General features: G+C 41.4%; 1 protein-coding gene and 2 long non-coding RNA genes across 3 annotated transcripts; 1 reads left to right on the forward strand and 2 right to left on the reverse strand.

The window, feature by feature from the left end:
* Positions 1 to 31,125: 31,125 nt before the first annotated feature.
* Positions 31,126 to 48,527, forward strand: LOC115186461 (NACHT, LRR and PYD domains-containing protein 12-like; the record flags this gene model as incomplete). Its single annotated transcript, XM_029746085.1, has 9 exons — positions 31,126 to 32,028; positions 32,428 to 32,579; positions 37,548 to 37,721; positions 38,561 to 38,734; positions 39,573 to 39,746; positions 44,185 to 44,358; positions 45,723 to 45,769; positions 46,179 to 46,249; positions 48,354 to 48,527. Coding segments are annotated over 9 exons (1,920 nt in total), but the record flags the coding sequence as incomplete, so codon positions are not given.
* A 10,141-nt stretch (positions 48,528 to 58,668) lies between these two features.
* Positions 58,669 to 60,654, reverse strand: LOC115186341 (uncharacterized). Its single transcript, XR_003875708.1, has 3 exons — positions 60,147 to 60,654; positions 59,101 to 59,812; positions 58,669 to 58,715 (listed from the first exon to the last, which is right to left on the reverse strand). It is a non-coding gene; the product is annotated as an uncharacterized LOC115186341 (long non-coding RNA).
* A 3,498-nt stretch (positions 60,655 to 64,152) lies between these two features.
* On the reverse strand, positions 64,153 to 65,116 carry LOC115186342 (uncharacterized). The gene is made up of 2 exons (XR_003875710.1): positions 65,075 to 65,116; positions 64,153 to 64,808 (listed from the first exon to the last, which is right to left on the reverse strand). It is a non-coding gene; the product is annotated as an uncharacterized LOC115186342 (long non-coding RNA).
* Positions 65,117 to 67,205: the final 2,089 nt, after the last annotated feature.

Consider the following 67,205-nt stretch of genomic DNA (forward strand, 5'->3'; position numbering starts at 1 on the left):
TGACTGTTTCTATGTCTGTTAGTAAATGTTTTATTGCTAAGAGATAATTAATAAAATAGAACAATTGACCTTCAATAATTAGTTGTCACTGTGTTAATCACAACCAACATGCTGGATCTCTGTTTAGTTGTCACTGTGTTAACCACAACCAACATGCTGGATCTCTGTTTAGTTGTCACTGTGTTAACCACAACCAACATGCTGGATCTCTGTTTAGTTGTCACTGTGTTAACCACAACCAACATGCTGGATCTCTGTTTAGTTGTCACTGTGTTGACCACAACCAACATGCTGGATCTCTGTTTAGTTGTTACTGTGTTAACCACAACCAACATGTTGGATCTCTGTTTAGTTGTCACTGTGTTAACCACAACCAACATGTTGGATCTCTGTTTAGATGTCACTGTGTTAACTACAACCAACATGCTGGATCTCTGTTTAGGGGTCAGTGCTCTAAAATGAGTCTCTCTGGGGAGAGCGAGGAGGGGGGCCCTGCCTCTAAAATGAGCCTCTCTGGGGAGAAAGAGGAGGGGGGCCCTGCCTCTAAAATGAGTCTCTCAGGGGAACATGACACCAAAGCTAAGAGGTGAGATAACAATGTTGTTTAAGAACTTTGTTTCATAATGTTATATCCACAATGTTTTCACATTTGTTATTTTTCATCAGAAATGATTGCTTATGGGTACCTTCATGTGTCACACACACACACACACACACACACACACACACACACACACACACACACACACACACACACACACACACACACACCTATAGAATTTTAGCATTTAGCACTTATACAACCTATTCTCTATTCTGAGACGCTCTGTGGACATGGGCCTAGATCTCAAAATATTGTTATAAAAAAACGTTCAATGTTTGTTTAACATAATAATAAAAAATGAATATTACTAATGTAACCCACTGTAAAGACTGGGATTAGTTGATTGTGTTGCACTGCAGTCACGACTACATGTTCATGTGTCCGCATTCTGGAACTGTCCCCGTCCACGTATAGAACTGTCCGCGTCCACGTACATTGTGGCGCCAAACATATTGTCCAGTTACGCGCAGAGTGGGCTGAGGTGATCTTGGGGAATAACGACTGAGTTTGTTACAGTGTTGAAACAACGCTGGATGGACTTTCCTCGGGTTTTTGCCTGCCATATCAGTTCTGTTATACTCACAGACATTATATTAACCGATTTTATCTACCAATTATATGCATATCCTAGCTTCTGGGCCTGAGTAACAGGCAGTTTACTTTGGGCATGCCAGACTCTCCGAAATTCAGGATACTGCCCCCTAGCCTTATGAAGTTAACATTATAATTATTTCACAATACTGATGACAGATCAGCACCTAGAGAAATATTATCACCTATGGCTGCAAATATTGAAGTGCCTTATTCTAATGCTTACCCAATAAAAATGCACTAAATCACGTTAGGCTAACACATCATAAAATATATTGAGACAAATTACAGACAGTAGTAAAATATAACTCGATTTATTGAACATAAAACGTGGCTCACATCAACACCATCATCCCAGAAACGCAAGATCCACTCCAATTTGCACACCGCCCTAACAGATCCACGATGATGCAATCTCTATTGCACTCCACACTGCTGTTTCCCACGTGGACAAAAGGAACACCTATGTGAGAATTCTATTCACTGACCACAGCTCAGCATTCAACCCCATAGGGCCCTCAAAGCTCATCAATAAGCTAAGGACCCTGGGACTAAACACCTCCCTCTGCAACTGGATCCTGGACTTCCTGACAGGCCGCCCCCAGGTGGTAAGGGTAGGTAACAACACATCCGCCACGCTGATCCTCAACACAGGGGCCCCTCAGGGGTGCGTGCTCAACCCCCTCCTGTACTCCCTGTTCACTCATGACTGCACGGCCAGGCACGACTCCAACACCATCATTAAGTTTGACGATGACACAACAGTGGTAGGCCTGATCACCGACAACGACGAGACAGCCTATAGGGAGGTCAGAGACCTGGCCGGGTGGTGCCAGAATAACAACCTATCCCTCAACATAATCAAGACTAAGGAGATCATTGTGGACTACAGGAAAAAGAGGACAGAGCACTCCCCCATTCTCATCGACGGGGCTGAAGTGGAGCAGGTTGAGAGCTTCAAGTTCCTTGGCATCCACATCACCAATAAACGAACATGGTCCAAACACACCAAGACAGTCGGGAAGTGGGAATGACAAAACCTATTCCCCCTCAGGAGACTGAAAAGATTTGGCATGGGTCCTCAGATCCTCAAAAGGTTCTACAGCTGCACCATCGAGAGCATCCTGACTGGTTGCATCACTGCTTGGTATGGCAACTGCTCGGCCTCCGACCGCAAGGCACTACAGAGGGTAGTGCGAATTGTCCAGTTCATCACTGGGGCCAAGCTTCCTGCCATACAGGACCTCTATACCAGGCGGTAGTAGAAGAAGGCCCTAAAAATTGTCAAAGACTCCAGCCACCCTAGTCATGGACTGTTCTCCCTGCTATCTCACGGCAAGCGGTACCAGCGTGCCAAGTCTAGGTCCAAGAGGCTTCTATACAGCTTCTACCCCCAAGCCATAAGACTCCTGACTGAACATCTAATCAAATGGCTACCTAGACTATTTGCATTACCCCCACCACCCCCCCTTTTACACCACTGTTGTCATCTCTCTGTTGTCATCTATGCATAATCACTTTAATAACTTTACCTACATGTACATACTACCTCAACTAACCGGTGCCCCCGCACATTGACTCTCGGTAACCCCCTGTATATAGTCTCGCTATTGTTATTTTACTGCTGCTCTTTAATTACTTGTTACTTTTATTTCTTATTCTTATTCGTACTTTTTATTTACCTGTATTGTTTGTTAGGGGCTCGTAAGTAAGCATTTCACTAAGTTCTACACCTGTTGTATTCGGCGCATGTGACTAATACAATTTGAATTATTGCCTAATATAATGGTATGCATATTTTTTTGAACCAATTCTGATCGGTGTTACAAGCAGAATTCTGATAATATTACCGTTATATCAACACACTCCTCACACCCGTTTAACAACTCTAAATAGCTTTAGCATAGTAGGCATCAAGTCCCTTGTCAATAATGTTGCCAACAACGTTGCATACAATGTTCATTTTCATCGAACACATATTACGCCCGAGATGCCTTCAATTTGCCTAATTTATAGCCATGCCCAATTTAGAATTGTTTTATAACAATGTGATGTTGCGCTCCAAAGGGAGAACTTGAAATAACATGATGTACATAATTAAATAATCAAAAGAAAAAACGTTTATTTTACACTCTTAGAAAAGAAGGTTCCTTAAAGAACCAAAAAGGCTTCTATCACTTCCTTAATATATGGAACCACTAAAAGTGATATATATTTTTGGGTTCAGTGAAGAAGAACCTCTAGAGTTCTGATCAACGAAAGGTTAATCTTTTGAGGAGATGAACCAAGCATTTCTCCGGTGGTCAGATCAATTCTGCCTGTTTTTTCCAGTGCGCGGCCCAGGATTTGAACCTGCCACCTTTCGGCCACACGTCCAACTCCTGCCACAGCTCCAACTCCTTAGCCACTGGGTAAAAACCTGAGTCAATCTTCAGAAATAAGCATGAGTTAATCTGCCAAAATGAAGACAAAATAATCACTTGTTATACATAATTATTATACATAAATCATTGTCAAAAGCACAAGACATATATTATTTATGGATTTATCATATAGAAATATAAAACATTATTTTTAACTACTCCGAAGCATTTACATGTGGACCAGGAACCACTGACTCACTGCATTATTCTATAGTATTATCAAGACACCTGCTGTTAACTCTTAACTACTTAGGACAGCTCAGGAGGTGTCCTAAATATCTGCCGACTAGGTGGGACTAGAGACTTCATGCATAGCTTTAGTTTATACTCATAAGTGTAAAATGTCTTTATTCTCAGCACTTATGCGACCAATTCTCTACACTGAGATGCTTTGTGGATATGGGCCCAGACCACAAAATATTGTTATAAAAAAAATGGAGAACGTTTGTTTTACATAATAATAAAAAATGAATATTACTAATGTAACCCACTGTAAAGACTGGGTTTAGTTGATTGTGTTGCACTGCTCATGTCCGCGTTCTGGAACTGTGCGTCCACATTCAGTGTTGCGCCAAAGTGTTGTAACGACCCTGGGTTTATACAGCTTTTGCTGCACAGTCGATAGCGCGCCGGACCTCGGTCAAGAAGGTTAGGGTTCGAGACCTGCTCCCTGCTGTTTCATTACAGTATATTGTCTGGTTACGCGCAGAGTGGGCTGAGGTAATCTTGGGGAATAGTGACTGAGTTTGTTACAGTGTTGAGACGCCGAAGTTTATTGTTCAATTTGCTTTTTGCTTTACGGTCAGGGACAGTATGAGTGTAGCCAGATCCTTTTCACTCTCTCTCCTTATTTCATTTTGTGGTTCACCGGATTCGTCATCATCCTCGAGATGAGGGACAGACAAATGACCTGCTAGCTAACCAAGCTAGTCGGTACAGCTAGGTAAGTTAGCTAGCTGCTCTACCAGCAGCATCCTAGTTATCCTAGCTAGTCGGTACAGCTAGGTAAGCTAGCTAGCTACTCTACCAGCAGCATCCTAGTTATCCTAGCTAGTCGGTACAGCTAGGTAAGCTAGCTAGCTACTCTACCAGCAGCATTCTAGTTATCCTAGCTAGTCGGTACAGCTAGGTAAGCTAGCTAGCTACTCTACCAGCAGCATCCTAGTTATCCTAGCTAGTCGGTACATCTAGGTAAGTTAGCTAGCTACTCTACCAGCAGCATCCTAGTTATCCTAGCTAGTCGGTACAGCTAGGTAAGCTAGCTAGCTACTCTACCAGCAGCATCCTAGTTATCCTAGCTAGTCGGTACAGCTAGGTAAGCTAGCTAGCTACTCTACCAGCAGCATCCTAGTTATCCTAGCTAGTCGGTACAGCTAGGTAAGCTAGCTAGCTACTCTGCCAGCAGCATCCTAGTTATCCTAGCTAGTCGGTACAGCTAGGTAAGCTAGCTAGCTACTCTGCCAGCAGCATCCTAGTTATCCTAGCTACCACTACATCATCACCGGCTGCATGCATTTCTTGTGGACCGATGGAGCTCCCTGGTTGTTTCTTCCACCTGTTAAATCCCGTGGAGGGCTTCTCCCTCTCTCGTTGACGGATGCTGGCTACCTCTGTCAGGTTCTCCTCTCTTCACTAGATGGACAGTAACTTTAGTGTTTAACCCCTCTGTGTCCAAGGACTAATCTTTTGAATATTATTTTCGGGGCTCCTCAGTAGGCTGGACACATTCCGTTTTTTTTTATTCTCAGCTGCCTCACCTACGTCTTTATGTGAATTAATAACTTTTAATTGCAAAATATTTCCAATAGATGGCAGCATAAGACCACAAAATATTAGTTATTTGCTAACGTTACATGCAGCAATATAATTGACATAAAATAGCATGCAACCACAGACTATATGTCCCATGATTTTCTAAAATAGTAACTCATTACTTTAGTTAGCTATATATCTCGTATTAGGGCTGTGTTGCTTTTGGGAAAGCAAATAAATTGTGACTATAGCAGGTATTGAACCCCTGGTAAATGATCACTACTCAGAACGTCAACCTCAGTATACATGCATAATAAAAAATGATCTTAATATTTGATATTGCGAGTAAACAACCTCGGAATAGAAAAGACAAGAGTGCGTCTTCCAGCCCGCCAATAAATGACATAATTCAACCCTCCGGTTAGTAAATTAACCTCAACATTTTACCTTTAAATTAAATTTACCTCAACATGCCCCTGGCTTGCTCGAGAAGGCAGAGCGGGTCGATGCTGGTTGAAGAATTAGAGAATGAATGTACTGGGAAAATACGTTTTTCTCGACCAGAGGTGACTGAATTAATGTTCAGGCTTATTGGTAATCGTTATATTAATGAAGTGTAAAACATGAGCATAAAAACAGGTAATAATAAACATGAATGATCATTATATTACTTCACAGTAATCTGTTAAATGCTTTTTCAGTCCTTCCTCTTGCGGTAGCAGTGTGGAAAGGGACAGAAAGAAGCGTGGGGAGTGGTGGTGTATCCAGGGAGAAATAAACTAATATTCTGAAATGTCATTGTGGTCTTATGTTCCCATCTATTGGAATTATTAACAACTGCAGTAGTGCTGAAAACATGTGTTATTCCTTACTAAAGTAGTAATTACTGAGAATTAATAGGTAATTTTATCACTTACAATCATAAAATAACAACTTTTACCATAACAAACAATTAAACTGACATAAACCAAAATCACTATATACGTAGTTATTTAGTTAATTACCAAATTGAGCCGGTCGGTCACATTTGAGAGTGAGGGAGATATATAGCATTTTGCAAAAAAAACATGATTTTTGTCTCTCTGAAATGAAACCATCAAGTGATAGATTTTAAACAAATCCTTGTCTGTGAGAGATGTAATAATTAATACATAAACAATAAACAATAAAAGCTCATTTCTGAAAAGTGATATATAGCGTTTTGGAATGAATTCTTCTTATGTTTCCCATCTGAGCTCAGAGTAGATGAGAGATGTAATGTTTGTCTCTGTTGTGTTGAAGACCAATCAAGCAGGAGAGACCAGCCTCCCCTGTACCCAGCTGTGTGTCCATGAAGAGTGACCGGTCTATGGATAAACCTATAGTGTTTAGAGAGGGAGACTTTTCTACTGAACAAAGGTAAGAAGAACTCATGGGTCATGGTCAGTGAGTTAAACAACACTGTCTCTAGTCATTTCTCCTCTCTGATTTTCACATTTCTTTTTTCAATTTTCATAGTCCTTAAACAATATTAAACAAACACAACATTCCCTGTATGTGTGTGTGTGTGTGTGTGTGTGTGTGTGTGTGTGTGTGTGTGTGTGTGTGTGTGTGTGTGTGTGTGTGTGTGTGTGAGAGAGTGTGTGTGTGTGTGCAATCCCTGGATGAGAACATGTCATCTCTATCCTGATTGCCTAGTCACTTTTACATCTACCTACATTTACATATTACCTCAATTATAGCCTCATTATAACCTCAACTACCTGGTACCCCTGCACATTGACTCAGTACTGGTACTCCTTATAGTCTCATTATTACCTCAACTACCTGGTACCCCTGCACATTGACTCAGTACTGGTACTCCTTATAGTCTCATTATTACCTCAACTACCTGGTACCCCTGCACATTGACTCAGTACTGGTACTCCTTACAGTCTCATTATTACCTCAACTACCTGGTACCCCTGCACATTGACTCAGTACTGGTACTCCTTATAGTCTCATTATCGTTACTTTATAATTTCTTTGTTGTTGTTGTTATTTTATCAAATACAACGTCATTGGGTCTAACGATCGTCTCGTGCTGAACAGATCATGTTCGGATGTTGAAGCAAGGTGGCTGGAAAAACTCCCTAGAAAGGCAGGAACCTAGGAAGAAACCTAGAGAGGAACCAGGCTCTGAGGGGTGGCCAGTCCTCTTCTGGCTGTACTGGGTAGAGAGGAACCAGGCTATGAGGGATGGCCAGTCCTCTTCTGGCTGTGCTGGGTAGAGAGGAACCAGGCTGTGAGGGGTGGCCAGTCCTCTTCTGGCTGTGCTGGGTAGAGAGGAACCAGGCTATGAGGGGTGGCCAGTCCTCTTCTGGCTGTACTGGGTAGAGAGGAACCAGGCTATGAGGGATGGCCAGTCCTCTTCTGGCTGTGCTGGGTAGAGAGGAACCAGGCTATGAGGGGTGGCCAGTCCTCTTCTGGCTGTGCCGGGTGGAGATTATAAGAGTACATGGCCATTAAGGCCAGATCGTTCTTCAAGATGTTCAAATGTTCCTAGATGACCAGCAGGGTGAAATAATAATCACAGTGGTTATAGAGGTTGCAACAGGTCAGCACCTCAGGAGTAAATGTCAGGTTGCTTTTCATAGTTGAGCATTCAGAGGTTGAGGGAGGGAGAAAGAGGGATGGATTGGGAGGGAGGGAGAAAGAAAGATGGATTGGGAGGGAGGGAGGGAGGGAGGGAGGGAGAGAGAGAGGGAGGGATAGACAGACAGACAGAGAGGGAGGGAGGGAGGGAGGGAGGGAGGGAGGGAGGGAGAGAGGGAGGGGTTGAAACTACAGTTTTGGGACAAGGTATCACGTCTGGTGGACAGGTCAGAGTTCATATCCTCAGTCAGACCAGTAGAAACTGGATCAGCAGCACTACAAGGTATCACGTCTGGTGGACAGGTCAGAGTTCATATCCTTTTATGAATAATTTTTTACGTTTATTCCCCAAATAAATATTAAGATGAATGCACTTATTGTAAATCACTCTGGATAAGAGCATCTGCTAAATCAGGGGTTCTCAATCCGGGGTCTGTGGAGGTACTGCAGGGGTTCCACGGCACCCTGACTGTACTCGTTGCAATGTAACACATTTGATAGAATTTTCACATGACACGACCACTTTGCCTACTCTTAATTATTGCCTAATATAATGGCATGCATATTTTCTTTACCAATTCTGATCGTTGTTACAAGCAGAATTCTGACAATATTCCCGTTATATCAACACAGTCCTCACACCCGTTTAACAACTCTGAATAGCTTTAGCATAGTAGGCATCAAGTCCCTTGCCAATAATGTTGCCTACAACGTTGCATACAATGTTCATTTTCATCGAACACATATTACGCCCAAGATGCCTTCAATTTGCCTAATTTATAGCCACGCCCAATTTAGAATTGTTTTATAACAATGTGATGTTGCGCTCCAAAGGGAGAACTTGAAATAACATGATGTACATAATTAAATAATCAAAAGAAAAATGTGTTTATTTAACACTCTTAGAAAAGAAGGTTCCTTATAGAACCAAAAAAGGCTTCTATCACTTCCTTAATATATGGAATCACTAAAAGTTATATATATTTGGGTTCAGTGAAGAAGAACCTCTAGAGTTCTGATCAACGAAAGGTGAATGTTTAGAGGATGTGAACCCAGCAGCCCTCCAGTGGTCAGATCAATTCCTCCTGTTTTTACCAGCGCCCGGCCCGGGATATAAACCAGCCACCTTTCAGCCACAGGTCCAACTCCTGCCACAGCTCCAACTCCTTAGCAGCTGGGAGAAAACCTGAGTTAATCTTGGGAAATTAGCATAAATGAATCTGCCAAAATGAAGACAAAATGCTTTGGAGACATAGATGGTATCACTTGTTATACATAAGTATTATACATAAATCATTGCCAAAAGCACAAGACATATATTATTTATGGATTTATCATATCAAATATCAAAACATTATTTTTAACTACTACAAAGCATTTTACATGTGGAGCAGGAACCACTGACTCACTGCATTATTCTATAGTATTATCAAGACACCTGCTGTTAACGCTTAACTACTTAGGACAGCTCACGAGGTGTCCTAAATATCTGCCGACTAGGTGGGACTAGAGACTTCATGCATAGCTTTAATTTATACCCATAAGTGTCAAATGTCTTTATTCTCAGCACTTATACGACCAATTTTCTACTCTGAGACGCTTTGTGGACATGGGCCCAGATCTCAAAATATTGTTATAAAAAAACGTAGAATGTTTGTTTAACATAATAATAAAAAATGAATATTACTAATGTAACCCACTGTAAAGACTGGGTTTAGTTCATTGTGTTGCACTGCTCATGTCCGCGGCATCCTAGTTATCCTAGCTAGTCGGTACAGCTCGGTAAGCTAGCTAGATACTCTACCAGCAGCATCCTAGTTATCCTAGCTAGTCGGTACAGCTCGGTAAGCTAGCTAGCTACTCTACCAGCAGCATCCTAGTTATCCTAGCTAGTCGGTACAGCTCGGTAAGCTAGCTAGATACTCTACCAGCAGCATCCTAGTTATCCTAGCTAGTCGGTACAGCTCGGTAAGCTAGCTAGATACTCTACCAGCAGCATCCTAGTTATCCTAGCTAGTCAGTACCGCTAGGTAAGCTAGCTAGCTACTCTTACTAGCAGCATCCTAGTTATCCTAGCTAGTCGGTACAGCTCGGTAAGCTAGCTAGCTACTCTACCAGCAGCATCCTAGTTATCCTAGCTAGTCGGTACAGCTAGGTAAGCTTGCTAGCTACTCTACCAGCAGCATCCTAGTTTATCCTAGCTTGTTGGTACAGCTCGGTAAGCTAGCTAGCTACTCTACCAGCAGCATCCTAGTTATCCTAGCTAGGTAAGCTAGCTAGCTACTCTACGAGCAGCATCCTAGTTATCCTAGCTAGTTGGTACAGCTAGGTAAGCTAGCTAGCTATTCTACCAGCAGCATCCTAGTTATCCAAGCTAGTCGGTACAGCTAGGTAAGCTAGCTAGCTAGCTACTCTACCAGCAGAATCCTAGTTATCCTGTCCTCCCTCTCTCGTTGACGGATGCTGGCTACCTCTGTCCGGTTCTCCTCTCTTCACTAGATGGACGATAACTTTAGTGTTTAACCCCTCTGTGTCCAAGGACTAATCTTTTGAATATTATTGTCGGGGCTCCTCAGTAGGCTGGACACATTCCATTTATTTTAATTCTCAGCTGCCTCACCAATGTCTGTAAGTAAATTAATAACTTTTAATTGCTAAATATTTTCAATAGATGGCAGCATAAGACCACGAAACATCAGTTATTTGCTAACGTTACATGCAGCAATATGATTGACATAAAATAGCATGCAACCACAGACTATATGTCCCATGATTTTCTAAAATGGTCACTCATTAACATGACTTTAGTTAGCTATATATCTCATATTAGGACTGTGTTGCTTTTGGGAGAGCAACAAAAATAGTGACTACAGCAGGAATTGAACCCCTGGTAAATGATCACTACTCAGAACTTCAACCTTAGTATAACATTACATGCATTATAAAAAATAATCTTAATATTTGATATTGGGAGTAAACAACCTCGGAATAGAAAAGACAAGAGCGCGTCTTCCAGCCCACCAATAAATGACATAATTCAACCCTCCCGGTTAGTAAATTTACCTCAACATTTTACCTTTAAATTAAATTTACCTCAACATGCCCCTGGCTTGCTCGAGAAGGCAGAGCGGGTCGATGCTGGTTGAAGAATTAGAGAATGAATGTACTGGGAAAATACGTTTTTCTCGACCAGAGATGACTGAATTAATGTTCAGGCTTAATGATAATCGTTATATTAATGAAGTGTAAACCATGAGCATAAAAACAGGTAATAATAAACATGAATCATCGTTATATTACTTCACAGTAATCTGTTAAATGCTTTTTCAGTCCTTCCTCTTGCGGTAGCAGTGTGGAAAGGGACAGAAAGAAGCGTGGGGAGTGGTGGTGTATCCAGGGAGAAAACTAAACTAATCTTCTGAAATGTCATTGTGGTCTTATGTTCCCATCTATTGGAATTATTTAGCAACTGCAGTAGTGCTGAAAAATGTGTTATTACTTACTAAAGTAGTAATCTTAACCTATAGAAGGACTATAGTATGTTTAGTCTCCAGAGGTCTTAACCTATAGAAGGACTATAGTATGTTTAGTCCCAGAGGTCTTAACCTATAGAAGGACTATAGTATGTTTAGTCCCCAGAGGTCTTAACCTATAGAAGGACTATAGTATGTTATGGATACTTCAGTCCCCAGAGGTCTTAACCTACAGAAGGACAATAGTATGTTTAGTCCCAGAGGTCTTAACCTACAGAAGGACTATAGTATGTTTAGTCCCAGAGGTCTTAACCTACAGAAGGACTATTGTATGTTTAGTCCCAGAGGTCTTAAACTACAGAAGGACTATAGTATGTTTAGTCCCCAGAGGTCTTAACCTATAGAAGGACTATAGTATGTTATAGATACTTCAGTCCCCAGAGGTCTTAACCTATAGAAGGACTATAGTATGTTTAGTCTCCAGAGGTCTTAACCTACAGAAGGAATATAGTATGTTTAGTCTCCAGAGGTCTTAACCTATAGAAGGACTATAGTATGTTTAGTCCCAGAGGTCTTAACCTATAGAAGGACTATAGTATGTTATAGATACGTCAGTCCCCAGAGGTCTTAACCTACAGAAGGACTATAGTATGTTTAATCCCAGAGGTCTTAACCTATAGAAGGACTATAGTATGTTTAGTCCCAGAGGTCTTAACCTATAGAAAGACTATAGTATGTTATAGATACTTCAGTCCCCAGAGGTCTTAACCTATAGAAGGACTATAGTATGTTTAGTCCCCAGAGGTCTTAACCTATAGAAGGACTATAGTATGTTTAGTCCCAGAGGTCTTAACCTATAGAAGGACTATAGTATGTTTAGTCCCCAGAGGTCTTAACCTATAGAAGGACTATAGTATGTTATAGATACTTCAGTCTCCAGAGGTCTTAACCTACAGAAGGACTATAGTATGTTATAGATACTTCAGTCCCCAGAGGTCAACCTATCGAAGGACTATAGTATGTTTAGTCCCCAGAGGTCTTAACCTACAGAAGGACTATAGTATGTTATGGATACTTCAGTCCCCAGAGGTCTTAACCTATAGAAGGACTATAGTATGTTTAGTCCCAGAGGTCTTAACCTACAGAAGGACTATAGTATGTTTAGTCCCAGAGGTCTTAACCTACAGAAGGACTATAGTATGTTTAGTCCCCAGAGGTCTTAACCTACAGAAGGACTATTGTATGTTTAGTCCCAGAGGTCTTAACCTACAGAAGGACTATAGTATGTTTAGTCCCCAGAGGTCTTAACCTACAGAAGGACTATAGTATGTTTAGTCCCCAGAGGTCTTAACCTACAGAAGGACTATAGTATGTTATGGATACTTCAGTCCCCAGAGGTCTTAACCTACAGAAGGACTATAGTATGTTATGGATACTTCAGTCCCCAGAAGCCTTAACCTAGAGGACTATAGTATGTTTAGTCCCAGAGGTCTTAACCTATAGAAGGACTATAGTATGTTATGGATACTTCAGTCCCCAGACGTCTTAACCTAGAGGACTATAGTATGTTTAGTGCCAGAGTTCTTAACCTATAGAAGGACTATAGTATGTTATAGATACTTCAGTGCCAGAGGTCTTAACCTATAGAAGGACTATAGTATGTTTAGTCCCAGAGGTCTTAACCTACAGAAGGACTATAGAATGTTTAGTCCCAGAGGTCTTAACCTACAGAAGGACTATAGTATGTTTAGTCCCAGAGGTCTTAACCTACAGAAGGACTATAGTATGTTTAGTCCCCAGAGGTCTTAACCTACAGAAGGACTATTATATGTTTAGTCCCAGAGGTCTTAACCTACAGAAGGACTATAGTATGTTTAGTCCCAGAGGTCTTAACCTACAGAAGGACTATAGAATGTTTAGTCCCAGAGGTCTTAACCTACAGAAGGACTATAGTATGTTTAGTCCCCAGAGGTCTTAACCTATAGAAGGACTATAGTATGTTATAGATACTTCAGTCTCCAGAGGTCTTAACCTACAGAAGGACTATAGTATGTTATAGATACTTCAGTCCCCAGAGGTCAACCTATCGAAGGACTATAGTATGTTTAGTCCCCAGAGGTCTTAACCTACAGAAGGACTATAGTATGTTATGGATACTTCAGTCCCCAGAGGTCTTAACCTATAGAAGGACTATAGTATGTTTAGTCCCAGAGGTCTTAACCTACAGAAGGACTATAGTATGTTTAGTCCCAGAGGTCTTAACCTACAGAAGGACTATAGTATGTTTAGTCCCCAGAGGTCTTAACCTACAGAAGGACTATTGTATGTTTAGTCCCAGAGGTCTTAACCTACAGAAGGACTATAGTATGTTTAGTCCCCAGAGGTCTTAACCTACAGAAGGACTATAGTATGTTTAGTCCCCAGAGGTCTTAACCTACAGAAGGACTATAGTATGTTATGGATACTTCAGTCCCCAGAGGTCTTAACCTACAGAAGGACTATAGTATGTTATGGATACTTCAGTCCCCAGAAGCCTTAACCTAGAGGACTATAGTATGTTTAGTCCCAGAGGTCTTAACCTATAGAAGGACTATAGTATGTTATGGATACTTTAGTCCCCAGACGTCTTAACCTAGAGGACTATAGTATGTTTAGTGCCAGAGTTCTTAACCTATAGAAGGACTATAGTATGTTATAGATACTTCAGTGCCAGAGGTCTTAACCTATAGAAGGACTATAGTATGTTTAGTCCCAGAGGTCTTAACCTACAGAAGGACTATAGAATGTTTAGTCCCAGAGGTCTTAACCTACAGAAGGACTATAGTATGTTTAGTCCCAGAGGTCTTAACCTACAGAAGGACTATAGTATGTTTAGTCCCCAGAGGTCTTAACCTACAGAAGGACTATTATATGTTTAGTCCCAGAGGTCTTAACCTACAGAAGGACTATAGTATGTTTAGTCCCAGAGGTCTTAACCTACAGAAGGACTATAGAATGTTTAGTCCCAGAGGTCTTAACCTACAGAAGGACTATAGTATGTTTAGTCCCCAGAGGTCTTAACCTATAGAAGGACTATAGTATGTTATAGATACTTCAGTCCCCAGAGGTCTTAACCTACAGAAGGACTATAGTATGTTTAGTCCCCAGAGGTCTTAACCTATAGAAGGACTATAGTATGTTATAGATACTTCAGTCCACAGAGGTCTTAACCTACAGAAGGACTATAGTATGTTTAGTCCCAGAGGTCTTAACCTAGAGGACTATAGTATGTTTAGTCCCAGATGTCTTAACCTACAGAAGGACTATAGTATGTTATAGATACTTCAGTGCCAGAGGTCTTAACCTATAGAAGGACTATAGTATGTTTAGTCCCAGAGGTCTTAAGCTACAGAAGGACTATAGTATGTTTAGTCCCAGAGGTCTTAACCTACAGAAGGACTACAGTATGTTTAGTCCCAGAGGTCTTAACCTATAGAAGGACTATAGTATGTTGTAGATACTTCAGTCCACAGAGGTCTTAACCTACAGAAGGACTATAGTATGTTTAGTCCCAGAGGTCTTAACCTAGAGGACTATAGTATGTTTAGTCCCAGAGGTCTTAACCTATAGAAGGACTATAGTATGTTATAGATACTTCAGTGCCAGAGGTCTTAACCTATAGAAGGACTATAGTATGTTTAGTCCCAGAGGTCTTAAGCTACAGAAGGACTATAGTATGTTTAGTCCCAGAGGTCTTAACCTACAGAAGGACTATAGTATGTTTAGTCCCAGAGGTCTTAACCTATAGAAGGACTATAGTATGGTATAGATACTTCAGTCCCCAGAGGTCTTAACCTACAGAAGGACTATAGAATGTTTAGTCCCAGAGGTCTTAACCTACAGAAGGACTATAGTATGTTTAGTCCCAGAGGTCTTAACCTACAGAAGGACTATAGTATGTTTAGTCCCCAGAGGTCTTAACCTACAGAAGGACTATTATATGTTTAGTCCCAGAGGTCTTAAGCTACAGAAGGACTATAGTATGTTTAGTCCCAGAGGTCTTAACCTACAGAAGGACTATAGTATGTTTAGTCCCAGAGGTCTTAACCTATAGAAGGACTATAGTATGTTATAGATACTTCAGTCCACAGAGGTCTTAACCTACAGAAGGACTATAGTATGTTTAGTCCCAGAGGTCTTAACCTAGAGGACTATAGTATGTTTAGTCCCAGAGGTCTTAACCTACAGAAGGACTATAGTATGTTTAGTCCCAGAGGTCTTAAGCTACAGAAGGACTATAGTATGTTTAGTCCCAGAGGTCTTAACCTACAGAAGGACTATAGTATGTTTAGTCCCAGAGGTCTTAACCTATAGAAGGACTATAGTATGTTATAGATACTTCAGTCCACAGAGGTCTTAACCTACAGAAGGACTATAGTATGTTTAGTCCCAGAGGTCTTAACCTAGAGGACTATAGTATGTTTAGTCCCAGAGGTCTTAACCTACAGAAGGACTATAGTATGTTATAGATACTTCAGTGCCAGAGGTCTTAACCTATAGAAGGACTATAGTATGTTTAGTCCCAGAGGTCTTAAGCTACAGAAGGACTATAGTATGTTTAGTCCCAGAGGTCTTAACCTACAGAAGGACTACAGTATGTTTAGTCCCAGAGGTCTTAACCTATAGAAGGACTATAGTATGGTATAGATACTTCAGTCCCTGAGGTCTTAACCTACAGAAGGACTATAGAATGTTTAGTCCCAGAGGTCTTAACCTACAGAAGGACTATAGTATGTTTAGTCCCAGAGGTCTTAACCTACAGAAGGACTATAGTATGTTTAGTCCCCAGAGGTCTTAACCTACAGAAGGACTATTATATGTTTAGTCCCAGAGGTCTTAACCTACAGAAGGACTATAGTATGTTTAGTCCCCAGAGGTCTTAACCTACAGAAGGACTATTATATGTTTAGTCCCAGAGGTCTTAACCTACACAAGGACTATAGTATGTTTAGTCCCCAGAGGTCTTAACCTACAGAAGGACTATAGTATGTTTAGACCCAGAGGTCTTAACCTACAGAAGGACTATAGAATGTTTAGTCCCAGAGGTCTTAACCTATAGAAGGACTATAGTATGTTTAGTCCCCAGAGGTCTTAACCTATAGAAGGACTATAGTATGTTATAGATACTTCAGTCCCCAGAGGTCTTAACCTACAGAAGGACTATAGTATGTTTAGTCCCCAGAGGTCTTAACCTATAGAAGGACTATAGTATGTTATAGATACTTCAGTCCACAGAGGTCTTAACCTACAGAAGGACTATAGTATGTTTAGTCCCAGAGGTCTTAACCTATAGAAGGACTATAGTATGTTATGGATACTTCAGTCCCCAGACGTCTTAACCTAGAGGACTATAGTATGTTTAGTCCCAGAGTTCTTAACCTATAGAAGGACTATAGTATGTTATAGATACTTCAGTGCCAGAGGTCTTAACCTATAGAAGGACTATAGTATGTTTAGTCCCAGAGGTCTTAAGCTACAGAAGGACTATAGTATGTTTAGTCCCAGAGGTCTTAACCTACAGAAGGACTATAGTATGTTTAGTCCCAGAGGTCTTAACCTATAGAAGGACTATAGTATGTTATAGATACTTCAGTCCCCAGAGGTCTTAACCTACAGAAGGACTATAGAATGTTTAGTCCCAGAGGTCTTAACCTACAGAAGGACTATAGTATGTTTAGTCCCAGAGGTCTTAACCTACAGAAGGACTATAGTATGTTTAGTCCCCAGAGGTCTTAACCTACAGAAGGACTATTATATGTTTAGTCCCAGAGGTCTTAAACTACAGAAGGACTATAGTATGTTTAGTCCCAGAGGTCTTAACCTACAGAAGGACTATAGAATGTTTAGTCCCAGAGGTCTTAACCTACAGAAGGACTATAGTATGTTTAGTCCCCAGAGGTCTTAACCTATTGAAGGACTATAGTATGTTATAGATACTTCAGTCCCCAGAGGTCTTAACCTACAGAAGGACTATAGTATGTTTAGTCCCCAGAGGTCTTAACCTATAGAAGGACTATAGTATGTTATAGATACTTCAGTCCACAGAGGTCTTAACCTACAGAAGGACTATAGTATGTTTAGTCCCAGAGGTCTTAACCTAGAGGACTATAGTATGTTTAGTCCCAGAGGTCTTAACCTATAGAAGGACTATAGTATGTTATAGATACTTCAGTGCCAGAGGTCTTAACCTATAGAAGGACTATAGTATGTTTAGTCCCAGAGGTCTTAAGCTACAGAAGGACTATAGTATGTTTAGTCCCAGAGGTCTTAACCTACAGAAGGACTATAGTATGTTTAGTCCCAGAGGTCTTAACCTATAGAAGGACTATAGTATGGTATAGATACTTCAGTCCCCAGAGGTCTTAACCTACAGAAGGACTATAGAATGTTTAGTCCCAGAGGTCTTAACCTACAGAAGGACTATAGTATGTTTAGTCCCAGAGGTCTTAACCTACAGAAGGACTATAGTATGTTTAGTCCCCAGAGGTCTTAACCTACAGAAGGACTATTATATGTTTAGTCCCAGAGGTCTTAACCTACAGAAGGACTATAGTATGTTTAGTCCCCAGAGGTCTTAACCTACAGAAGGACTATTATATGTTTAGTCCCAGAGGTCTTAACCTACACAAGGACTATAGTATGTTTAGTCCCCAGAGGTCTTAACCTACAGAAGGACTATAGTATGTTTAGACCCAGAGGTCTTAACCTACAGAAGGACTATAGAATGTTTAGTCCCAGAGGTCTTAACCTATAGAAGGACTATAGTATGTTTAGTCCCCAGAGGTCTTAACCTATAGAAGGACTATAGTATGTTATAGATACTTCAGTCCCCAGAGGTCTTAACCTACAGAAGGACTATAGTATGTTTAGTCCCCAGAGGTCTTAACCTATAGAAGGACTATAGTATGTTATAGATACTTCAGTCCACAGAGGTCTTAACCTACAGAAGGACTATAGTATGTTTAGTCCCAGAGGTCTTAACCTAGAGGACTATAGTATGTTTAGTCCCAGAGGTCTTAACCTACAGAAGGACTATAGTATGTTATAGATACTTCAGTGCCAGAGGTCTTAACCTATAGAAGGACTATAGTATGTTTAGTCCCAGAGGTCTTAAGCTACAGAAGGACTATAGTATGTTTAGTCCCAGAGGTCTTAACCTACAGAAGGACTATAGTATGTTTAGTCCCAGAGGTCTTAACCTATAGAAGGACTATAGTATGTTATAGATACTTCAGTCCACAGAGGTCTTAACCTACAGAAGGACTATAGTATGTTTAGTCCCAGAGGTCTTAACCTAGAGGACTATAGTATGTTTAGTCCCAGAGGTCTTAACCTATAGAAGGACTATAGTATGTTATAGATACTTCAGTGCCAGAGGTCTTAACCTATAGAAGGACTATAGTATGTTTAGTCCCAGAGGTCTTAAGCTACAGAAGGACTATAGTATGTTTAGTCCCAGAGGTCTTAACCTACAGAAGGACTATAGTATGTTTAGTCCCAGAGGTCTTAACCTATAGAAGGACTATAGTATGTTATAGATACTTCAGTCCCCAGAGGTCTTAACCTACAGAAGGACTATAGAATGTTTAGTCCCAGAGGTCTTAACCTACAGAAGGACTATAGTATGTTTAGTCCCAGAGGTCTTAACCTACAGAAGGACTATAGTATGTTTAGTCCCCAGAGGTCTTAACCTACAGAAGGACTATTATATGTTTAGTCCCAGAGGTCTTAACCTACAGAAGGACTATAGTATGTTTAGTCCCCAGATGTCTTAACCTACAGAAGGACTATTATATGTTTAGTCCCAGAGGTCTTAACCTACAGAAGGACTATAGTATGTTTAGTCCCCAGAGGTCTTAACCTACAGAAGGACTATAGTATGTTTAGTCCCAGAGGTCTTAACCTACAGAAGGACTATAGTATGTTTAGTCCCCAGAGGTCTTAACCTATAGAAGGACTATAGTATGTTATAGATACTTCAGTCCCCAGAGGTCTTAACCTACAGAAAGACTATAGTATGTTTAGTCCCCAGAGGTCTTAACCTATAGAAGGACTATAGTATGTTATAGATACTTCAGTCCACAGAGGTCTTAACCTACAGAAGGACTATAGTATGTTTAGTCCCAGAGGTCTTAACCTAGAGGACTATAGTATGTTTAGTCCCAGAGGTCTTAACCTACAGAAGGACTATAGTATGTTATAGATTCTTCAGTCCCCAGAGGTCTTAACCTAGAGGACTATAGTATGTTTAGTCCCAAAGGTCTTAACCTACAGAAGGACTATAGTATGTTATAGATACTTCAGTCCCCAGAGGTCTTAACCTAGAGGACTATAGTATGTTTAGTCCCAAAGGTCTTAACCTACAGAAGGACTACAGTATGTTTCGTCCCCAGAGGTCTTAACCTACAGAAGGACTATAGAATGTTATAGATACTTTAGTACACAGAGGACTTAACCTAGAGGAATATAGTATGTTATAGATACTTCAGTCTTTATAGGGGTGCCACAGGATTCTCAGGCCTACTCTTTTCTCTGTATATTACTGTATAAAACCTAGCAGTACTACTGATTTCTCTGAGGCAGATATATATTATTACTGTGTTAAACCTAGCAGTACTACTGATTTCTCTGAGAGGCAGATATATATTATTACTGTGTTAAACCTAGCAGTACTACTGATTTCTCTGAGAGGCAGATATATATTATTACTGTATTAAACCTAGCAGTACTACTGATTTCTCTGAGAGAGAGGCAGATATATATTATTACTGTGTTAAACCTAGCAGTACTACTGATTTCTCTGAGAGGCAGATATATATTATTACTGTGTTAAACCTAGCAGTACTACTGATTTCTCTGAGAGTGAGACAGATATATATTATTACTGTATTAAACCTAGCAGTACTACTGATTTCTCTGAGAGTGAGACAGATATATATTATTACTGTATTAAACCAAGCAGTACTACTGATTTCTCTGAGAGGCATGTATATATTATTACTGTGTTAAACCTAGCAGTACTACTGATTTCTCTGAGAGGCAGATATATATTATTACTGTATTAAACCTAGCAGTACTACTGATTTCTCTGAGAGTGAGGCAGATATATATTATAACTGTATTAAACCTAGCAGTACTACTGATTTCTCTGAGAGTGAGGAAGATATATATTATTACTGTATTAAACCTAGCAGTACTACTGATTTCTCTGAGAGTGAGGAAGATATATATTATTACTGTGTTAAACCTAGCAGTACTACTGATTTCTCTGAGAGTGAGGCAGATATATATTATTACTGTATTAAACCTAGCAGTACTACTGATTTCTCTGAGAGGAAGATATATATTATTACTGTATTAAACCTAGCAGTACTACTGATGTCTCTGAGAGTGAGGCAGATATATATTATTACTGTATTAAACCTAGTAGTACTACTGATTTCTCTGAGAGGCAGATATATATTATTACTGTATTAAACCTAGCAGTACTACTGATTTCTCTGAGAGTGAGGCAGATATATATTATTACTGTATTAAACCTAGCAGTACTACTGATTTCTCTGAGAGTGAGGAAGATATATATTATTACTGTATTAAACCTAGCAGTACTACTGATTTCTCTGAGAGTGAGGAAGATATATATTATTACTGTGTTAAACCTAGCAGTACTACTGATTTCTCTGAGAGTGAGGCAGATATATATTATTACTGTATTAAACCTAGCAGTACTACTGATTTCTCTGAGAGTGAGGAAGATATATATTATTACTGTGTTAAACCTAGCAGTACTACTGATTTCTCTGAGAGGCAGATATATATTATTACTGTGTTAAACCTAGCAGTACTACTGATTTCTCTGAGAGGCAGATATATATTATTACTGTGTATAACCTAGCAGTACTACTGATTTCTAAAATACATGAAGCATTTTGAAAGAAAAAACATTTGACTCTCTGAAATGAAACATCAAATGATACACTATAAACATATACATGTCTGTCATTGAAAAATTGCATGCCATGATTAGGGAGTTAAAAAACACCTATCTCATTTATAATTTCTTTAAACAATAAAGGAAAATTTACGAACATTTCTGTAAAGTGATATGTTGCATTCTGGAACTCTTCTTATGTTTCCCCATCTGAGATCAGAGTAGATGAGAGATGTAATGTTTGTCTCTGTTGTGTTGAAGTCCAATCAAGCAGGAGAGACCAGCCTCCCCTGTTCCCAGCTGTGTGTCCATGAAGAGTGACCAGTCTATGGACCCTCCTATAGAGTTTAGAGAGGGAGACTTTTCTACTGAACAAAGGTAAGAAGAACTCATGGGTCATGGTCAGTGAGTTAAACAACACTGTCTCTAGTCATTTCTCCTCTCCCATTTTCCCATTTCTTTTGGTTGTTTTGATAATCCATAGGCTAATCCTTTAGTCCATTTATATAGTCCTAAAACAATATTAAACAAACACAACGTTCCCTCAACGTGTGTGTGTGTGTGTACTGTAATCTCATGTTTTGTCCACAGAAACCAACAGGAGAGATCAGAGTCAGAGATTCTCAGTGGTCAGTCTTCCCAGAGTCATCAAACAGACCTGGACTCTATATTCAGTGTATGTGGTCCTTTATTGCACATTTGTTTTTGTTTTCCTCAAGTTAAGTTGATCTGTCAATTATTCATTAATGTGTTAATGAGAAAGCATTTCTTCTCTTGCTTAACTTATTTACTTGATTTATTTCAGTTGCTTGAAGAGAAAATGATGACATTTGTGAAGAACGAGCTGAAGATGTTCAAGAGGATTCTTAGTCCAGAACTCCCAGAAGGCTTTGAGAGTCAGAAGCAGGATGAGGAAGTGGTGGATGCTGAAGATGAGAAGCAGGAGAGCAGTGCCAGAGAGGGGGCTCTGAAGATCACACTGCACGTCCTGAGGAAAATGAACCAGAAAGAGCTCGCTGACACACTGGAGAAATGTAAGAGCTGTCTGACTCATGTTGAATGCTGTTTTATAACATTTAAAAGCTGTAGCTAAAGTAGCTGTGTAACTCAATGATATTGTAGCAGCCTTAACACAACACCTAGTGGCCTCATCAAGTAGCAGAAGGGATGTGTTGTGTTGATTAAGAGAGAGAGAGAGAGAGAGAGAGAGAGAGAGAGAGAGAGAGAGAGAGAGAGAGAGAGAGAGAGAGAGAGAGAGAGAGAGAGAGAGAGAGAGAGAGAGAGAGAGAGAGAGAGAGAGAGAGAGAGAGAGACCACCACACAATAAATACTCATACAAAAACACAGTTACACGGCAATTAAAAACACAACTCCAATTCCTCCTCCACAGTAACTATACACAACAGCCTCTGAATACCCCATATACTCATAAACAGATCAATATTGTTGACCAGTTTATAATAGGCAAACTCAACCCTCAGTCTCGCTGCCAACATTCCCTCCAGCATTCCCACCACATCAACAGACCCCTGTCCCCGAATACTGTTCTTTCGGGTCTTCCATATCGCTAATTTTGCTGCCCCTAACACAAAATTAAGCAACACAACTACACCCTTTCTACTGAACCTGTACTTTGGCCCAAATATATACAGTTGGGAAGAAAAAACCTCTCCCAACGTTGAGAACCAATTTGTGATCAGGTCAATCATCCCGACCAACCTGGGACACTGTAAAAACAGATGTGCCAGAGTTTCAGACTCAGCACAGAATGGACACCCCTCCCCAACAGTAGGGTCCAGGTGTACCAGATGCTTGTTAGTGGCTATAGCTCCGTGTACTATCCTCCATTGGAGGTCAGCTGTCCTCTTATCAATAGGCAGTTTGTACAGTGATTGCCAACAGCCTTTTGGGGAGGCACCTGGACCAAGCACACTCGCACACCTTGTCGATTTTACCCCTTCCAGGGAAGAGGCATGGGACACCTTTACACATACTCTGTACATGGCCTTCTTTCCCACCTCCTTGAACTCCCCCAGCTCCGGGGTATCAAAAGAAAGCAGCATCCCCACGTCCTCCTCGAATGCCCCTGCTGCAGCACTAACAATCTGTGCAGGGAACACATAATCCAGACCCTCCTTCCACCGATCAGAATTGGAAATGTCAGTCGCATACTGCAGATGAAGCACTGGCAGGGAGTCACAGACCTCAGCGACGACCTTCCTCAGTAGGCGAGATGATCGGATCCCCGCTCTTTCTCCCAGCTCCTCCAACGATCTATTCCTGTTCTGCATCATATGACCCAGTTTAGTACACCCCACGCCTAACAGGCATGAACGTAGGCTAGCTGAACCCAGAACATGGGACTGGATGGCAGTGTTGTGAAAAAGAGGCTCTTCAAAAAGCCACATCCCTGGTGGCGTGCCGGCCTTACGGGACTTGACAAAAACTCTCCAAGCCTGCATAACAGACTCATAAAATGGAGTCAGGCCAGGCAAATCACCCCCCTCCAGCTTTAAGAGGAAAAGGTGCTTATCTAAGCCCAAACAGCCCGCTCTTCTCATCAATGTATAGGCTGTGTCGACCCAGCTAGAACCGTCTCTGTACAACAGCCTCTGGACTGCTTGAAGCCGGAAAGCCATGATCCTAGAGGAAATATCCACCAAGCCTTGCCCACCCTCGTGTAGTGGCAGGTACAGGGCTGCAGCTTTTATCCAGTGTTGTCCAGACCAGAAGAAATTGACAAGGGTCCTCTGAAGCTCTTGAATCAGACCCTTTGGTGGCTGTAAAATCATTAGTCTGTGCCACAGGGTAGAGGCTGCAAGATTATTAGCTACCAATACCCTTCCCCTATAAGACAGCTGGGGCAGCACCCATTTCCATCTTGACACACACTTTCTCCACTACACCCTCCCAGTTCTTTTTCTGAAAGACATCAGAGCCTAGAAAAACCCCCAAAGTCTTCATCCCATCTCTGCCCCACTGAAGCCCCCCTGGTAACCGTGGAGCAGACCCCATCTGAAGCTGACCTGCCCACAGCGCTTCACTCTTTCCCCAATTTACTCTAGCTGAAGAGGCCCCCTCATACACCTTTAGAGCGTTTGAGAGAACCTTAACATCCTCAGCCCCTGTAATAAAAACTGTCACGTCATCTGCATACGTAGACAGTGCTATCGTGGGACCCTTCATTACACCTGGCACAGAGAAACCAGTAAGCTTCGCTCTTAAAAAACAAAGCATTGGTTCAATCGCCAGACTGTATAACTGCCCTGAAATTGGGCATCCCTGCCAGATGCCCCTTTGGACGGGGATGGGGCAGCTCAAACCACCCCCCACCTTCACCATACACGAGGCCCCAGCATACAGTAAATTCATCCACGACAAAAAAACATCCCCAAACCCAAAGGCTTTCATTGTTTTAAACAAGTACTGGTGGTCCACACGATCAAAAGCCTTCTCCTGATCCAAAGAAAGTAAACCCACATTTACATCAGACAGTTTACAAATGTCTAAAACATCTCTTATCAGAAACAAGTTGTCAACAATAGAGCGGTCAGGTACATAGTAAGACTGGTCCTTGTGGACCAACAATCCCAGATACTCTTTCAACCTGTTTGAGAGACATTTAGAAACAATTTTATATTCTGCGCACAGTAAAGCAACAGGTCTCCAATTTTTTATGAGAGCCAAATCCCCCTTTTTTGGCAACAGTGAAAGCACCGCACGTTGACAGGATACAGGAAGAGAACCCTCATGAAAAGATTCACACATCACCTCATAAAAATCCTCTCCAATAGACCCCCAAAAGTGTTTATAAAACTCAGATGGTAAACCATCAATGCCAGGGGCTCGGCCTGTTGAGAGCTGCATAACTGCTGTGGACAGCTCTTGCAGTGTAATGTCAAAGTCCAATGCGACTCTGCTCAGGTCCCAATTGAGGAAGACCGTGTAGCAACTGTTCAGTACACAGAGAGTCACAATCCTCCGCCTTATAGAGGGCAGAGTAGAAATCTACGGCATGTTGACGCATTTCCCTGTCATCTGTGGTCACCTTCCCATCAGGGAGACGAAGGCAGACCATCTGTTTACGTTGCAGTGTCGACTGTCCTAGGTTAAAAAAGAAAGCGCTAGGAGCATCCATATCCTTGAGGGAAGCGAACCGAGACCTAATCAAGGCACCCTTCACTCTTTCATGCAGAAACAATCTCAGTTCATGTCTCTTGTCCTGTAAGTTCATGACTAGTCCAGGGTCGTTCTGAGTGAGCAGCTTCAATTCAATAGATTTGATGTCCTGTTCAAGTGCCTTGATAGTCTCTTTGACTTCAATTCGAGACAGAGCAGTATACTGTTGACAAAATAATCGTATTTGGGCCTTCCCAACCTCCCACCATTGTCTCAAGGACTCAAAATGTCCTTTTGTAACCCTCCATTTTTCCCAAAACAACAAAAACCTTTCACAAAACATGACATCATGTAACAATTTAACATTAAAATACCAGTAAGATGACGACCTGAGCAGAGAGTCGGATTGGACTCTGACATTACACTGCAAGAGCTGTCCACAGCAGTTATGCAGCTCTGGACAAATGAATATCAATAGTAACAAAATGGTGATCAGAGAAACCCACAGGAGTAATATCACACCCTCCAACCCTACTACAGTATTGATCAGATACATACAACCTGTCTAACCTTGCTGCACTGACACAACCTTCATTAACTTTTAGCCATGTGTACTGCCTAACTTTTGCATTCCTGACTCTCCACACATCAGAAAGCTCAAACTCAGTTAGTAGACCAGACAGGCAAGTGGCTGACCACAGGTGAGGTTCTTCAGCGGTGCGATCAACAGTAAAATCCACTGTACAGTTCCAGTCCCCCCCTAAAACCCTACAACCCTCTTGGTCACACTGTTTTAAAGTTTCCTTTATTTTATCAAAACCAACAACACGCTCTGTACCCTCATTAGGAGCATAAACATTCAAAAAAACTAACAAAAACCCCATAACCTCCGCCTTGACCAATAAAACCCGTCCCTTGACGATCTCTGTTGTAGATACCACAGTTACCCCTAAGCCTGAAGAAAACAAGATGGCCTCCCCAGCACTGAAATTAGTACCATGACTGAGTATATGCTGCCCCTCCCAACACATACCCCAGTCAACCTCATTAGCCTCATCACTATGTATCTCCTGTAGAAAAACTACATTAAGCCTTTTCTGTTTTATTACTTCTAATACCCAAGCCCTCTTATTCCTGTCCCTTCCCCCATTAATACTGAGAGAACCTACCCTTAGTACCTCCATATAGAAAAGAGAAAGGAAAAGCAGAAGAAACCACAGAGAAACCAAAGAAAAAAGAAGACACCCTATGAAGCATGATCAACATCATTGTTTAAATTTTCTTTTACCCTGACCACGTTTCCCACCACCTTTTGCTGCTGTGACAGCAGTAACACATTTCCTCAAGCGAAACCGCTTCTTCTCACTTAACTGGTCTAACCCCACCGTCTTCTGTAACATCACAGCTGACCTCACAAACTTATCAACATCAAAATATTCTCCTCCACTACCTGGGAAACTAACCCCACCTGAACCCTATTACTCATAGTGGTCATCTCCTCCACTACCTGGGAGACTAGCCCCACCTGAACCCTATTACTCGTAGTGGGCATCTCCTCCACTACCTGGGAAACTAACCCCACCTGAACCCTATTACTCATAGTGGGCATCTCCTCCACTACCTGGGAGACTAGCCCCACCTGAACCCTATTACTCGTAGTGGGCATCTCTTCCACTACCTGGGAGACTAGCCCCACCTGAACCCTATTACTCGTAGTGGGCATCTCCTCCACTACCTGGGAGACTAGCCTCACCTGAACCATATTACTAGTAGTGGACATCTCCTCCACTACCTGGGAGACTAGCCCCACCTGAACCCTATTACTCGTAGTGGGCATCTCCTCCACTACCTGGGAGACTAGCCCCACCTGAACCCTATTACTCGTAGTGGGCATCTCCTCCACTACCTGGGAGACTAGCCCCACCTGAACCCCATTACTCGTAGTGGGCATCTCCTCCACTACCTGGGAGACTAGCCCCACCTGAACCCTATTACTCGTAGTGGGCATCTCCTCCACTACCTGGGAGACTAGCCCCACCTGAACCCTATTACTCGTAGTGGGCATCTCCTCCACTACCTGGGAGACTAGCCCCACCTGAACCCCATTACTCGTAGTGGGCATCTCCTCCACTACCTGGGAGACTAGCCCCACCTGAACCCTATTACTCGTAGTGGGCATCTCTTCCACTACCTGGGAGACTAGCCCCACCTGAACCCTATTACTCGTAGTGGGCATCTCCTCCACTACCTGGGAGACTAGCCTCACCTGAACCATATTACTAGTAGTGGACATCTCCTCCACTACCTGGGAGACTAGCCCCACCTGAACCCTATTACTCGTAGTGGGCATCTCCTCCACTACCTGGGAGACTAGCCCCACCTGAACCCTATTACTCGTAGTGGGCATCTCCTCCACTACCTGGGAGACTAGCCCCACCTGAACCCTATTACTCGTAGTGGGCATCTCCTCCACTACCTGGGAGTCTAGCTCCACATGAACTCCCTCCTGTACCCCGTTACTCATAGTGGGCATCTCCTCACCAGTCTGAGGAACTGGCTCTTCAGATATATCCTTGCTTTCTACAACAAAATGTTTCTGCTGCATAACATTTCCCTCTAACACAAGTTGCAACTCCGTGTCCTCAACACGGATAACTTGTTCCTCAGCAGCAGGTGCTTGTGGCTGCTCAACCACTGTCGGCCCACCTCTCCCTACATCAGTTGGCCCAGGCGTTACGAGGACCACCTGCGCCCCTCCCTCTGCCTTCTCCCTTTTCGGGCAAGCATGTCGCTTATGACCAACATCCCCACACTCAAAACACCGTTGACTACCCGTACTAGCATAAGCCATATACAATCTATTGTCATACTTGACTTTAAACGCTAACTCCAAAGTCTGCTCCGGTGAGTCCAAAAACATAAACACCTGTCGCCGAAAAGACATAACCTGTTTCAACGCCGGGTGTTTGCAACCCAACGGGACAACCTTAATTGAACTTGCAAACTTCCCAAACCGCAATAGCTCGCGCTCCAATAGCTCATTTGGAATAAACGGCGGTACATTTGAAATCGTTACCCTTGTTGACGTAGAAAAAAGCGGCGTAACTTGAATAAACATTCCTTTAAGAAGTACACCATGCCCAACCATACAATCTACAAGACACTCTTCTTTAAGAAAAACCACCACCGCTTTATTCATCCGTGACACATAAGCAACATTCTCATACCGTCTCTCCCACGGCGACCAGAAACTCCTCCACCGTGACAGTAGCTTCAGTAACACACCTAAAGCCGTGCCGAAGTGACCGCCAAAATCAGGGTAATTTCGATACGAAAACAAAATACTTAATTCTACCACAACAAACAAATAAAAATAATAACCTTAATCATGCACAGAAGAAAACAAAGAATGCCACCAAGAAAGAGAAAACCTAAAGAAAGTTCTGAATATCTAACTCTACACAACACACGCACTCCCTTGCTCAAACAATTCCCAGCATGCACCAAACACTCCCAGCATGCAGAGAGAGAGAGAGAGAGAGAGAGAGAGAGAGAGAGAGAGAGAACATTACTAATACCATCAATAATACCAATAATAATATAATCAGTCACACCAGTCTGTAATGCATTATGAAAACATTTACACATTTATACTGTCGTGTCTTTGGGCACCATTAACTTGAAGACATGTTTATCAAATAACTCCCTGTAATTATTATCACGCGATTAAACGGATTAATCTTTTAACTGTAATTTACTAGGAGATCGGGGCACCAAGGAAAATATTCAGATATATTTACACTCAGTGTGTCGTCGGGACCCTTGTTGGAGAGTTTTTGTCCCGTTCTCTCTCTCTCTCAGTTAGAATGAATCTTTCAAAGCGACATTCATTAATGTTGTTATAGAATGGATGTTTCGTCGGTCTTCGCGTTCAATGATATAATTTCTAGCTGCAGACTATTAATTAATATCAAAGACTTGTTATTATTCTGTCAGTCTTGATAGTTTAAAAGTTTAACCACGTGGTATAGTTAACTTTCAGTAGAGGAATTGGATGGTCAAACCTTGGCTCTCTCTTCTGAGGTAAGCTGGTCTCATGAAAGAAAATCAGGGTGGGGGTTTTATACGTGAACATAACAGGCTTGTCACATGACGCCTGGTCCTGTCTGTGTCCCTGGGGGGCGTGCCTATGACTGATTTAAGCGTTGAACAGAAATACATTCTATCACATTAACATCAGTACATAGCATCTCAACGTATTCCAAATAGCTTTATCCTTATTAATACATTTTATACAACCATTTAGATGCAAGTCCCATAGCTGAGGCTATTATATAAACAGTATTAGGGTAATATGGCTAATTGTCTCTTCTCAGTATCACACAATTGTACCAAGCGGACCAGTTCGTAGCTGGATTCTTCAACGATCTTTTATACCTTCTCCAGAACATAAATGTCGTTTGGTTCCCCAATTCTGTGAGTTGGAAGAATTTCCTTGTCTCTCTATGAAACCCCTCTCAGTCTCAACTGGGCCTGTTAGGCAGGACATTTCCTTTGGAATTTACGACCGCCTTGACAGGGCCTGGGTAGGGAGAGGTAGGTAGGGGGATGGTGCAAGGGGGAGGGGGTCAACTGTGCTCCCTGTTCCCAGAGAGAGGGCAACGTCATGACAATACATTCAGTTAAGAGAACAAATGATTATAATTTAAAACTTTATAACAGTCCTACAATACTGTAGTTATTAAAACAGACGTAATATTAATATCCTCTGTGTTATTTCTTCATTCAGATGAGCTTGCTGTGATTTGCCAACGTGAACTCAAATCTAATCTAAAGAAGAAGTTTCAATGTGTATTTGAGGGGATCGCTAAACAAGGAAACCCAACACTTCTCAATAAGATCTACACAGAGCTCTACATCACAGAGGGAGGAACAGGAGAGGTCAATAATGAACATGAGCTGAGACAGATTGAGACAACAACCAGGAAACAAGCAAGACCAGAGACTGCAATCAAATGTAACGACATCTTCAAACCCTTAACTGGACAAGACAAACGTATCAGAACTGTGCTGACAAAGGGAGTCGCTGGCATTGGAAAAACAGTCTCTGTGCAGAAGTTCATTCTGGACTGGGCTGAAGGAAAAGCAAATCAGGATGTCCAATTTGTATTTTCATTCCCTTTTCGGGAGCTGAATTTGATGAAAGGAGACAAACACACTTTCATTGAACTTCTCAATCACTTCTCAATGGAAACCAAACAATCAAGAATCTCCAACTACAACAAGTACAAAGTTCTGTTCATCTTTGATGGTCTGGATGAGTGCCGACTGCCCCTAGACTTCCAGAAGAACAAGATCTGTTGGGACGTCACAAAGTCAACCTCAGTAGATGTTCTGCTGACAAATCTCATCAAGGGAAATCTGCTTCCCTCTGCTCTCCTCTGGATAACTACCCGACCTGCAGCAGCCAATAAGATCCCTTCAGGGTGTGTTGACCAGGTGACAGAGGTACGAGGGTTCAATGACCCACAGAAGGAGGAGTACTTCAGAAAGAGATTCAGTGATGAGGACCTGGCCAGCAGAATCATCTCACACATAAAGACATCAAGGAGCCTCCACATCATGTGCCACATTCCAGTCTTCTGTTGGATTTCTGCAACAGTCCTCGAACACATGCTGAAACATAAGAGAGAAGAGATGCCCACGACTCTGACTGAGATGTACACACACCTTGTGGTGTTTCATACCAAACAGAAGAATGAAAAGTATCTTGGGAAAGAAGAGACAGATCCACACTTGAATAACGAGAGCATTCTGTCACTGGGAAAACTGGCTTTTCAACAGCTAGAAAAGGGCAATCTGATTTTCTATGAAGAAGACCTGAAAGAGGCTGGCATTGATGTCAATGAAGCCTCGGTGTACTCAGGATTGTGCACACAGCTCTTTAAAGAGGAATGTGGGCTGTACCAAGACAAGGTGTACTGCTTCGTTCATCTGAGCATTCAGGAGTTTCTGGCTGCTGTGTATGTTTTCCTCTCATTCATCAACAACAATGACAATCTAATGGACAAACCGCAATCAACGTCCGGGAACCTTTCTGTGAGGATCAAACAAAGGCGTAAAGTTACTTTCTACAAGAGTGCTGTGGATAAAGCCTTACAAAGTGAGACAGGAAACCTGGACCTGTTCCTCCGCTTCCTTCTGGGCCTCTCACTGGAGTCCAATCAGAAGCACTTACGAGGTCTTCTGACAAAGACAAGAAGCAGCTCACAGAGCAATGAAGAAACAGTCAAGTACATCAAGGAGAAGATCAGGGAGAATCCCTCTCCAGAGAGGAGCATCAATCTGTTCCACTGTCTGAATGAACTGAATGACCATTCTCTAGTAGAGGAGATCCAAAGCTACCTGAGCTCAGGAAGTCTCTCAGAACCCAACCTGTCACCTGCACAGTGGTCAGCTCTGGTCTTTGTGTTGCTGACTTCAGAAAAGGAGCTGGATGTGTTTGACCTGAAGAAATACTCCAGATCAGAGGAAGGTCTTCTGAGGCTGCTGCCAGTGGTCAAAGCCTCCAGAGCTGTTCTGTGAGTAAATAAAATGACATATAAGAAGTATTCATCAGGAAGAAATATTATGTTTAGAGAAAAATATGTATTATAATATGTATATAATATTATATTGAATAACATATTGAATCAGATATTGAATCTAGTATTACAATATGACCATACAATTCTAGGAGACAGAAGATTGATCTATGTGTTGTTTGGGAATAAGAACCAAATTCATCTAACGTTGTCCTTCTACACTACTGGTGTTAAATTAACAGTGTGTTTGTGAAGCCATGATGATCTCTTTGTCAGGCTGTCAGGCTGTGGAGTCACAGAGAAAGGCTGTGCTTCTCTGGTCTCAGCTCTGAAGTCAAACCCCTCACACCTGAGAGAGCTGGACCTGAGTAACAATGACATGAAGGATTCAGGAGTGGAGCTGCTCTCTGCTGTACTGGGGAATCCCCACTGTAAACTGGAGACTCTGAGGTCAGTATTCCTGTAGTTGGTCAACAAGTGATAACTGTTCACCAGATCCACATGTGTTTACCAGACACACATAGTCCACAGCATATGTTTGGACAGTGAAGCTTACAGTTTTACATTTGGTGCTATGCACCAGCATTTTGGATTTGAGATCGAATGTTTCATATTAGGTGACAGTACAGAATGTCACCTTTTATTTGAGGGTATTCATACATATACAGTCGTGGCTAAAAGTTTTGAGAATGACATAAATATTAATTTTCACAAAGTCTGCTGTTTCAGTGTCTTTAGATATTTTTGTCAGATCTTACTATGGAATACTGAAGTATAATTTCATAAGTGTCAAAGGCTTTTATTGACAATTACATGAAGTTGAAGCAATGGGTCAATATTTGCGGTGTAGACCCTTCTTTTTCAAGACCTCTGCAATCCGCCCTGGCATGCGGTCAATTAACTCCTGGGCCACATCCTGACTGATGGCAGCCCATTCTTGCATAATCAATGCTTGGAGTTTGTCAGAATTTGTGGGTTTTGTTTGTCCACCTGCCTCTTGAGGATTCTCAATGGGATTAAGGTTGGGGGAGTTTCCTGGCCATGGACCCAAAATATCAATGTTTTGTTCCCAGAGCCACTTAGTTATCACTTTTGCCTTATGGCAAGGTGCTCCATTATGCTGGAAAAGGCATTGTTCGTCACCAAAATGTTCCTGGATCGTTGGGAGAAGTTGCTCTCGGAGGATGTGTTGGTACCATTCTTTATTCATGGCTGTGTTCTTAGACAAAATTGTGAGTGAGCCCACTCCCTTGGCTGAGAAGCAACCCCACACATGAATGGTCTCAGGATGCTTTACTGTTGGCATGACACAGGACTGATGGTAGCGCTCACCTTGTCTTCTCCGGACAAGCTTTTATCCGGATGCCCCAAACAATCGTAAAGGGGATTCATCAGAGAAAATGACTTTACCCCAGTCCTCAGCAATCCAATCCCTGTACCTTTTGCAGAATATCAGTCTGTCCCTGATGTTTTTCCTGGAGAGAAGTGGCTTCTTTGCTGCCCTTCTTGACACCAGGCCATCCTCCGAAAGTCTTCGCCTCACTGTGCGTGCAGATGCACTCACACCTGCCTGCTGCCATTCCTGAGCAAGCTCTGTACTGGTGGTGCCCCGATCCTGCAGCTGAATCAACTTTAGGAGACGGTCCTGGCGTTTGCTGGACTTTCTTGGGCACCTTGAAGCCCTCTTCACAACAATTGAACCGCTCTCCTTGAAGTTCTTGATCATCCGATAAATGGTTGATTTAGGTGCAATCTTACTGGCAGCAATATCCTTGCCTGTGAAGCCCTTTTTGTGCAAAGCAATGATGACGGCACGTGTTTCCTTGCAGGTAACCATGTTTGACAGAGGAAGAACAATGATTCCAATCACCACCCTCCTTTTGAAGCTTCCAGTCTGTTATTCAAACTCAATCAGCATGACAGAGCGATCTCCAGCTTTGTCCTCGTAAACACTCACACCTGTGTTACAGAGAGAGTCACTGACATGATGTCAGCTGGTCCTTGGGCTTGGGCCATTCCCCCCCAAAATGTCCAGGAACTTCCAGGTGCCTTGGTGGAAGAGTCAGGTAACATCTCACATCAAGAACTGGCAAATCTGGTGCAGTCCATGAGGAGGAGATGCACTGCAGTACTTAATGCAGCTGGTGGACACACCAGATACTGACTGTTACTTTTGATTTTGACCCCCCCTTTATTCAGGGACACATTATTCCATTTATGTTAGTCACATGTCTGTGGAACTTGTTCAGTTTATGTCTCAGTTGTTGAATGTTGTTATGTTCATACAAATATTTACACATGTTAAGTTTTCTGAAAATAAACGCAAATGACAGTGAGAGGACGTTTCTTTTTTTGCTGAGTTTAGTTCTCCCATTTGAAGAAGTCTTAATTATTTGGACAAATTAATTTTGTTAAAAGTTTAGTGCTGGGTCCAGTATTCCATGCCTGCAATGATTACATCAAGCTTGTGATTCTACTAACTTGTTGAATACATTTCCAGTTTGTCTTGGTTGTGTTTTAGATTATGTTTTTCCTAATAGAAACTGAATGGTGAATAATGTCCTGTCATTTTGGAGTCACTTTACTTGTATTCTCAGTAAGAATAGAAGATGTTTCTGAACACTTCTACATTCATGTGGATGCTACCATGATTATGAATAATCATGAATTAATCATGAATGATGATGAATGAGAAAGTTACAGACACACAAAGATCAGACCCCCTCTGTTATTGGTAATGGTGAGAGGTTAGCATGTTTTGTTGTAGTCTCTGTTATTGGTAATGGTGAGAGGTTAGCATGTTTTGTTGTAGCCTCTGTTATTGGTAATGGTGAGAGATTAGCATGTTTTGTTGTAGCCTCTGTTATTAGTAATGGTGAGAGGTTAGCATGTTTTGTTGTAGCCTCTGTTATTGGTAATGGTGAGATGTTAGCCTGTTTTGTTGTAGCCTCTGTTATTGGTAATGGTGAGAGGTTAGCATGTTTTGTTGTAGCCTCTGTTATTGGTAATGGTGAGAGGTTAGCATGTTTTGTTGTAGCCTCTGTTATTGGTAATGGTGAGAGGTTAGCATGTTTTGTTGTAGCCTCTGTTATTGGTAATGGTGAGAGGTTAGCATGTTTTGTTGTAGCCTCTGTTATTGGTAATGGTGAGAGGTTAGCATGTTTTGTTGTAGCCTCTGTTATTGGTAATGGTGAGAGGTTAGCATGTTTTGTTGTAGCCTCTGTTATTGGTAATGGTGAGAGGTTAGCATGTTTTGTTGTAGCCTCTGTTATTTGTAATGGTGAGAGGTTAGCATGTTTTGTTGTAGCCTCTGTTATTGGTGATGGTGAGAGGTTAGCATGTTTTGTTGTAGACTCTGTCATTGGTAATGGTGAGAGGTTAGCATGTTTTGTTGTAACCTCGGTAACTTTCTCACTCATTATTATTGATGATTCATTCATGATTTTTCTTAATCATGGCATCATCAGGATTCATTTATTAGTGTTTAGAAACATGTTATCTACCGTAATTTCCGGACTTTTAAGCGCACCTGAATATAAGCCGCACCCACTGAATTTTTTAAAAAGTATTATTTTGAACATAAATAAGCCGCAGGTGCCTACCGGTACATTGAAACAAATGAAATTTACACAGGCTTTAACGAAACACGGCTTGTAACAAAAATTTGAAAGCGGGAAAATTCCATATATTAGCCGCGTCATTGTTTAAGACGCGAGGTTCAAAAAGTGTGGGAAAAAAGTTGCGGTTTATCGTACTCACTTAGACAGTATATTATTATATATATATTATATTAATCCAGTCATCATCCACCATTTTATTATTGGGCAAAACACAACCAAAACAAACTGCAAATGCAACCAACGAGTTTACGACCAATTACTAAACTTTTGACTACTTTAATACACTATAAGTAAATTGGTGAGAATACTTATGACTTCTTCAAATAGGGGGACTAGATACATAAAGTGCTTTCATTTCTAAATGGTGAAACAGAAATGTATGAAAATATCCTCAAATAAAAGGTGACATTATATACTGTCACCTCATATGAAACATTTGATCTCAAATCCAAAATGTTGGAGTATAGAGCCACATTTAAAATGTTATCTTCACTGTCAAAAAATATATAGTGTGGACTGTATACTCAATACAATCTAAATCTGATACCTCACTGTCTGTCTTTTGACTGATACTGCTTTTAAACTGGTCTGGTCAGTCTACTCAAATATTTGGATTATACATGTTTCTATCTGCAGGCAATACTTTGATAATTTGTCATTTTTAATGATGATATATTAATTTACGAATAGATATGGAAGGTTTCATATGTTGAAAAAATATACTGCCACTATTTTCACCACCAAAGAATAGCAGTGTGATTTTAATATGATTTGACTCTTTGCAGGCTGTCAGGCTGTCTAGTCACAGAGGAAGGCTTTGCTTCTCTGGTCTCAGCTCTGGAGTCAACCCCCTCACACCTGAGAGAGCTGGACCTGAGTAACAATGACCTGAAGGATTCAGGAGTGGAGCTGCTCTTTGCTGGACTGGAGGATCCACACTGTAAACTGGAGACTCTGAGGTCAGTATTCCTGTAGTTGGTCAACAAGCGATAACTGTTCACCAGATCCACATGTGTTTACCAGACACACATAGTCCACACCATATGTGTTTGGACAGTGAATCTTAAAGTTTTAAATTTGGTGCTATGCTCCAGCATGTGTCTTCTCACTTAGACAGAAAACAGCCACCATTTTAATATTGGGCAAAATATAACCCAAAACACAACCAAAACAAACTGCAAATGCAACACACGACTTTGAGTCACAAGCTTGATGTAGTCGTTGTGTTAAAGGAATATGGGACCAAATACTAAACGTTTGACTATTTTAATACACTATGAGTGATTTGGTCAGAATACTTATGACTTCTTCAAATGGGGGGACTATCTACATAAAGTGCTTTCATTTGTCTAAATGGTGAAACAGAAATGTATGAAAATATCCTCTAATAAAAGGTGACATTATATACTGTCACCTCATATGAAACATTTGATCTGAAATCCAAAATGTTGGAGTATAGAGCCACATTTAAAATGTTATCTTCACTGTCAAAATAGATATGGTGTGGACTGTATACTCAATACAATCTAAATCTGATACCTCACTGTCTGTCTTTTGACTGATACTGCTTTTTAAACTGGTCTGGTCAGTCTACTCAAATATTTGTATTATACATGTTTCTATCTGCAGGCAAATCTTTGATATTTTGTCATTTCTAATAATGATACATTCATTGATGAATAGATATGGCAGGTTTCAGGAGACTGATGTATCTGAATATGTTGACAAAAATATACTGCTACTATTTTCACCACCAAAGAATAGCAGTGTGGTTTTAATATAATTTGACTCTTTGCAGGCTGTCAGGCTGTCTAGTCACAGAGGAAGGCTGTGCTTCTCTGGCCTCAGCTCTGAGGTCAAACCCCTCACACCTGAGAGAGCTGGACCTGAGCTACAATGACCTGAAGGATTCAGGAGTGAAGCTGCTCTCTGCTGGACTGGAGGATCCCCACTGCAGACTGGAGACTCTGAGGTCAGTTTTCCTGTAGTTGGTCAACAAGTGATAACTGTTCACCAGATCCACATGTGTTTACCAGGCACACATAGTCCACACCATATATGTTTGGACAGTGAAGCTTACAGTTTAAAATGTGGTGCTATGCTCCAGCATGTGTCTTCTCACTTAGACAGAAAACATCCACCATTTTAATATTGGGCAAAATATAACCCAAAACACAACCAAAACTAACTGCAAATGCAACACACGACTTTGAGTCACAAGCTTGATGTAGTCGTTGTGTTAAAGGAATATGGGACCAAATACTAAACGTTTGACTACTTTAATACACTATGAGTGATTTGGTCAGAATACTTATGACTTCTTCAAATGGGGGGACTAGCTACATAAAGTGCTTTCATTTGTCTAAATGGTGAAACAGAAATGTATGAAAATATCCTCAAATAAAAGGTGACATTATATACTGTCACCTCATATGAAACATTTGATCTGAAATCCAAAATGTTGGAGTATAGAGCCACATTTAAAATGTTATCTTCACTGTCAAAATAGATATGGTGTGGACTGTATACTCAATACAATCTAAATCTGATACCTCACTGTCTGTCTTTTGACTGATACTGCTTTTTAAACTGGTCTGGTCAGTCTACTCAAATATTTGTATTATACATGTTTCTATCTGCAGGCAAATCTTTGATATTTTGTCATTTCTAATAATGATACATTCATTGATGAATAGATATGGCAGGTTTCAGGAGACTGATGTATCTGAATATGTTGACAAAAATATACTGCTACTATTTTCACCACCAAAGAATAGCAGTGTGGTTTTAATATAATTTGACTCTTTGCAGGCTGTCAGGCTGTCTAGTCACAGAGGAAGGCTGTGCTTCTCTGGCCTCAGCTCTGAGGTCAAACCCCTCACACCTGAGAGAGCTGGACCTGAGCTACAATGACCTGAAGGATTCAGGAGTGAAGCTGCTCTCTGCTGGACTGGAGGATCCCCACTGCAGACTGGAGACTCTGAGGTCAGTTTTCCTGTAGTTGGTCAACAAGTGATAACTGTTCACCAGATCCACATGTGTTTACCAGGCACACATAGTCCACACCATATATGTTTGGACAGTGAAGCTTACAGTTTAAAATGTGGTGCTATGCTCCAGCATGTGTCTTCTCACTTAGACAGAAAACATCCACCATTTTAATATTGGGCAAAATATAACCCAAAACACAACCAAAACTAACTGCAAATGCAACACACGACTTTGAGTCACAAGCTTGATGTAGTCGTTGTGTTAAAGGAATATGGGACCAAATACTAAACGTTTGACTACTTTAATACACTATGAGTGATTTGGTCAGAATACTTATGACTTCTTTAAATAGGGGGACTAGATGCATAAAGTGCTTTCATTTGTCTAAATGGTGAAACAGATATGTATTAAAATATCCTCAAATAAAAGGTGACATTATATACTGTCACCTCATATGAAACATTTGATCTGAAATCCAAAATGTTGGAGTTTAGAGACACATTTAAAATGTTATCTTCACTGTCAAAATAGATATGGTGTGGACTGTATACTCAATACAATCTAAATCTGATACCTCACTGTCTGTCTTTTGACTGATACTGCATTTAAACTGGTCTGGTCAGTCTACTCAAATATTTGTATTATACATGTTTCTATCTGCAGGCAAATCTTTGATATTTTGTCATTTCTAATAATGATACATTCATTGATGAATAGATATGGCAGGTTTCAGGAGACTGATGTATCTGAATATGTTGACAAAAATATACTGCTACTATTTTCACCACCAAAGAATAGCAGTGTGGTTTTAATATAATTTGACTCTTTGCAGGCTGTCAGGCTGTCTAGTCACAGAGGAAGGCTGTGCTTCTCTGGCCTCAGCTCTGAGGTCAAACCCCTCACACCTGAGAGAGCTGGACCTGAGCTACAATGACCTGAAGGATTCAGGAGTGAAGCTGCTCTCTGCTGGACTGGAGGATCCCCACTGCAGACTGGAGACTCTGAGGTCAGTTTTCCTGTAGTTGGTCAACAAGTGATAACTGTTCACCAGATCCACATGTGTTTACCAGGCACACATAGTCCACACCATATATGTTTGGACAGTGAAGCTTACAGTTTAAAATGTGTTGCTATGCTCCAGCATTTTGGATTTGAGATCGAATGTTTCATATTAGGTGACAGTCCAGAATGTCACCTTTTATTTAAAGGTATTAATACATATACAGTCGTGGCCAAAAGTTTTGAGAATGACACAAATATTAATTTTCACAAGTCTACTGCTTCAGTGTCTTTAGATATTTTTGTCAGATGTTACTATGGAATACTGAAGTATAATTACAAGCATTTCATAAGTGTCAAAGGCTTTTAATGACAATTACATGAAGTTGAAGCAAAGAGTCAATATTTGCAGTGTTGAACCTTCTTTTTCAAGACCTCTGCAATCCGCCCTGGCATGCTGTCAATTAACTTCTGGGCCACATCCTTACTGATGGCTGCCCGTTCTTGCATAATCAATGCTTGGAGTTTGTCGGAATTTGTGGGTTTTTGTTTGTCCACCTGCCTCTTGAGGATTGACCACAAGTTCTCAATGGGATTAAGGTCTGGTGAGTTTCCTGGCCATGGATCCAAAATATCGATGTTTTGTTCCCAGAGCCACTTAGTTATCACTTTTGCCTTATGGCAAGGTGCTCCATCATGCTGGAAAAGGCATTGCTCGTCACCAAACTGTTCCGGACTGGTTGGGAGAAGTTGCTCTCGGAGGATGTGTTGGTACCATTCTTTATTCATGGCTGTGTTCTTAGGCAAAATTGTGAGTTAGCCCACTCCCTTGGCTGAGAAGCAACCCCACACATGAATGGTCTCAGGATGCTTTACTGTTGGCATGACACAGGACTGATGGTAGCGCTCACCTTGCCTTCTCCGGACAAGCTTTTTTCCGGATGCCCCAAACAATCGGAAAGGGGATTCATCAGAGAAAATGACTTTACCCCAGTCTTCAGCAATCCAATCCCTGTACCTTTTTCAGAATATCAGTCTGTCCCTGATGTTTTTCCTGGAGAGAAGTGGCTTCTTTGCTGCCCTCCTTGACACCAGGCCATCCTCCAAAAGTCTTCGCCTCACTGTGCGTGCAGATGCACTCACACCTGCCTGCTGCCATTCCTGAGCAAGCTCTGTACTGGTGGTGCCCCGTTCCCGCAGCTGAATCAACTTTAGGAGACGGTCCTGGCATTTGCTGGACTTTCTTGGGCGCCCTGAAGCCTTCTTCACAACAATTGAACCGCTCTCCTTGAAGTTCTTGATGATCCGATAAATGGTTGATTTAGGTGCAATCTTACTGGCAGCAATATCCTTGCCTGTGAAGCCCTTTTTGTGCAAAGCAATGATGACGACACGTGTTTCCTTGCAGGTAACCATGTTTGACAGCGGAAGAACAATGATTCCAAGCACCACCCTCCTTTTGAAGCTTCCAGTCTGATATTCGAACTCAATCAGCATGACAGAGTGAACTCCAGCTTTGTCCTCGTAAACACTCACACCTGTGTTACCGAGAGAATCACTGACATGATGTCAGCTGGTCCTTTTGTGGCAGGCTGAAATGCAGTGGAAATGTTTTTGGGGGATTCAGTTCATTTGCATGGCAAAGAGGAACTTGGCAATTATTTGCAATTCATCTGATCACTCTTCATAACATTGTGGAGTATACGCAAATTGCCATCATACAAACTGAGGCAGCAGACTTTGTGAAAATTAATATTTGTGTCATTCTCAAAACTTTTGGCCAAGACTGTATTTTTTACCGATTAGATATGAAAGCACTTTAGGCATCTAAACTCAGCAAAAAAAGAAACATCCCTTTTTCAGGACCCTGTCTTTCAAAGATAATTCTTAAAAATCCAAATAACTTCACAGATCTTTATTGAAAAGGGTTTAAGCACTGTTTCCCATGCTTGTTCAATGAACCATAAACAATTAATGAACATGCACCTGTGGAATGGTCGTTAAGACACTAACAGCTTACAGACGGTAGGCAATGAAGGTCACAGTTATGAAAACTTAGGACACTAAAGAGGTCTTTCTACTGACTCTGAAAAACACCCAAAGAAAGATGCCTAGGGTCCCTGCTCATCTGTGTGAACGTGCATTAGGCATGCTGCAAGGAAGCATGAGGACTGCAGATGTGGCCAGGGCAATAAATTGCAATGTCAGTTCTATGAGACGCCTAAGACAGCGCTACGGAGAGACAGGACGGACAGCTGTTCGTCCTTGCAGTGGCAGTAACAACACCTGCGCAGGATCGGTACATCTGAACATCACACCTGCAGGACAGGTACAGGATGGCAACAACTGCCCGAGTTACACCAGGAATGCACAATCCCTCCACCAGTGCTCAGACTGTCCTCAATAGGCTGAGAGAGGCTGGGCTGAGGGCTTGTAGGCCTGTTGTAAGGCAGGTCCTCACCAGACATCACCGGCATTAACGTCGCCTATGGGCACAAACCCACCGTCGCTGGACCAGACAGGACTGGCAAAAAGTGCTCTTCACTGATGAGTCGAGGTTTCGGCTCACCAGGGGTGATGGTCGGATTTGCGTTTATCGTCGAAGGAATGAGCGTTACACCGAGGCCTGTACTCTGGAGCGGGATCGATTTGGAGATGGAGGGTCCGTCATGGTCTGGGGCGGTGTGTCACAGTATCATCGGACTGAGCTTGTTGTCATTGCAGGCAATCTCAACGCTGTGCGTTACAGGGAAGACATCCTCCTCCCTCATGTGGTACCCTTCCTGCAGGCTCATCCTGACATGACCCTCCAGCATGACAATGCCACCAGCCATACTGCTTGTTCTATGCATGATTTCCTGCAAGACAGGAATGTCAGTGTTCTGCCATGGCCAGCGAAGAGCCCGGATCTCAATCCCATTGAGCACATCTGGGACCTGTTGGATCGGAGGGTGAGGGCTAGGGCCATTCCCCCAAAAAATGTCCAGGAACTTGCAGGTGCCTTGGTGGAAGAGTGGGGTAACATCTCACATCAAGAACTGGCAAATCTGGTGCAGTCCATGAGGAAGAGATGCACTGCAGTTCTTGATGCAGCTGGTGGCCACACCAGATACTGACTGTTACTTTTGATTTTGACCCCCCTTTGTTCAGGGATACATTATTCCATTTCTGTTAGTCACATGTCTGTGGAACTTGTTCAGTTTATGTCTCAATTGTTGAATCTTGTTATGTTCATACAAATATTTACACATGTTAAGTTTTCTGAAAATAAACGCAAATGACAGTGAGAGGACGTTTCTTTTTTTGCTGAGTTTTGTTCTCCCATTTGAAGAAGTCTTCATTATTTGCACAAATTAATATAGTCAAAAGTTTAGTGTTTGGTCCAATATTCCATGCCTGCAATGATTACATCAAGCTTGTGATTCTACTAACTTGTTGAATACATTTCCAGTTTGTCTTGGTTGTGTTTTAGATTATGTTTTTCCTAATAGAAACTGAATGGTGAATAATGTCCTGTCATTTTGGAGTCACTTCACTTATATTGTCAGTAAGAATAGAAGATGTTTCTGAACACTTCTACATTCATGTGGATGCTACCATGATAATGAATAATCAGGAATTAATTGTGAATAATGAGGAATGAGCCTCTGTTATTGGTAATGGTGAGAGGTTAGCATGTTTTGTTGTAGCCTCTGTTATTGGTAATGGTGAGAGGTTAGCGTGTTTTGTTGTAGCCTCTGTTATTGGTAATGGTGAGAGGTTAGCATGTTTTGTTGTAGCCTCTGTTATTGGTAATGGTGAGAGGTTAGCATGTTTTGTTGTAGTCTCTGTTATTGGTAATGGTGAGAGGTTAGCATGTTTTGTTGTAGCCTCTGTTATTGGTAATGGTGAGAGGTTAGCATGTTTTGTTGTATCCTCTGTTATTGGTAATGGTGAGAGGTTAGCATGTTTTGTTGTAGCCTCTGTTATTGGTAATGGTGAGAGGTTAGCATGTTTTGTTGTAGCCTCTGTTATTGGTAATGGTGAGAGGTTAGCATGTTTTGTTGTAGCCTCTGTTATTGGTAATGGTGAGAGGTTAGCATGTGTTGTTGTAGCCTCTGTTATTGGTAATGGTGAGAGATTAGCATGTTTTGTTGTATCCTCTGTTATTGGTAATGGTGAGAGGTTAGCATGTTTTGTTGTAGCCTCTGTTATTGGTAATGGTGAGAGGTTAGCATGTTTTGTTGTAGCCTCTGTTATAGGTAATGGAGAGGTTAGCATGTTTTGTTGTATCCTCTGTAAATCTCACTCATTATTATTCATGATTCATTCATGGCATCACTTGTGTTCAAAAAATATGGGACCAAATACTAACCATTTTTCAACATTTTGAAAAAATTATGTAGCCACTATTTTCACCACCAGAGAATAGCAGTGTGATTTTAATATGATTTGACTCTTTGCAGGCTGTCAGGCTGTCTAGTCACAGAGGAAGGCTGTCCTTCTCTGGTCTCAGCTCTGAGGTCAAACCCCTCACACCTGAGAGAGCTGGACCTGAGCTACAATCACCCAGGAGACTCAGGAGTCAGACTGCTCTCTGCTGGACTGGAGGATCCACACTGCAGACTGGAGAAACTCAAGTATGTAGAGGGTTTATGTCAATGTTCATATCAGACATGTTTGACTTTTCAGGCTAGTTAAGACAAACATTCTGACCACCACTTGGACAAAGTTATATGCTGACTGTGTGTCCTGTGTGTGTGTGTCCTGTGTGTGTGTGTCCTGTGTGTGTGTGCGTGAGTGTGTGTCCTGTGTGTGTCCAGTGTGTGTGTGCGTGAGTGTGTGTGTGTGTGTCCAGTGTATGAGTGTCCAGTGTGTGTGTGCGTGAGTGTGTCTTGTGTGTGTTATTGTCTTGTTTGTGTATCAGTGTGTCCAGTGTGAAACACACACACACACACAGGACAAATACACACCCACACAGGACACGCACACACAGGACACACACACACAGGACACGCACACACAGGACACACACACACAGGACACACACACACACACACACAGGACACACACACACACACAGGACACACACACACAGGACACACACACACACACACAGGACACACACACTGAACTCTCTCACACACACACACACACACACACACACACACACTAACACACACTGGACACACAGGACACACAGGACACACACACACACTGAACTCACACACACACACACACACACACACACACACACACACACACTGGACACACAGGACACACAGGACACACACACACTGACCACACACACACACTCACAAACACACTGGACACACACACACACTGAACACACACACAGGACACACAGGACACGCACACACTGGACACACAAACTTGACGCACACACTGGACACATACACAACACACACACACACACAAACTTGACGCACACACTGGACTCACACACACACTGGACACATACACAACACACTGGACACACACACACACACTGGACACACACACACTGGACACACACACTGGACACACACTCACACACACACTGGACAAACACACACACACAGGACACACACACACACACCCAGACACACACACACTTGACACGTTCTTCACAATGACCATGTGTCCAGTGCGTGTTTGTGTCCTGTGTGTGTGTGTGTGTGTGTGTGTGTGTAAGTGTGTGTGTTTCCAGTGTGTGTTTTTGTCAAGTGTGTGTGTGTCCAGTGTGTGTGTGTGTCCAGTGTGTGTCCAGTGTGTGTCCAGTGTGTGTGTGTGTGTGTGTGTGTGTGTGTGTGTCCAGTGTGTGTGTCCTGTGTGTGTGTTTTTGTTGAGTGTTTGTTTGTGTCCTGTGTGTGTGTGTGTGTGTGTGTGTGTGTGTGTGTGTGTGTGTGTGTGTGTGTGTGTGTGTGTGTGTGTGTGTGTGTGTGTGTGTGTGAGTTCAGGTGTATCCCTCAATGACTGTCTGTTTTTCTGCTTACCGCTACAGTGTGGAACATGGTGGAGAGAACAGAATGAAACCTGGACTTAGAAAATGTGAGTGTTGACTGCTGTGAAGAATATGACTAAGAATAAGTCTTAATTCAAGTTAAGTCAAAGACCACCATCATTACTGACTTGGTCATATTAAATATCATCTGTAGTTCTACAGAAACAGAAATCAGTTAAACCAAAGTTTACAAAGAGTTGATATGACAATGTGTTTGTCTGTGTGTGTGTGTGTGTGTGTGTGTGTGTGTGTGTGTGTGTGTGTAATTAATGTGAATAAGTGTGTTTTATATTACCATACAGTATAACATATGATCATTCAACAAGTCTCAAGTTACCTTAACTTCTCCTTTTGATACCTAGAAACATCTACATTAAATGAATTAGTGAAAAGTGAGTTAACATTCTAATGTGAATGATGATGATTTCTAATATTGTGTCTGGTTTCATCCATCAGATGTCTGTGATCTCACACTGGACCTAAACACAGTAAACAGACTCCTCTCTCTGTCTGAGGAGAACAGAAAGGTGACATGTAGGAGAGAGGAGCAGCCGTATCCTGATCACCCAGAGAGATTTGAGGACTGGGAACAGGTGCTGTGTAGAGAGGGTCTGACTGGGCGCTGTTACTGGGAGGTAGAGTGGAGTGGGAGAGTGGCTGGTATAGGAGTGACATATAAAGGAATCAGCAGGAGAGGAGGGGATAAGGACTGTTGGCTTGGATACAATGACAAGTCCTGGAGTCTGTTCTGCTCTGACAACAGATACTCTGCCTGTCATAATAATAATCCCACTACCATAGACGTCCCCTCCTCCAGCTCCCACAGAGTAGGAGTGTATCTGGACTGGCCAGCCGGCACTCTGTCCTTCTATAGAGCCTCCTCTGACACACTGATCCACCTGATCACATTCACCTCCACATTCACTGAGCCCCTCTATCCAGGGTTTTGGGTTTGGGATGATGGCGACTCTGTGTCGCTGAAATAATAACCTGACACACACACACACACACACACACACACACACATATATACACTGGACACAAACAACTGGACTCACACACACACACACACACACACACGCTGTACTCTCACACACACACACACACTGGACAAATACACACACACTGGACACACACACAGACTGGACACACACACACACTGGACACAGACACACACTGGACACACACACAAGTCATACACACACACTGGACTCACACACTGGATACACACACACACACACACACACACACTGGACACACACGCTGGACACACACACACTGGATACACATACACACACTGGACAAACACACACACACACTGGACAAACACACACACACACACACACACACTGGACAAACACACACACACACACACACTGGACAAACACACACACACAAACACTGGACAAACACACACACACACACACACACACACACACACACACACACACACACACACACTGGACACACACACACACACACACACACACTGGACACACACGCTGGACACACACACACTGGATACACATACACACACTGGACAAACACACACACACACACACACACACACACACACTGGACAAACACACACACACTGGACAAACACACACACACACACTGGACAAACACACACACACACACACACACTGGACACACACACACACTGGACACACACACACACACACACTGGACACACACCAGACAAACACACACACATTGGACAAACAAACACACACACACACTGGACAAACAAACACACTGGACACACACACACACACACACACACAGGGCACACTCTCACACACACACTCACTGGACACACTCTCACACACACACACACACACACACGCGCGCGTCTTCCTATAATTGTGAGGACCTTGACCCAGGACCTCTTACAATAATACCGTTAAAATACCAATGTGATCATTTGTTGTCTTTTATGTTGAATAGCAAATTGTATAATTATATGTGGACATACGCTCCATAGTTGTACAAGTATACATGGATATATTGTACTTTTCATAATAAAACATACTTAAAACAAGAAAAGACGTTAATTGTTAATTGTGAAAACAGTTTAGTTATGGATTTTACATTGTCTCTGTCAGGTTGATGTTAACCTGCGACTGGTTACATGAAACAAATATGAAATGAAATACAAAACAATTAAATATGTGAAATTAAATTAAACAATATGTACAACAAGAGTGTTGTGATGCAGGGTTACTATAGCAACAGAGTGTTGTGATGCAGGGTCACTATAGCAACAGAGTGTTGTGATGCAGGGTCACTATAGCAACAGAGTGTTGTGATGCAGAGTCACTATAGCAACAGAGTGTTGTGATGCAGAGTCACTATAGCAACAGAGTGTTGTAATGCAAGGTGTCTCCCCTCTCTTCTCACTCGCTCTCTCTTCTCTCTGTTCTCTCTTTTTTCATTCCCTCTGCTCTCTGCTCTGTATCTCTCTATACGTTCTCTGCTCTGCTCTCTGCACCCTGTCTTCTCTCTCTCTGTGTTCTCTTCTCTCTCTCTGCTTTCCCTGCTCTCTCTCTGCTCTCTCTCTGCTGTCTCTGCTCGCTCTCTCTCTCTGCTCTCTCCCCCAATCTCTCTCGTTTTTTTATATCTTAACAGGGGTGCAGTTTGGACAATCACCACTTGATTGCAGTGTTAAACCAGAAGTGATGAAAACAACATCACTGCATCGAGAGAGAGAGAGAGTCTAATATACTGGTATACAGTGTATTCAGAAAGTATTCAGACCCCTAAAACTGGTCTGTCACTTAAAAAGGAAAAGACTCTAGGAAAGGAAGAAAGGAAAGGTCACATGTATGTATAAATCACGGTCAGTAGATGTCAATAGTATTGGTTCTAGTAAAAGGACAGTTACAGTTTATTATAGGGAACATGGTAAAATGTACAACAGAAGAAGATGTCCCTGACCTTGTCTTCTCTCAAGAAGATGTCTGGTAGGCTCATTTAAATACCTTTTTTGGACATTTCAAGATGGCAGATGTTTGAGTTGGGTCTATTAACACAGCTGTGAGTTGTTATTTTTTTCATTTTTTCATTTTTGACAAAATGAGCAGTCCTGGAAGTGACAGATTTTGACTCATATTGAGTGATAAGATTGAGCTATTTAAAAACACTTTTTCAACATTTCAAGATAGCAGTTAGTTCAGTTTGATCTTATTAAAGACAGCTGTATATTCTTTTTTTTGACCCAAAAATATTCTATGTTCACGCCCACTTTTTTTGCACTATGTTTGAAGGCTGTCAACTTCTTGTCAGGAGGAGAATCACTTAGCCTTTCAACTCATTTTCAAATGATAGGATGCCTATTTAAAAACACTTTTTCAACATTTCAAGATAGCAGTTAGTTCAGTTTGATCTTATTAAAGACAAATGAATCCACTGTGTCTGCCTTTCCACTGTGAAGACAGGTTCTACTGCCCCCTGCTGTCTGTTGATGGTACTACTACTAGACACAGCGGCAGAATAAATTAAACTAGACATTTGTTTTCATCTCAAAACCAGAGAGCAACCGCTGTCCGGTGACGTCCACACAAAGCGTATTGCATGTAACCAAACAGTTAGGTGACCTGCAGCACGGTCAAAGCAAAATATATGTTTCAGACGTTTTAGGGACGACAAAACGACTATTGCTTTAAAACGACACAGAGAGTTCAGCACCTACAGTTACGATCTGTCTTTAATTTTGCCCTTTTTTAAAACCATAAATTTGGATTAGCACAGCTAGCACAGCTAACACAGCTAGCACAGCTAGCACAGCTAGCGCAGCTAGCACAGCTAACACAGCTAACACAGCTAGCACAGCTAACACAGCTAACACAGCTAGCACAGCTAACACAGCTAGCACAGCCAACACAATCAAAGGAAGCCAAATTCTCACTGGCTTCCCTTGCCTTCAACGCTACGGGCAGCAACAATGTTATACTCTTTATGACCAGACAGCATCAGACAGGACTGAGACAGACTGTTTCACTGTCCAGACAGCATCAGACAGGACTGAGACAGACTGTTTCACTGACCGGACAGCATCAGACAGCACTGAGACAGACTGTTTCACTGACCAGACAGGACTGAGACAAACTGTTTCACTTATCAGACAGGACTGAGACAGACTGTTTCACTGACCAGACAGCATCAGACAGGACTGAGACTACCCCAAAGACAACGTGTGTGAAGCAAGAGCTTCCTGTGACAACCGGAAGTTGTTAAAAACAGCCTAGAGCTATTGTCATATGGCCACCTGCAGATAGTGAAAATTACTCAACTCAACCATGTGTCATTCAGTCAATTATTAAGGTAGAGACTTCTTATTCAGGATTCTGTTTATGTCTACCCCAAAGACAACGTGTGTTGAGTAAGAACTTCCTGTGACAACCGGAAGTGGTTAAAAACAGCCTAGAGCTTTTGTCATATTTCAACATGACGGAGAGTAAAGTCAGTCAGGAGTCCCTGACCTTGTCTTCTCTCAAGAAGATGTCTGGTAGGCCCATTTAAATACCTTTTTTGGACATTTCAAGATAGCAGATGTTTGAGTTGGGTCTATTAACACAGCTGTGAGTTGTTATTTTTTTCCTTTTTTCATTTTTGACAAAATGAGCAGTCCTGGAAGTGACAGATTTTGACTCATATTGAGTGATAAGACTGAGCTATTTAGAAAATCCCTTAGCCTTTCGACTAATTTTGGGTTAGTTGGACTAATTTTGGGTTAGTTCTCTCAAGAAGAACTAACCAATCTCAACATGACAGAAAGTAAGACAGGGAAACCAATCTCAACATGACAGAAAGTAAGACAGGAGAACCTATTTCAACATGACAGAGAGTCAGTCAGGAGTCCCTGACCTTATCTTCTCTCAAGAAGATGTCTGGTAGGCCCATTTAAATACCTTTTTTGGACATTTCAAGATAGCAGATGTTTGAGTTGGGTCTATTAACACAGCTGTGAGTTGTTAATTTTTTCATTTTTTTATTTTTGACAAAATGAGCACTCCTGGAAGTGACAGATTTTGACTCATAATGAGTGATAAGACTGAGCTATTTAAAAACACTTTTTCAACATTTCAAGATAGCAGTTAGTTCAGTTTGATCTTATTAAAGACAGCTGTATATTCTTTTTTTTGACCCAAAAATATTCTATGTTCACGGCCACTTTTTTTGCACTATGTTTGAAGGCTGTGAACTTCTTGTCAGAAGGAGAATCACTTAGCCTTTCAACTAATTTTCAAATGATAGGATGCCTATTTAAAAACACTTTTTCAACATTTCAAGATAGCAGTTAGTTCAGTTTGATCTTATTAAAGACAGCTGTATAATTTTTTTATTCATTTTGACATATTGTTTGGGACCACTTTTTTTGCTCTGTTTGAAGGCTGTCAGCTTCTTCTCAGGAGGAGAATCACTTAGCCTTTCAACTAATTTTCAAATGATAGGATGCCTATTTAAAAACACCTTTTCAACATTTCAAGATAGCAGTTAGTTCAGTTTGATCTTATTAAAGACAGCTGTATAATTTTTTTATTCATTTTGACATATTGTTTGGGACCACTTTTTTTGCTCTGTTTGAAGGCTGTCAGCTTCTTCTCAGGAGGAGAATCACTTAGCCTTTCAACTAATTTTCAAATGATAGGATGCCTATTTAAAAACACTTTTTCAACATTTCAAGATAGCAGTTAGTTCAGTTTGATCTTATTAAAGACAGCTGTATAATTTTTTTATTCATTTTGACATATTGTTTGGGACCACTTTTTTTGCTCTGTTTGAAGGCTGTCAGCTTCTTCTCAGGAGGAGAATCACTTAGCCTTTCAACTAATTTTCAAATGATAGGATGCCTATTTAAAAACACTTTTTCCACAGTCTCTGTCATTGAACTATGTTGAGCCGTGTGCCTGGTGATTGAACAGGTTACCAGGTGTGTTTTTGAATATAGTTCTTAATGGCTTCAGTGGTGTGCTGGGGTCCATTGCTTGCTAAGGGGGAACCTCCCACCCGGGTTCAGCCAACAGGGGGCGCACCCAACCCCTCTAGTAAAACTGAATGTCTCTCTCTCTCTCAGGCTATGAAAAAAGCCCCACCTCCTCTCGCTCAGCCATTCTAACAGTGGAAGCCAGGATCTGTGAGAAACTATGATAATAAACTGTGAACAATAATGAAGCCATGTTTGTCTGTGTGAGTGAGGATTTATTATTTAATTGTGTGATAACTTTAATTATGTGATCCATCCTCTGTTTCTTAACTGAATAAACATTTTAAGATAGCAGTTGGTTCAGTCTGATCATCTCATGTACTGTTGGAACTTTATTTGAATCCTTTTTCACAATTTTTATTTTTATTTTTTTTATGACAAATTCCAGAGCCTCTGTATACATTTGTACACATTTTTTCCCCACTCTCTACTTTGTACAATGACAGAGAAAGTGGGACTCTGTCGTTTTTTCTGACAAGTTCTCTCATTGATCTCAGGTTCAGCCACCAAGGGGGTCACCCACCCTCCATGAAAACTTTCATAGGCTCTCTTTCACTCAGTAATCATGTAACAAGTGGACAGGCTCCCAGAGGCAGGGCAATCAAAGGCTCCAAGTCACTGAAGTGCCCATCAGCCCAGCCATTGTTATTATTCCTACCAGCCGTTCTACATGCAAACAATTTAAAACACTATAGTAAAAATTATTTATATTTTCTAGTCTGAGAGGTTCTGAATAGAACCTGTTTCCAAACAGTATGAATAATAACAATGGCTGGGCTGATGGGCAGTTCAGTGAGTTGGAGCCTTTGATTGCCCTGCCTCTGTATTACTGAATGAAAGAGTGCCCAGCCCTGAAATGAATCACCCTGATGATCTTCTAACCTCAACATAACAATGACGTAGGCAACCACCTTGGATGGACAATCAATGCAAGGTGTTAATCTCATCTCCTGAATGATCAATTTAACACAACTTTAAACACAGGGTTTTTTCTTGTTTCGATATTTAAATGTTGAAAAGGGTTGTGCCTATCTGAGTGTGTATATAATGGCCTTCTCCAGAGAAGGCCTTCTCCAGAGAAGGCCATTATTCTCAATAGAACTTTATACTGAGAGAGAACACACTTCCAAGGAGCTGATTTTGGATTGTTACCTTTGCTGTATTCTGAAAAAATTTAGTTGAGAAATTACTTGGAGCAAGATGGCATCTGCTACTGGTTCAAGGTAAGATATCTCTTTATTCATTCAATATATATATTACTGTAATTGTCTTGCTGTTAATAAAAATGTTATTAGTAGTTCTGCCAGACTTAGGAAGGTTGGAATTAGGGCAGCAGGCAATGTATTCCTATTGAAAGAGATTTAGAGGTCAAGGCTGCACCCTGTTTTAACTCTTAAAACCTCTACGGGCCACGGTGGCAGTATTGAGAATTTTGAAAAAAATACGTGCCCATTTTTAACTGCCTCCTACACCAACTCAGAAGCTAGGATATGCATATTATTAACACATTCGGATAGAAAACACTCTGAATTTTCTAAAACAGTTTGAATGGTGTCTGTAAGTATAACAAAACTCATATTGCAGGCAAAAACCTGAGAAAAATAGATTAAAAAAATGAGAATTTAGTGGCTGTACTATTTAGTGTCATTGTTTATTAGATACCATAGTGAGAAAGGATACAGTTCGCAACTCCTACGGATTCCACTAGATGTCAGCGATCTTTATAAAGTTGTTTGAAGCTTCCATGATTAACAGGGAGCAAATTAGAATGCATTGAAGTTGACGTCCGTGGGATGTCGTCACTTCCATTATGGCCTGCACCTGCGCAATCATGAGACACGAGACATTTTTAAAAAACGTTTTTCTAGACACAGGTGAAGTCGGGTTGAAACATTACTGATGTTTCACGTTAAAAATGGCTCTAAAGATTGATGCTAAACAACGTTTGACATGTTTGAACAAACATAAATAGATTATTTTTGTAACTTTTTTAACTTTTTGCCGTGACTTCACACACCCCCCCCGCGCTACTTTTTAGTAGCCACCGAAGCGCTAACAACATGGAACAACTTGGAGTTATTTGGACATCAATTATGAACTTTGTCAAAAGAAACCACATTTGTTGTGGACCTGGAATTCCTGGAACTGCCAATGGATGAAGATAATCAAAGGTAATGGATTATTGACAATAGTATTATTGATATTACATGGTTACAAGATGATGCTAAGCTAATTAGGCTAGCTTATTGTTCTTAGCACAGCACCTGGTTTATTGCAACTTGTGATTTCCCAGTAAAGTTATTTTGAAATCTGGCAAGACAGTATCATTTACGAAATGTTAAACTATAATTATTTGAATGACAATATTATAATTTACCAATGTTTTCGAATAGTAATTTTGAAAATTGTAACGTTGTTCACCGGAAGCATTTCAGAGAAGAAAAAAATCAGAATTTCACCGCTACTGTAAAATGCGGTTTTTGGATATAAATATGAACTTGATGGAACAAAAAATGCATGTATTGTATAACATAATGTCCTAGGAGTGTCATCTGATGGAGATTGTCAAAGGTTGGTGCATAATTTTAGCTGGTTTCTGCTTTTGGTGACGCCTGACCTTGAATTGAAAATGGATGTTTGTACTTTTGTGGCTATGTACTGTCCTAACATAATCTAACTTTATGCTTTTGCCGTAAAGCCTCTTTGAAAAAAGAACAATGTGGTTAGATTAAGAAGATGTTTATCTTTTAAATGGTGTAAAATAGTTGATTGTTTGAGAAATTGAAATTATTAGATTTTTGATGTTTTGAATTTCCAGCCTTGCTAGCAATCCCGTCTCAGGGTTCATTGCTAACCCGTGGCCTCAACAGGTTCTGTATTGTTGGTTTAAGAGCTTGTATTCAGCATTTGACAGTAAGGTCACCTGTTGTATTTGGCACATGTGACAAATTTAAATTTGATTTGTTTGGTAATAATGTATCCATTATTGTAATATTGCTATTCATTGTAAATGTTTGGAGGTCTATGTATCCATTATTGTAATATTGATCTTATTAAAGACAGCTGTATCATTTTTTTATTCATTTTGACATATTGTTTGGGACCACTTTTTTTGCTCTGTTTGAAGACTGTCAGCTTCTTGTCAGGAGAATCACTTAGCCTTTCAACTAATTTTCAAATGATAGGATGCCTATTTTAAAACACTTTCTCTACATTTCAAGATAGCAGTTAGTTAATTTTGAGCATATCAAAGACAGCTGCAACTTTATTTTATTAATTTTCACAATGTTTTTTTTTTCTCTGTCATTGAACCATGTTGAGCCGTGTGCCTGGTGATTGAACAGGTTTCCAGGTGTGTTTTTGAATATAGTTATTAATGGCTTCAGTGGTGTGCTGGGGTCCATTGCTTGCTAAGGGGGAACCTCCCACCCGGGTTCAGCCAACAGGGGGCGCACCCAGCCCCTCTAGTTAAACTGAATGTCTCTCTCTCTCTCTCTCAGGCTATGAAAAAAGCCCCACCTCCTCTCGCTCAGCCATTCTAACAGTGGAAGCCAGAATCTGTGAGAAACTATGATAATAAACTGTGAACAATAATGAAGCCATGTTTGTCTGTGTGAGTGAGGATTTATTATTTAATTGTGTGATAACTTTAATTCTGTGATAACTTTATGTAATACATCCTCTGTTTCCTAACTGAATAAACATTTTAAGATAGCAGTTGGTTCAGTCTGATCATCTCATGTACTGTTGGAACTTTATTTTAATCCTTTTTCACTATTTTCATTTTTATTTTTTTTATGACAAATTCCAGAGCCTCTGTATACATTTTTACACATTTTTTCCCCACTCTCTAATTTGTGCAATGACAGAGAAAGTGGGACTCTGTCGTTTTTTCTGACAAGTTCTCTCATTGATCTCAGGTTCAGCCACCAGGGGGGTCACCCACCCTCCATGAAAACTTTCATAGGCTCTCTTTCACTCAGTAATCATGTAACAAGTGGACAGGCTCCCAGAGGCAGGGAATCAAAGGCTCCAAGTCACTGAAGTGCCCATCAGCCCAGCCATTGTTATTATTCCTACCAGCCTTTCTACAGTCCCTGAAGCGGGTTGATTAGTAGGTTGGAACCCCGTTACAACAGACACTTTACAATGACGCAACAATCAGCGTTTGAGCTGGACACACTCATTTAGAACGCTTGTTTAGAACGCTTGTTTAGAACGCTCGTATAGAACGCTCCTTTAGAACACTCATTTAGAACGCTTGTTTAGAATGCTCGTTTAGAACCTTCGTTTAGAACGCTCATTTAGAACGCTCGTATAGAACACTCGTTTAGAACACTCGTTTAGAACGCTCATTTAGAACGCTCGTTTAGAACCCTCTTTAAAACGGACAGTTACCAATGACGCAACAATCAGCGTTTGAGCTGGACACACTTTTTTCAGAAACTATTTACACAAAACACACAGTCCTTACAAAGTTTATCTCCTGAATGTGAGCAGTTTATTTTCGGATGCAAATGGTTCAGATATTCACAGAAGTATATATATATATATATATATATATAGCACAACACAATCATCCTAACCGGAAAAAATGTAGGCTACATTTGTCGTAGCGCTAACTGAAGAAAGATTGACCCAACACAAGCAGTCATATTTTCTAACTCTCGGCTGACGTAAACTACAATATGAATTAGCTAATTGCAATTACTATGTATAATTAATCACATCACGGGGTGAGCTCACCATTGATTGAAATAATTAGGTAAAACCCTTTCTAGAAATCGACAGTAATTACATTTACATTTACATTTTAGTCATTTAGCAGACGCTCTTATCCAGAGCGACTTACAGTAGTGAATGCATACATTTCATACATGGCTCCCCGTGGGAATCGAACCCACAACCCTGGCATTGCAAACACCATGCGTTGCAAACACCATGCTCTACCAACTGAGCTACGATTAGTTTCAGCAAGCAGCCATGCATTTTTTCCCCTCACAGAAACCGAAGATAATAAAAGACAAGATGAGTTCAGTCTGTTTATAGTGTTGAAGGGGTGTGTCATCTACCGTCGTTCACATCCCACCATTCATTTCCGGAAGTCCTCAAAAAATGAGTGAACTCTTACTCACCTCATTTTGTTATAACATCTTTGGTCAAACGGATGATTACGTGAAACCCAGAATGCATTGTATGTCAACAAACATGGCTCCATACACATAGCTGGAATTAGCTTAGCTCATCATAATCAGTATAACCTTCAAATAAGTATTTTACACACATAATATGTGCCCATTACAATCTATGCAAGAATCGGAATGCATGATTTGTCACCCAGAATTGAAAACATGTGAATAAAACAGTAAATACACAAATAATTACCTCACAAAACATTTTCTGATGGTGATTTATTGATACAAGTGACGCATGGCGGCAGTCAATCACGTCCCCTCTCACTCTGAGCCATTCAGTGTTGTTGTTTATGTATGTAGCTAGTGAGCTAAGCTGTAGCATCAGCAATGTCTTTCAAAAGGAGACAACTCACAAATGTGGAAAAAGGTTCCAAAACGGTCCTTCTGCTTTCCCCATAGGAGAACCATTTTTGGTTCCAGGTAGAACCCTTTGGGGAAAATGTTATACATGGAACCCAATAGGGTTCTACTTGGAAACAAAAAGGGATCTCCTGTGGGGAAAGCCAGAGAACCATTTGAAGTAGATAGTACCATTCTTTCTAAGAGTAGAGTTGGCCTGGGCTACAGTTTAATGATATAGTCATAGACTGAATTGTACTGTTTCAAGGCAGGTGCCAACAACGCCCCCAGACAGGCACTCCAAGTGACGGAGAAGCTGACCACCTACTTCTCATCGCCAGCAGGTGAAGTTCCATGGCAGTATGCCGTGGAGGGAAACAGCTCTTTGAAGAGCCCAATAACACAAAGGTTATTTTAAGAACCATCCACCGTTGTCCATAAAATATCATTTTTTCCCCAGATTACTTTATGTATCATTGTCTCTCTTCATTTGGAAGCTATATTTAAGTGACATTTGGGAGTAAAGACCACACCTTAAAACCCCTTCCCTCTCTCATTAACGTCAGTATTATACACACCTGGCATGGTACATCAGGTGAGCAGGAGCACTAATTAAGGTTATACGACATACAGTTAGTATGATAACTAAGGGAAAGGGTAACCTAGGGTCCATACAAATAGTACAGTTTAACACCATGTTCACTGGCCTGACAAAATACAGGTGGGAAAAAAATGAATTAGGAAGAGAATGTGTTTTTACTTTCATCTTGTCTTAGATCTGCGAAGGTGTAGGGAAGAAATGAGCAGATTAAGTCTAAATGAGATATTAATAAACAACTCACTATGAAAAATTAATTTAATAAGTATTCAAGTACAGGAAAGAACATGACCGGTACGTGTAAAAAATGTTTAAAAAAAATACAACTATTGAAAGAGGTGTGTGTGCGTGTAAACATTTAAAAAAGAGCATCTGTGAATTCTTCAGTGTACGAGTTTCAATTCTGTCCATTCAGAAATCTATGTAACACTAATAATGAATGCTATCCCGAGACTTTATAAACAAATGACTATGAATTGACTGAATTTAAACGGAACGGACGTGTGTGAAAAGAAAGGTACAATGAGGGAGGTCAAAAACAACAACCAGACGACTCCTCTCCTCTTCCTGTCCTTCCTGTGAGCTGGTCGGCTAAATGGACTCCATCTCTGGAAGGGAAGAGAAAAACAACAACCAGACAACTCCTCTCCTCTTCCTGTCCTTCCTGTGAGCTGGTCGGCTAAATGGACTCCATCTCTGGAAGGGAAGAGAAAAACAACAACCAGACAACTCCTCTCCTCTTCCTGTCCTTCCTGTGAGCTGGTCGGCTAAATGGACTCCATCTCTGGAAGGGAAGAGAAAAACAACAACCAGACAACTCCTCTCCTCTTCCTGTCCTTCCTGTGAGCTGGTCGGCTAAATGGACTCCATCTCTGGAAGGGAAGAGAAAAACAACACATACAAGCTTAACATAAAAGAAAACCATAAAAGGTGAGATTTATGTTAACTAAATACTGCTTGTATAGTGTAGTTAGAGGCAGAAATATTGTAACAGTGCAGTAAAGTTGGTAATACTTGCTGTTTACTCATGGAATTTGTATTTCAGAGATAAAGATGAATATGACAGGAAAATATTTAGACAGTAAACTGTTTAGGGATATTTTCTAACCTAGAAACAACAGCTGTACATTTGCCTCATATTAATACTTTGATCTGAAATACCAATTAGCCTACATGAGTATACTGTAAAGAATGACCTACTTGACTGTCGCAACACTTATGACACTACCTGTGATGTGGAGAAGAAAAAAAACCTACCATTGAACTGGGCTTGGAAAAGCAGCTGATACATTTTAACTTTGACTGCTGCTTTTCTTTGCTGAGGCAGCCTCTTCAGGGTTGGCACCAGGCTCATGGCAAAGAGGGTCTCTTCATCCTCCTTCCTGTGAGCATCAGGTTGGGCTGCATCCCTCTCCACGGCTTGGAGGAGCCTCTGCTGAAATGAGTTGAGTGGATCTGGACCCTTCGATGACCCTTGGTGTGACGTTGTTCCTCTTGGTTTCTCTCTCTGTTTGTCTCCACGGCCACATCCTGTTCAACGAGGTCCTCAGTGGTCACTTCCGTGAGGTTCATAATAATCTCAGGTGGTCCTAGATCCAGAGGTGCTTCCTCCATTTCATCGTCTTCCATGGCTGCACCGATGGTGGTCATACTGGTGGATGATGTAGACATTGTAGAGGGTCTCGCTGCACCGGTGGAGGCGATGGTCGCAGTTGTAGGTGACAGTGAGGGTCTTGATGCACCGGTGGGGACAACACTTGTGGATGATGTAGTAGAGGGTCTGGCTGTAAAATTGCCACTCGTTGCCCAAGGCACAATAAATGGATCCAGAACAGAAAGAATGTGGCAGAAGCACCAAGGCTGCTGGCCTGAAGCTGCTGACCCAGACCTCTTCTTCTCTTTCTCTGCCCTTCTCTCTCTCTCTGATACCTGTCCCTGAGTCCTCTCCACTTCCTCCTACAGTCTTCTTCTACATAGACATGATAAGCCAAACCATTACCTAGCATACCTGTAGTTATTAGATAGCTATCATGGATATGTCACCTACTGTACACATAGACACACACACGGTTATCTGACCAAATTATCAGGGGTACAGTAGTATCTACCATTTCTATGACTATTTATGACATACACACTCACTCTTTCAAACATGATTATTTGGTAAAGTTATCAGGGGTAGTAACTAGCATAATTTATTTGACTATTTCTTTCACACACACACCTCATTGGCTAGGTTAGCAAGCTAGGTTAGCTAGCTAGCTAACTAGCCACATCTAGCACGTGCTCACTACTAAACTGACCTGGCAATCCTACTATCGTGGACACTTGTCTCCAAGCAGCATTTTTTTGTGTTTATGTCCCTGTAGCTGTCAGCAGTTGTGTCAAAAAGACACGGTTTTGAGGATACTGCAAAAATGATTCACTCCTCCATGTGTACAACCGCATGCGACCATCTGCAAAAGGTTCCTGCGTCAGTATAGTTGCCTAGCAGCGCAAAATGTTACGTAGCAGTGATGCAATGACGCAGTCGGTGTGTTCGATGCGTCAGTATAGTTGCCGAGCTGCGCAAAATGTTACGTAGCAGTGATGCAATGACACAGTCGGTGTGTTCGAAGCGTCAGTATAGTTGCCGAGCTGCGCAAAATGTTACGTAGCAGTGATGCAACGACGCAGTCGGTGTGTTCGAAGCGTCAGTATAGTTGCCGAGCTGCGCAAAATGTTACGTAGCAGTGATGCAACGACGCAGTCGGTGTGTTCGAAGCGTAAGTGACCCGTTATACAAAATAAGAATTGTTCTTATCAGCCTGACTAGGGCTGGGCGATATATCGATATATATTTTAAATGTGATATGAAATTAGACCATTTCGCATATATCGATATAGTTTGCGCTTTGATCCTTGCTCCAAGCAAGCTGCAGACCCGGAGCTCTCTGCGCTGCTCCCCGCGCCTCCTCTTTCATGCACAGAGGGCGGAGGGGCAGGAACAGACACTTCAACAAACATGGAGGAAGCAACAGCGTCTGCGGAGCGTTTTGACGAGGAATTGGTTAGTAAAAGAAAAAGCATTGGCTCAGTCATTTGGAGATGGTTCGGATTCAAAGTATCAGATGAGCAACAAAATCACGTTATATGTAGGCAGTGCCATAAAAAAAGTTCCAGCACTACAAATCTTTTTCACCACCTAAAACAGTGGCACAAACTGCAATACGAAGAGTGTGTGAAACTGCGCGCTGCAGAAGCCCCAGCCGCAAGCCGTCGACAACCCGAAAAAGCTCCAGCCCCGAAACAAAGCTCACTGCAAACTTCATTTTCCCGCAGTGTGGTGCCTAATGAAAAGAAAATTGGCAAGTGGTGTACTATAACTAAAGCGGTGTCCTATCACATTGCTAAAGATATGGTCCCTGTTGCAACTGTGGAACAAGTCGGATTCAAAAAGCTACTGAAAACTATGGACCCGAGATATGAGCTTCCCAACTACTTTGCACGAGAAGCACTGCCACAAATGTCCACTGAAGTCAGGCAGAGCCTTGCTGACCGGCTCGCTAACGGGACCCATTTTGCGTTGACCAGCGATATGTGGTCGAGCAGGACGTGAGCCTGAGATGATGATGAAAACAGCGTCGTGTCGTCTCCAAAACAAGTTATTTCCCCCCCCCCCCAGGATCACACCGGTGAGCATATAGCTGAGGCCTTGCAGGACGCAAGCTGGGAAACTCCCGAGAAAAGCATCCGGTTGCTATAACAACCGACAACGGGAGCAACGTGGTCAAAGCGGTGGAGCTGAACGAGCGGCTGAGGATGCAGTGCTTCGGTCAGACTACACTTGGCTATTGGGGAGTGCAGTGTTTTAAGGACTATTCACACATTTTACTGATTACAATATTACTTTTTCATTCTTTTTTCCTTTGCAACTTTTTTTGGTTTTATGCTGCTGTCTTGGCCAAAAATTGATTAATAAAACACAAAACATAAAGTACTTTAAAGAAAAAAACATTTTACAATATTACTTTTTCATTATTTTCCTTTGTGTCTTGTCTGCAACTTTTTTTGTTTTATGCTGCTGTCTTGGCCAAAAAATGTATTAAGTAGATTAATAAAACACAAAACATAAAGTACTTTAAAGAAAAAAACATATTAAAATATTAGTTTTTCATTATTTTCCTTTGTGTCTTGTCTGCAACTTTTTTGGTTTTATGCTGCTGTCTTGGCCAAAAAATTGATTAAGTAGATTAAAATATTAGTTTTTCATTATTTTCCTTTGTGTCTTGTCTGCAACTTTTTTGGGTTTTATGCTGCTGTCTTGGCCAAAAATTGATTAATAAAACACAAAACATAAAGTGGTAAAAGTAAAATCACTTACAATACAGGATGGTAGATTTCAGAACAATATTTATTAGGTTATTGGATAAGAATTAGTGATGCATTGATGTGTTTACCACTTTAATGTTACAGCTGGTAAAGGTGAGGTAATTATGACTTTAAAATGCTGGTTAGCCTGTTGATATCATCAAGGTAACATATTTAGTTATTATGATAGACTATAGTTTTTTCTCTGGATTGAAAGAGCCAACTGCAAAGTAACTAGAAACTATATAATATTTCTAAAGCTTGATTTTGGAAAGCACTTAGTTGTATGAGTGTGTTAAAGTGAAAACAGAGTCAAATTTCTCGCATAAGCACATTTGTTTAATAGTTTTTTTTATGATTCTGACAGGACATGGCATGAATGACAAGCGCGTCACCCGGGCCATTTCTCTGTGCAAGAGAATTGTAAGCTGTTTTTCGTACAGCTGGAAGAAAAGGAGACATCTTGCTGAAGTCCATATTCAGCTGGGTCTGCCAAGTCACCAACTCATAACCGAGTCTGCCACACGCTGGGGATCAAGGCAGCAGATGATAGAGAGAGTCCTGGAGCAGGAAGGAGCACTGGCCAAAGTCCTGTCTAATGACAAAAAGACCAGGCACCTTGTCCCTACCTGGCAGGACTTAGAGGTCCTAGAAGCAGTCCAAAAGGTCCTGAAAACTCTCCAGGACTTTACCGATGCTTTGTCAGGTGAGGAGTACGTCACTCTATCATATGTAAAACCTGTGCTGCACCTTTTTAACGAAAGTCTCCTGGCATGTGAAGAGGGTGATAGCGAGCTTTGCAAATCGATCAAGACCAGCATTGTTGAGTACCTCAACCGCAAGTATTCTGACCCAGACACTACTGACATATTGGAGATGGCTTCATTTGTGGATCCACCTATATCCCAAGTGAAAAAGTTGATGCATTGAAGCACAGAGCTGTCTTGGAGGTGGAGACGCTACTGGCTGATCAGAGCAGCTGTCAACCGCCTTACCTACGTGTGCCAACTGAGCCTGCAGATGGAGAAGCAGCAGTGGCACCAAAAGCTAAGACACTGGCAAGCTTCTTCAAGCAGCGCACAGCCACCACCACTGCGCCACCAACCAAGAGGGAGGCTATTGAAAATGAACTGTCAAGTTACTTGCAGTCAGCAAGTGTGGAGAGTGACACTGATCCCCTCAAGTGGTGGAGGATCATGAAGTTGTCTTTCCAGCTCTGAGCCACCTGGCAAAAAAGTATCTCTTGGTACCAGCTACCAGTTCACCCTCCGAAAGGGTTTTCAGCTGCAGTGGCAATATCGTGACCTGCCACAGAGCATCTCTGAAGCCGGATGCCGTTGACAGGCTGGTGTTTCTCGCACAAAATCTTTAAACGAAGGAGGACACGCTTGTCTTCTAATGTCTACCTCAAGACAGCATTACTGTTTATCAAAGTAAAAAAAAGAGGGGGAAATGTTTATTGAGTTGATGGTCTGTTTCTTGTGCAACTGGTTGAGGCTGTTCAGATAAGAAATTGAGTTAACAAAAAGCAAATGGTAATCTCAGGCTGATGTTTAAAAAACATTTTCTCAAACTGAGCACTTTATTTTGTTCTTTATTTATATATAATTCCTGCCCTTACTAGGGTTTGTCATATTTTATTATTTTGTAATGTTCGTTATTTGCATCTGTGGATTTGTTAGAAAGGAGAAGAAATCTGTAATTTGATTTTAATAAGCCATTTAAAAGTTGTCAAACTAAAAAAAAAGTTGACTTTTCTCATAAATATATATAATATTTATTTCAGAAAAAGATAGGCCTATTTTATTTTATAGGCTATTTTTGTTTAAGATATTTGTATTTATTTAAATGTGCACCTTATGGAGCTTTGATTTCAGAAAAGGTTCTCCTGTTGTTATACAGTGTTTATGTTTACATGTTATTGTTATTTGAACAGCTGAGCATTTAATCTGAACCAGGTGAAGAGCCTTGTTTATTATTTATTCATTTGATTTTTCAACTGTTCACTGAAATAGCCGGTTTCAAGAAAACTACTTGATACATGTCATATCTGGCTTTGACTTTGACTGAACATTTGCTCTCACTTTGCGGAAAAAATATCAGGATATATATCTTATATCGATATTCAGCCTAAATATATCGGGATATGACTTCTGGTCCATATCGCCCAGCCCTGTGTTTAGCTTGTGATACACCTCTATGTATTTCACCATGCTTTGAGGAGTATCACATGCTCAAGCATTATTGAGCACATCTGCAGCAATAAGTGACTGACTGACCTGACAGGTGACTTGACAGGTGACCTGCCATGATACTATGCCTTTAGAGGTGTGGGTGGAAATGCAGTTGTTGTTCAGTCACTGCATCAATATTAAATATGGGTTATGCATATTCCATTTTTTTGTCCTCTAGTAAAACAAGTTGTTGTTGAACCAACTACCAATACTTCAATAAAATAGAGGACTATTACATATTGGCCTATGTGTTTTCTTGCTGTGTTTCCATCCAGTAAAACTGTTAAGGAGAGAACCTTAGCATACAAAAGCTGTCCTCAATCTTCAGCTGGAAAGATGTCCAGTTCCAGTTATGATATTGGCAAATACTGTTTGTGGTTTCTGAAAGTACAGAATAAAGAGGTATTATTCATTAGAATACAATATAAGGATATAGCAATAAAACAATATTACAAATAACATAAAAATAGTTTATTGCATTGACAAAATCCCAGATTTGAGTTCTAACAGTAAGAAAGTAACTTTTGAGCTCCACAAGGGGGCAAGGCAGGGCAGAACAGAGCCATGCTGAATAGACCAAATAAACAAACCATGGTCATATGTTTTATTTAACTAGGCAAGTCATTTAACAACAAATTCTTATTTACCTATGATGGCCTACACCGGCCAAACTCGGACAACGCTGGGCCAATTGTGCGCTGCCCTATGGGACTCCCAATCACAGCCAGTTGTGATACAGCCTGGATTTGAACCAGGGAGTCTGTAGTGACGTCTCTAGCACTGAGATGCAGTGCCTTTATAGCTGTGTGTAATGTTTTGTCAATGCAAAGACACGCGTCACCAAAAGCAGAAAACCAGCTAAAATTATGCACTAACCTTTGACAATCTCCATCAGATGACACTCCTAGGACATTATGTTAGACAATACATGCATTTTTAGTTCTATCAAGTTCATATTTATATCCAAAAACAGCGTTTTACTATGGCGTTGATGTTGAGGAAATCGTTTCCCTCCAATAACCGCCAGTCAAATCAGCACGACAAATTAAATAATTACTATTCGAAAACATTGGTAAAATATTATATTGTCATTCAAAGAATTATAGATTTACATCTCTTGAACGCAACCGGATTGCCAGATTTAAAAATAACCTTACTGGGAAATCACACTTTGCAATAATCTGAGCACTGCGCCCAGAAAAATACGCTTTGCGATACAGACTAACCGCCATGTTGGAGAGATCTAAAATCGAAAATACTATGTAAATAATCCATTACCTTTGATTCTCTTCATCAGATGTCACTTCCAGGAATCCCAGGTCCATAACAAATGTAGTTTTGTTCGAAAAAGCTCATAATTTATGTCCAAAAAGCTCCGTGTTGTTAGCACATGATCTAAGCCCGCCGGACTTCTCTTCATGAAAGAAGGGAGAAAAAATATTTACGTTCGTTCAAACATGTCGAACGTTGTATAGCATAAATCATTAGTGCCTTTTTTAACCAGAACATGAATAATATTCAAGGCGGACGATTGCATTCTCTTTTAGAACGTATTGGAACGAGAGTACCCAACATGAACTCGCGCGCCAGAGTCTAATCGGCCACCACCGTTCCAAGGCTCTTGTTCGGTCAGATCTCACAGTATAAGACTCAAAACACTTTGTAAAGACTGGTGACATCTAGTGGAAGCCATAGGAAGTGCTCAACGATTAATAAGCCCCTGTGTGTTTCAATGGCATAGGCTTAAAGGTAATTCAACACATCAGGTATCCACTTCCTGTCAGAATTTGTCTCAGGGTTTTGACTGCCATATGAGTTCTGTTATACTTACAGACACCATTAAAACAGTTTTAGAAACTTTAGAGTGTTTTCTATCCAAATCTAATTATATGCTTATTCTAGTTACTGTGCAGGAGTAGTAACCAAATTAAATCGGGTATGTTTTTTATCCGGCCGTGCAAATACTGCCCCCTATCCCCATCAGGTTAAGAGTTTATTCGGAAGATAATGGCTCTATAAACACTCTTCCGTGGTGTCCCGACTTTCTAGTTAATTACATTTACATGATTAGCTAATCAGGTGATATTAATTACAGAGAAAGGATTTTATAGGATAGCATGTCATATCACTTAATCTGGCATAACCAAAGACACGAAAGCAGAGAGGGAGAGAGCAGAAAGAGAGAGAGCAGAGAACAGAGAGAGAGCAGAGAGAGCAGAGAGAGCAGAGAGAGAGAGCAGAGAGAGCAGAGAAGAGAGAGAAGAGAGAGAGGGAGCAGGCTGAGAGAGCAGAGAACAGAGAGAGCAGAGAACAGAGAGCAGGCTGAGAGAGCAGAGAGAGCAGAGAACAGAGAGAAGAGAGAGAGGGAGCAGGCTGAGAGAGCAGAGAGAGCAGGGAAAGCAAAGAGCAGAGAGAGAGAGTGCAGGGAAAGCAGAGAGAGAGAGCAGAGGGAGAGAGCAGTGAGAGAGAGAGCAGAGAGAGCAGAGGGAGAGAGAGAGCAGAGAGAGCAGAGAGAGCAGAGAACAGAGAGCAGAGAGAGCAGAGGGAGAGCAGAGAGCAGAGAACAGAGAGAGCAGAGGGAGAGAGAGCGCAGAGAACAGAGAGAGCAGAGGGAGAGAGAGCGCAGAGAGAGGGAGCAGGCTGAGAGAGCAGAGAGAGAGAGCAGAAAACAGAGAGAGAGAATAGAGAGAGAGAGCAGAGAGCAGTGAGTGAGAAGAGAGCAGAGAGAGAGCAGAGAGAGAGAGCAGAAAGAGCAGAGAGAGAGCAGCAGAGCAGAGA

Source organism: Salmo trutta, unplaced genomic scaffold (assembly GCF_901001165.1).
Source record: "Salmo trutta unplaced genomic scaffold, fSalTru1.1, whole genome shotgun sequence".
In the NCBI taxonomy this organism is placed as follows: Eukaryota; Metazoa; Chordata; class Actinopteri; order Salmoniformes; family Salmonidae; genus Salmo; species Salmo trutta.